The sequence below is a fragment of the Camellia sinensis genome, chromosome 2 (genome assembly GCF_055761805.1).
Source record: "Camellia sinensis isolate YWXY chromosome 2, ASM5576180v1, whole genome shotgun sequence".
In the NCBI taxonomy this organism is placed as follows: Eukaryota; Viridiplantae; Streptophyta; class Magnoliopsida; order Ericales; family Theaceae; genus Camellia; species Camellia sinensis.
The window spans coordinates 158,366,686-158,438,774 of NC_138962.1; the positions used below are offsets into that span (position 1 = coordinate 158,366,686).

A 72,089-nucleotide genomic window follows, 5' to 3' on the forward strand; every position below is an offset into this window, starting at 1 on the left:
ACAATGTGAATATTCACATTGACATGTTAACATTCACATTGATAAGAGTATAAAATTAGCCCGCAGCCCGTGGGTGGCCCGAAACCTGACTACAGCCCTAGGCGGGCTTGGCCTGACCCGTGATAATGTGAATATTCACATTGACATGTTAATATTAACATTGATAGGAGTGTAAAATTTGCCCGCTGCCCGAAGCTTGCCCGCGGCCCGGGGTAGGCCCGGCCCGGCCCATTGACAATGTGAATATTCACATTGACATGTTAATATGCACATTGATAGTAATGTAGAATTGGCCCGTAGCCCGTGGGCTGTCCGAAGCCCGCCCACGGCCCGAGGCAGGCTCGTTTGGGTCCGAGCCCGAGCATGTCCGAGACCCTAGGCTAGGGTCTAGGCTATCACTTTGAAGCCTGGCCCATCAACTCGCTTAAGGCCCATTCAAGGCTCGGTCCGAGACCCAGCCCGCCAGAGGCGCAATGTCTTTCTTTGTGGAAAATAATAAAATTTTGGAAGAAAAAATTTAAAAAAAATGGCCAGGCCCGCCCAAGCCCGACCTAAGCTCGAGGCTTGGCCCAGGCCCATCGGCCCGACCTGAGGCTCGATCCATCGGCCCGTTTAAAGCCCGAATACCTTTGTGCCAAGGCTAGGGCCTGGGTTTAATTTTTTGGCCCATGGGCCGGGCCGGGCTGGCTCGGATTTTTTCGGACACCCACGAGACTCGATATGGGCCCGCCCGGGCCTCAACGCATTGATGATATGAACATTCACATTGACGATGTGAACATTCACATTATGGGTATTTTGGTAATTATGTCTCCCATAGGACTTATTGAAACATAAGAAAATAATGTGGACTAAATAGAATATAAGTAGATGAAAATGATATTTTGGTCTTCTTACCTCAAATAGGACTTAATGGAATAGTAAAAAAGAACATAGGCTGCCCGAAGCCCGCCCGCGGCTCGAGAAAGGTTCATTTAGGCTCGGGCTCGAGCCTCGTCCGAGACCCTAGGCTAGGGCCTGGGCCATCACTTTGAAGCCCGGCCCGGCTCGGCCCATCGGCTCGGTTAAGGCCCATTCAAGGCTCGGTCCGAGGCCCAGCCCGCGCCGAGGCCTAGTGTCTTTTTTTGTGAAAAATAATAAAATTTTGGTAGAAAAAATTAAAAAGAATTAAAAAAAATGGCCAGGCACGCCCAAGCCCGACCCAAGCCTGAGGCTAGGCCCAGGCCCATCGGCCCGACCCGAGGCTCGACCTACCGGCTCGGGCCCGGACCCAAACGAGCCTGTCTCAGGCCGTGGACAGGCTTCGGGCAGCCCACGGGCCGCGGGTCAATTCTACATTCCTATCAATGTGCATGTTAATGTGAATATTCACATTGTCAACGGTCCGGGCCGGGCCTACCTCGAGCCGCGGGCAAGCTTCGGGCAGTGGGCAAATTTTACACTCCTATCAATGTTAATGTTAACATGTCAATATGAATATTTACAATGTCACGGGTCGGGCTGCGGTCGGGTTTCGGGCCGCCCACGGGCTGCGAGCCAATTTTACACTCTTATCAATGTGAATGTTAACATGTCAATGTGAATATTCACATTGTCAACGAGCCGGATCGTGCCCGCCCTGGGCCGCTGGCCAATTTTATACTCTTATCAATGTGAATGTTAACATGTCAATGTGAATATTCAAATTGTTAACAGGCTGGGCCGGGCCCGCCCCGGGCCGCTCACGGGTTGTGGGTAGGTTTCGGGCAGCCACGAGGCACGGGCTAATTTTATACTCCTATCAATGTGAATGTTAACATGACAATGTGAATATTCACATTGTCAACGGGCCGGGCCGGGTTCGCCCCAAGCCCCGGGGGTGGCTTTTGGCCGCCCATGGGCCGCGGGCCAATTTTATACTCTTATCAATGTGAATGTTAACATGTCAATGTGAATATTCACATTGTCAACGGGCTGGACCGGGCCCGCCCCGGGCCGCCGGCGGGTTTCGTGCCGCCACGGGACGCGGGCAAATTTTACACTCCTATTAATGTGAATGTTAACATGTCAATGTGAATATTCACATTGTCAACGACCCGGGCCCGCCCCGGCTTGCGGGCGGGTTTCGGGCCGCCCACGGGCCAATTTTATATTCCTACCAATGTGAATTTTAAAATATGAATGTTCACATCATAAAATTGCTAACCGTTCAAAAAATATTTATAAGGGTATCAAAATTAAATATAAGGGCATAAGTGTCCAAGAAAATAGTGTAAATCAAGAAAAAAGACTTTATGGAATAAAACTATACAGACATGGGACTAAATGGGTTAAAAAATTTCTTCATGGACTTTTTGGGTTAAAATAGTTCTAAATGGGATTTATCAATAAAAGTCCCTATGATATATATATCATGTCGTACATATACGTGTTTGTGTATATAATGGAAAAAATTTATTCGTCTTTTGATCCTTCTAGTGACAAAATCTAAATTCCATCCCTGATTAACGTAAATAAAGGATTAACCGGAAGTTTTAAGAGTTTTATAAAAAGTTACGAATAACTTAAGAGAAGTGGTAAAAGTTATTTAAGAGTTTTATAAAAAGTTACGAATAACTTAAGAGAAGTGGTAAAAGTTACTTTATAAATGTCTCACTTCCTAACTTTTATTGCAAAAAAGCCTAATTTACTTTGTTTTAATACTTAAAGAATTATAATATAATAAGTATTTAAATATAACATTTTAACTAGTTCAATTGGGTTCATTACAATCAGTGTAAAAAATTTGGAATCAAAACAATCATACCTTATCAAAAATCAAAATTTTAGTTAGTCTCAAAGCAATTAATTTGATTTTATCGATTTTTCTTACCGCCCTTTTCTTATTTAAATTATTCTTTTCATAAATTGTAGACAAAAATTGTACCAAAAATTAGTAAAAAAATTTTTTAAAAAAAATCACTCAATAAAACTACATCGAAGGGGGCAAGTATTAGCTGCATTTATGGATATAGAATGGGACTAGGCTAGGCAGAGTGTTTATTAATAATTATTACATCTTTAACAGTTGTTTTTAATGTTGTATTTTTTTCGAGTAATGATAGACATTTTAAAAATTTTATTAACATTTTTATCACATTTCTTATATGTGTGTGGGACCCACATCAACCTAATGTGAGATATTTGGTAGAAATTTTAGTAGAATTTTTATGGTCACTAGCATTTTTGTTTTTTTTTTCTTAAGGGTCTATTTAGCACATTGATTTGGGTTTTGCTACCACGTGAAACAAGGAGGAAAAGAAAATACAATCAAAATATAGAAGAAAATTATATCTTTAAAAAAATAATAATACAAGAAGAAGAAGAAGAGTCATTCTAAAAAAATTTAAGCCTAAAGTTCATTTTAAACATGAGAGGAAGCATAAAGGAAGTTTTTAGTATTTTGATGCACCCATCCGTGCATAAGTTTTCCATATAGGTATTTCTAAGAGAAATTAACATAGATATCAATATGAGAAATGAAACACGAAATCTGATTAAAAATATATTATGAGAATTAAAAAAAAAATGGTGATATAAGAGCGTCTCCATCAAAATTGTCAAAATTTTAGTTAAATTTTAACTAAGAGTCTATTTTTTTATTTTAGCTAATCATCTTTTCAAATACATTCTCTAACAAACTCTTTATTCTTTGTTTCATTTGTTGAGTCATCTTTTCCTAACTACATGTACCGGATAGTTTGATGTTAAACTAAAATAGCTAGCTAAGAATTGAATTTGATAGAGTATGGTTTTATAGTTTTGTGCTATAAAAGAGCTAAGAGAAGGCTTTAATAAACTTGATAATGATGCTTTAAGATCAAATTGAATATTTAGAAGGAAAATTAAAAGATTTTAAAAAATAGTAATCATACATTTATTGTTGAAAAAAAAAAAAATTGTGAGCATTAACAAGTAGTTGAAATTCCTATCTAAAAAAAAAAAAAAACTAGTTGAAATTAGGATAAATTACAAATTCACCTTCTCAGATTTGCTTAAAATATAATTTACTCCCAGTAATTCTAGAAATTACATCCTACCCCTTGAAATTTATAATTTCATAACAAATGACCCCTATTATTAATAAATAATCAAATCAATTAACAAATTTTAATGATATCAAAAATTTATTTCAATTAATAATTCAGGTAATTTTATCAATGTATAAGACAACAGTTAAGAATTTTATTTCTTTTAATTAATTCTGTTAAATAAAAAATACTGACAATGGGACATTTAGAATTTTCCAAATCATAAGAAAATTCATATTTTAAGTAAATCTCAAAAGATATATTTGTAATTTACTCTTGAAATTATGATAAAAGAACAAGTAAATTATAAATACACCTCCCGAGATTTAATTAAAATACGAATTGTCCCCTATAGTTCTGGAAATTACATTCCACCTCTTGAGATTTCTAATTTCATAACAAATGGCCCCTTTTATTAATAAATCATAAAGTCAATTAACCGCTTTAAATGATATTAAAAATATGTTTCAATTGATAATTTAAATAATTTTATTATTGTATAGGAGGGCAATTATGAATTTCATTTTTTAAATTAATTATGTTAAATAAAAAACTGACAAGGAAATATTTGTAATTTTGCAAATCACAATGGACAATTTGTATTTTAAGCAAATCTCAGAGTATGTATTTGTAATATTTGTAATTTACCCTAAAAGAATCCAGAATTTCTACAACATTTTTGAGGAGTTTATTAACAAGGGCAGCATTTGAATTCAGTGTTAAAACCTAAAATATAATTGTGGGATATGCCTGTTGTTTCACACAGTCAGTTCATTTGAATTCACTCTATCCGGGAGTAACCATAAAAACCACTAAATTAAAACTAAAATATCACACAAATAACCAACTCTTGAGCACTGTTAAACAGGACTGAGAATTGTGGTATGAAAGGTAAATTATTGTTTCAAACAAAAGAGGTATTTCAAATTCACAACTACTACTGCTACAGACCTTAATTTACAAACAGGTTGAGAGCTGCAACAAGAAGCAAACATAATGGCAGACGGAAAACAGTACAAGTTCTGCCATATACATCCCTTCCCTAGCTTCACCCCTATCAAACATAACACTAAAGTAACCAAAGCCAAGAATGATTTGCCTGAGAAGAGTTGAACAACAAGGATGACCTCACCAGCACGCTCCCCTCCTCTTGATCAAACCAGTCTCCCCCATCACTGTCAGTCGACTGCGAATAATGGTGCATAGACAAACCATGACCATTTATGTTGTTTCCATTTGAGGATTTGTGTGCACCGTGAATGTCTTGATACATGGGTAGTTCCTTCTCATGATGACCAGAATTTCTGTTAGAGTTCATGGGCAAGTGATCGGAGCCGGATAAGTTGGCAGAAGGATTGGTAGCATTCCTATCGAGCTTTTTTGAATCAAGAAAACGACCTCTGCAACCTATTGCCCTTCTCATAGCATATTGGTGTCACGATTCATGAAGATATGGCTGAATTAGCAAGAACAAAACCAACATTTATTAGATAAATGGAAGTTGTTGAATAGGAACATGATAAATATATCTGACTAGAATACTATAGAAGATTCTAACAGAAATTTGAGATGGTAATACAAATCACTAAAATCAAAATTAAAGGTGAAGAAGAAGGAGAAAACTCCAGAAATTTCATCTAGATTTTCTAGGAACAACCCCCTAATGTAAGGTTATACAAAGCACCAAACAAAATCACAAAAAACTTCATATAAATTCTTGAAAACCTCATATTTATGATTGTTAGGCTCTCCCAATAATATTAGGAAAATGATTCACAATTTAGGAAACCACAAATTTTTTAACAAATAGAATATTCTTATACAAGCTCCATATTCCCAGCAACAATATTTGACAGTAACACAACCCATAAATCAATTCTACATCCCACATGTTCAGCAAAACTTAAAATTGCTAAACTAAGCATAAACAAATCAGTCTAGTAGCATTCTAACTTAAAAAATAAGTAAAAACAAGACTCTAGTTAACCTAATCGTAGTTCTTGGCTATATAAAGCTCAAAAGGTGGTCCATTTGAAATTCGAGATTTGTCCGTCCACATAGTTGTTAGAATCTTACAATTACCAATTTAAATCTTAGGCAACAATTAAGCTTCGTTCTTAAATGAATCCCTAGGTTGAATCACATGTTGTCAATAATTTTAATAAATCTATGTGAATCATAAGAATCTCATAATTCACGATTCAAAGACCATTCATGTGATTTAGTAGTCTTCTAATTTTGATTACCACAAAATTACCTTTGTAGGACCTTGTTAGGAAAAATGAGTTGAACCCTGGTCAATTTTGCTATGACAATTTCATTCCACAGCGTCTGTACTATTTTGTTGTAGCTTAGTTGAGTCTATAAGGAAAATCCATAGTTGAAGATTCAAGTACAGAAATTCTGAGCCAAAGTGCAGATTGAAAAGAAAAAAGACAAATTTGATGACAAAGGTCATATCAAAACACCATTCGCATTTGAATGGAAACTCCATGCATTTGAACGCAAGGCTGATCAGTTCAAATGCACGATATTCTGGATTTGTTTTTTAAGCATTAAGTGAAGCAATGTATTCACCATTTGAACACACTGAGGTACTTATAGCGATCCCGGTTGTCCCTTTACTGTTTTGTTGTATTCCGGACTCGGTTCCGTGATGTTGGTAGTGGTACACCTTGTTGTTATCCTTTAATTCCACTTGATTGAGTTTTAGGATGTATTGGGCAGAGTTGTTACAGGTTGGTTTGGCTTTGGTTTCAATTCTTTGTTGTCCAGATTTTAGGAGGTCCGCTCGAGCGGGTCTTCTTGCGCTCGAGCGGAGATTGCACACTCCCAGTTTTTCGTGTCCCTGCAAAACTTCTGCAGGTGTGTTTTTCACGCTCGAGCGGTTTCTTTGCACTTGAGCGGTGGCGCTCGAGCGGGTACTTTGGCGCTCGAGCGGGTAGTACCTTTGGGTGTAAGTTCTGGGAGGGGGAAATCTACGCTCGAGCGGACTGGTTTTCGCGCTCGAGCGGAGTTACTTTATTCTTGTGTCTTGGCGCTCGAGCGGGCCTTTTTGCGCTCGAGCGGACCTAGTTTTTGTTCTTGACGCTCGAGCGTTGTGTTTTCCACTCGAACGGAAATGTCGTATATCAGTTGACTGTGGGGCAGTTTTAAATCACTTTTTCTCACCCTTTCTCTCTCTTACTTTTCCGAAAAGACCATTTGAGAGCCTCTCTCTCTAAAACCTTGCCTTCTCTCTAGATATTGATCTAGCTAGGGTGTTTTCCTCACCTTTGGTCTTTACAAAAAGGTTGTTGATCGTCGAGAGCTATCTTTTGATCCGAGGAACTCGTGGTTCAGAGCAACTTCGTTTTCACCATCTTCTTCTTTGGGTCTCATCTTTGAGGTAGGGGTTCCTACTCACTCTTATGGTCTTTGACCTAGATTTTTAGTTGTTTTGATAAAGTGTTGAATTTGGAAAATTTTGGAACTTAGGGTTTCAAAATGTGTTAAAAAGGGTTTTGTGATTTTGGGCTCATAATATGCATTTTGGGTTTCAAATGGTGTTATTGATGTTGGTTGTTGATATTTAGACCATTGGGTCAATATTGAGAAATGGGGTAGAAAACCCTAATTTGGTTGAATAAATTAATTGGTATAATTAATTTGGGGAAACTTGTGGACTTATGGAATTGAGTTGGAAATAATGAGATTGGCTCATTATGTTGTGAAATGATGGAGTTGGATTTATAAATCGCTCACTTTTGAAAACATTGATATTTTTATCTGTTGAAGCTTTTATTATCTGTTTAGAAATAATTGCTTGGGCTACTGGTGGAGGGTAGTTTTGATTGTTGTAGACGATGCATGATGATTAGGCAAACTAAAACTAATCAATTGGTTATGTCATAAAGTATGACGGTTGATAGAATATATTAACGTTATGTATTGATTGATTATGTATATGACCTTTGTGTATATACATTGTGTGTGTAGGAGGAGATAGGGGATGTACTCCACGGTTTAGGGGAAGATAGGGGATGGACCTCTAAACCGGATGTTGTTTGGGAGGAGATAGGGGATGGACTCCACTGATACAGCTCATATGCTTGTCAGATAATGTGTTGATATAGCTCATATGCTTGTCATTGGAAGTGTTAATATAGCTAATATGCATATCTGTTGAAACGTGGATACAGCTTGTATGCTTATCTGTTGAAATGTTGATACAAATAATATGTTCATCTATTGAAAAATGGGAAATGTTTAATATGAGTCATTGTCTCATATAAAGGATTGGCTGGGTTTTGAGCCGTTGATATGAATTGTGAAATTGATAAGAAATGAAAACTGAAATGAAATGAGACTGAGTTATGAATTGGTTTATGGAAACTGAACATTTATCAATTGCTAATGTCTTAGTTATTGCTCATACTGTGTTTAGCATATCTCTATTGGGCGTTGGCTCACCCTTTATGGGACATTATTTTCAGGTACAGGTAGTATGCCACCTCTAAGGACATAGCTTGGATGTTGATGAGAGTTGAAAACTCTTCTTTTATTTATTTTGATGTATTACATGTAAATTCAAGCCAAGGGCTTAATATGTATTGAGTTAGTACTCTTCTTTTTGTAACCAAGTGTTAACTTGGAAAGCTGTAAGCCCTTAGAGCATTTGCTTTTGTTGTTAACATGTAATACAGTTGTAGAATTACTCTGATAAATATAAATGGTTAACTTATTTTTGATCAATGCATGTCTAATGCAATGGGTTTTATCTACTATTTTGAGGGTGTTACAGTACTGTTCCAACGCAGCTTGTTTTCCTTTGGAATGCATCTCTGGAACAGAAACCTTCTTGGTTCTTGTTTCCTTGTTCCCTTGAATTTTCACCTTGTCTATATGTATATTGGTCTTTTTGACTTCTATATAGCAAATTGCATACATTGAATATTGTGCACATAGAGAGATTATTTGGGAGAACTTAGGAGAGCTTCATGTAGTCCATACTCTTTATTCTCATATTCCTAAGAGTTTCCAAAGGTCGGGGTTGATCTCTGTGGGTTTCTATATCTAGTGAGTATGGTTATTGCATTCATATAGATTTAATTTGCACAATCATTGTTGAGGATAGCACACTGTTCCCTTTGGATCAAACAATTGGAGAGCTAGAGCGTGATTGTGTGGTTGACACATCAACTAGTGAAGATTGGGAAAGTACAAGCGAGATTGGACAGTCATGTACTCAATCTTATTGCTAACAGTTTGTTTACATCTGTGGGTTTTTCCCGATGCTTGATTAATTTGAATCAAAACAACTTGGTTTAAAACAATCATGTCAGTTTAAATGGAACCAAGGTTATTTGCATTACTGTGACTTGAAACCATTGTTTTTCATACAAAAAATTCACCTCAGAACCCTAACTAATTCAAAATAAGTTATCCAAAGACCTTTTGGGTTATAATAAAACTAGCAAAGAGTGTTCCTGGTTATTTAGAAAGTGTCCTTAGAAACCAGTAAGTGAAATAAAAAAAAGAATAATTATATATGTAGTAGTTGTTAGGTAAGTTGGTCTGTAGAAGATCAAATTCCTAATAATAAGTTAGCCGAGGAGTTTCTCAGACTTTTTGGGTTATAACTTATAATAATATATTTTTTTTTTTTTGTAAAACTAGCAAAGAATGTTCCCGGTCATTTAGAAATTGTCCCTAGAAACTAGTAAATGAAATAAAAAGATTAATTGTATATGTAATATTTGTTAGGTAAGTTGTTCGGTAGAAGATCAAATTCCTAACATGGGAAAGAAAACTATTGTTGCATGTCCAAAAGGGAGAGAAACTGTGCTCATAAAAACTACGAAAGAAAAAACAATTTTTTGATGACTGTTTGGGATATGGACACATATATAGAGACACGGTGATTTTAAAAAATTGAGGGCAAGGACATAGGACACAATAAAAAATATTTTTTAATATATATTATTTACTATGTAGATTAATATTACAATCACAAAAAATCAAATTAACAAAAACTTACAGTAGTTTAAAAACAAAAAAATAAAAAAAAAATTCACCCACTAGATTTAAATAATTAATGGGTAAATTACATTTACCTCTCCTGAGATTTCTGACAAATATAAGGACCTCCTCTGTGATTTAAATAATTACAGTAACCTCTCCTACTTTACCTGACAATGTCAAGATTCCCTCTTCTGTCAAATTGTTTCAAACGGTGTTACTTTTTTCATAGTAAATTACCTTACTGCACTTCCTTTTAAAATATTAAAAAATATTTTTGGATTGGAGGACAGGTTTGAAATATACAAACAGTGTTTGGAACAGTATTTTTGGATTTATTTTTTTTAAATATTAAAAAAAATTTATTTTTTTATTTTAAATATGTAATTTTTATTTAAATATTTTTAAATATTTTATTTTATTTTGTAAATATTTTAATTTTTTTGATTTTAATATTTTACACTCAAAACACAACTTCACACTTAAATCGTAACCAAACACATAACTCAAAACTCAATTCAAAAATTATTTTCTAATCTCATAACCAAATATATAACTCCTCCACACTACTTTCAAAACTCTATACTCAAATTGTAACCAAACGCATAATAAAAAAATTAAAATATTTAAAAATATGTTTATAAAATAAAATAAAATATTTAAAATAAAAAATATATATTTAAAATAAAAAATAATTTTTTTAAATTTTTTTTAATATTTAAAATATTAAAAAAAATACAACACATAGATGTATGAAATATAATGCACATTAAAATAAATAAATAAATATTTAAAATATAAAATATTTACCCTAAAAAAATAATTTCAAAAAATTTCAAAATTTATAACCAAACAAATTTTTTCTTTTCAAAACTCATAACTCAAAATGCAACTCCACACTCAAATCATGATTCTAAAAATAATTTTAAAAAATAAAATAAATTTTTTTTGAATTTTTTTTTCTTTTAAAATAGAGTTTCTGAAAAGGTTTGGTTTTGAGTTTTGAATTGAGTTTTAAGTTTGTGTTTAGTTAAGAGTTTTGAAAATAATTTTTGAATTGAGTTTTGAGTAAAAACATGTTCAAAAAAAAGATTTTTTTTAGAAACATGTTTGGTTCTCTTTTAGAATCACAATTCTAATTAGAAATTTTCAAAAACAATTTCAAAACTCATAGTCTTAACCAAATACACAACTCAAAACTCAATTCAAAAATTATTTTCAAAACTCATAACCAAACACAAACTTAAAAAAATACAAACTTATGTTAAATATATTTTTTAAATATTAAAAAATTTTAAAATTTTTATTTTTTTATTTTAAATATATAATTTTTATTTTAAATATATAGTTTTTATTTTAAATATTTTATTTTATTTTATAAATATATTTTTAAATACTTTAATTTTTTTATTATACATTTGGTTACGATTTGAGTGTAGAGTTTTGAATTATGTGTTTGGTTACGATTTGAGTGTGAAATTGTGTTTTGAGTTTAACATATTAAAATTAAAAAAAATAAAATATTTACAAAATAAAATAAAATATTTAAATAAAAATTATATATTTAAAATAAAAAAAATAATTTTTTTAAAACATTTTTTAATATTTTAAAAAAATAAATCCAAAAATACTGTTCCAAACACTGTTTGTTTCAACCTGTCCTCCAATCCAAAAACATTTTTTAATATTTTAAAAGGAAGGGCAATAAGGTAATTTACTATCGAAAAAGTAACACCGTTTGGAACAATTTGACAGAAGGGGGGAATCTTGACATTGTCAGGTAAAATAGGGGAGGTTACTGTAATTATTTAAAACACAGGGGAGGTTCCCGTATTTGTCAGAAACCTCAAGGGAAGTAAATGTAATTTACCCATAATTAATTGATCATCCATAAAAGAGAAATATGACAAGAGTTAACTTAAAGACAAAAGCCTATTTTGGGAAGTGGGTTACAATCCACTTCCCAGATTATAACTCATTTCCTCTCTCACAAAAAACCTGCTTATAAACAGTTTTTTACTAAAAAGCTGATTATAACCATCTTTCCAAAATAACCCAAAAAAGCTATCATCCAATGAATCATTAGTTAATTACATTACAATATAAGACAAAAAAGCAATAAATATTCAATATTCAACATTCAACAAAAGCACTAAGGCCCCTTTTGATTATCTGGATTGGATATAAGAATTTTAAGAAGATATGTAATATCTAAGAATAAAGATGAGATATAATATGTTGCAGAATATGAGATGGATTATATATACTGTGGGGTCACTTATGTTTGGTTAAAATAGGATATAGGATAGGATAAGAAGAGAGTGATTATTTTTTACGTTTGGATGAAAGATGAGCTATGTCCGACGGTGGAGGATATACATTGGGGGTGGGGAGACAAAAAAACATGTGGGAACCCACCTCATATTATATCCGGTCCCACATCTATATCCGGCCTTTATATCCGGTAAACAAACCGAGCCTAAAGAAGAGGGGTAAAAAAAAAAATTAATTAATGAAGGAAAGGGACACATCAACTAGTGTGTCCTATGTCCAACACTACTACTATGGCACATGTTTTGGAGTGTCCATGCTTCATGAGTTCTAGGCTTTTTGATTTAAAAAAAAAAAAAAAAAAAAACACTAAAAATATGTTCTTGCTAAGGTGAGGTATTGCATGTTGAATTGGCAACAAAGTCTAACTCTCTTCTTATCATAAGACTAGAGTCACCTCCTTGAACAAAGAAGTCAACAATCTTAATGGATCTTTGCAAGAAGTGCAGAAAAATTAAAGAAAATTATTGGTGACTATGTCAAGTGCCTTATTCACTAGACAAGGTGATTAATCACTATAAAAAGTAGAAAATTATTACTAGTTGCAAAGTGGAGGCAGCGATGGGGATGGGTGTGGGTGTGGGTGTGGGTGTGGGAGTGGGAGTGGGAGTGGGAGTGGGAGTGGGAACAGGGGCCATGGTGGGAGACAAAGGATATATAGAAGTTTCAAAGATTGGAAGTGCCTAATGGAGTGTGTGTATATTTTGTACATTAAATATATAAATATATTCTAACAAAATTTTTTTTCCCCCTACATAGTTCTAATACATGTGTTCAATTATTGAAGATTGATGTCAATTACGAACTGATTTTGTTAAGTATAAATAAATATTATATAAATAGAAATACCAAAATATCTTTTTTGAGTAATACAAAAATAAGTTTCTTTTGTTTTCATGAGATTTGTATATTTGAGAGGTTGTATCTCGCTTGAGAGCAAGTTTATTCTTCAATGGGAGCGACTTTCTTACGGATTTCTCACTTCTTTTTTTTTTGGGATAAATTCTTACGGATTTCTCACTTGGAAGAGTGGAATCACATTTCTGAATAAGAAACGGATTTTCCTGCTACTAATGATTATTATATCCTACATTTTTGTGTTTTTATAAGATTACTATATCCTACATTTTATATTACGGTTTATACTCATATAAATCTACATGGCATTTTCCTAGTATTTTTTGACTTGTAATCAAATTTATCACACACAATTCAATTTGATTTGAGGTCTAGAAAAAAAAAAATTCCAATTCATGACTTGAATCTCAATTTGACAATAACGGTAAGAATGACAAAGGCAACTAAATAATTATAAACATCAATCAAGATACAAGTAGATTCTAAATGGTTTTCTATGTACATATTATAGAACATCCAACTGACATGTGTAACTGTCATTCTACAATATGTGAAAATGTCACTTCCACTATAATGCTACATCCTTGTAAGCAGAGGTGGCAAAGGGCGGGTCAAAACAGGTTGTGCAATAAAACAACTCAGGTCTCGTTTGCGAACAGGCTAATTTAGTAACTTTTTGGCTATTTGGCTAAAATATGAGCTAAAAAAAACTAGTATGTTTGGGATGACTTTTTGACTTTTTACGAAAAGATGTGCAAAAAGTAGAGAGAAAAGAGAATCTTTGACTTTTTGGTATGAGTTGTTGGCTTTTTGGCTAATTTTAGTAACTTTTTGACTTTTTGGCTAAAATGGAGAGTTCCCAAATGAGGCCTCAATTTAAACCCGCCCATTTAATAAACAGGTGTAAATGGTTGGGTTGAATTGCGTATGGGTTGGAAAAATCAACCCGACAAGTCCATTTATTTTATTTAACTCTTTTTCTAATGGTGGTGATGGAGGAGTGGTGGTGGAGGTGGTGATGGTGGAGGGGTGGTGGTGGAGGCAAAGTGGTGGAGAATGAGGGTGTGGTGGTTGTGGTGGTGGGAGTGGAATGGTGAAGGTGAAGGTGGAGGTGGAGGTGTAGTGGATGTAGTGTGGTAGTTTTCAATTAGCTCACCACAACTAAAAACAGTTCAGTAGAATATACAATTGCAATGCATAAAACTATTAAGTCTTGAAAGATAATGAAATTTATGTACCGTAGCTGGCTTGGAATTGGAAGAACTGAGTGAAGAAGGGAAGAGTCTAATCAGTTGTTCCCATGGTGGCAGTAGGAGCTAGAGCATCCACCAAGGCAGATAGCCTCAGAATAAAATTGAATATGGCAAATTTTAATTGGGTGGTGGTGGTGGTCGAATGGTGGAGGAGGTGGCATTGGTAGGTGGTTACCCGTTTAAACCCAATTTTAATTGGGTTCACAAGATGCAACCGATTTAAAACCGTTTATAGATTTCAACAGGTTTCAAATGGGTGTAATTGGGGGGGTTCAAGGGTTCGGGGTTGAGTTTGCCACTTCTACCTTTAAGTATGCAAAGTGTATTCAACACTTTATATCTCCTTTCACCATTCAGTCCAGTTGGAACCCATCTTTCTTACTACCCCTTTGCCAAATACACTGCGGATGTGGATTTGTGTGAAGAGTCAAGAACCTAATATTATTTCATGTATAATTTGGCGTTGGCAGAAGGTTAAGAACTTTATTTCGGTCTTATGCACTTTAACATATTATTTGATATATAATTTTGAGATGGCAAAAGGGTTCAGGTTCAGTAAAATGTGTTTAGGTGTAAATCAACCTACAGAACGTACTTTTGCATCATGTTAGATATTTAGATGGTATAAGCATTTGTTATCCAGATTTGAAATTCAGTATTCATGTTTTTCTTTCTCAAACTTTCTCATATGGTAGAACTCTAAATTCATTTCACTTGAAGATAAATGCTGAAACTTGTTCAATTTTTAAAATTTTAAGTTATATATGAGCCAAAACATACAAGAGAGGGATTAATGCTTATAACAAATCATAGCCCACATTCAAAGTAAAAAGCAATCTATGGATAGAGATAAAACTGAATACACACACTACGCGATATGTTTGGAAACTTCTAAATAAGCCACATTTTTTTCTTTTTTGAACTTTTATCTCTAGTGACCTTTTTTTAAAAATGTCAAACTTTTCTACTTTTCTGATCTGCCTTATGTAGACGAATCTAAAAAATACATTTTTTTTTTGAAAATTTTCAAAAATATATATATTAAAAAAATCAAAAAAAGCCAAAATAAGTCCACTATTTTTGGCATACTTTTGTCTTTTTTGGAATTAATTTTTTTTTTTTAAATTTTCGATTCGTCTGGTAGAGTAGAATCTAAAAGCCTAAAACTTTTTGGAATTCTATTAAAAAATTCACTAAAGACCAAAATAAGAGAAGATAAAAACAATCCCCAAACACCTAGACTAGAAACACAGACATACAGTGAAAATTGCACTAATATTTTTTTCCCATAACTTAATGCATGTCTAAATTTATTTAATACATTTCCCTTTTACTAGTCCGTCTCTACCTTATTTGGTGGTTTGTTTGTAGGGTCAGGGAATGAAGGTTTTGTGGTTAGAATAGCAAACAATATTTCATAGTTAATAATTGATGGCACTTTTATCTCATTTAAAGAATAGAAACCACAAACTGTAACTCCTACCTTCCTAGCTTTTATTACTTTCTTTTCCAGTTCCAACTTAGCTCGTATTTGCCTTCACCGCAAAATTCCATGATACTGCTTTGCATTCACATAAACAGGCTCCTCTTCCATTTCAAGGGGCAAAGGCATTCTAGTCTGATGGATACCTAGTAAATGAGGATGTACCTGGGATGATGGCAATAATTGTTAGACACACTGTTTGCTTTTTTGGCTTTCAAAGATTATTATTGTAATTGCGAGTGTACGGGGAGCAAATATTCCGGCGAGTCCGTACTCCTTTCTTCCAAGCTCCATGTCTATCCGATCGACCTGCGAACACAACGGCGGTGAGCTACCCGGCGGTGTGTGGCCGGAAAACCCCTCCGACGGTCAAGTTAGCACACACTCAGGGATAGATAGAGAGAGGAGAGGGTTGAATGTCTAAGTATATCTCACCAAATGATCATCTGTCCCAGCATGGGGGGCGCAGACACGTTTATATACCTTCTGCGCCCCAAATCTACTCCCATTAGTCTCTCGACACGTGGTGCTACTATCCCATCTATCAGCACAAATCCAGCAATCACCTCCTAACCAAGCTGTTAGGATATCTTGGCGGAGCCTGGCAGACCGGCGGAATCACCTCGGCGTCACACGGCCGTGCTACGCCACATGCCCGAATGCTCTCTAGCCGAGCTCTATACTGACCGAGCTCCGTTGCATTCCAGCAGAGCCAAGCTCAAAATAGGTCACGTGGGTAAAACTAAGGCCTTCCTGCCGAGCTAAAGGTGCGAGCCTTCCTGTTGAGCAACGCAAGTAGCACGGTTCCCACCTGTGCAAGTTCAAGTAGCTCGGTCTTGGGCTTTAGCCGAGCAGCCCTATCTCCGTGCAAGCCCAAAGCTATCCTGGCCCAAACGCGCTCGGCCTTCAACTTGCTCGGCCCTCACCATGGCCCATTTCCAGCTCATAAAATCTCCCTCTCAATTGCCCATTAATTTCGTCCGCAAAAGCATGACCAGGATTACATGATCCGACCGGGGTAGACCCTTCCTCGGTCTGTTGTTTGCAAGTTGTCAACCGCACTAATTCTAGTGCTCGGTTCCTCGGTTTGCTCGGCCGATGTCTCATCTCGCCTTCCTGTCTCTTCAACTTTGACTCCGCCATTAATTGGGACACGCGTCGCTCGTTTGTTGGCCTCGAGCAGCCAACCATCACGTCCCTTCACATTCAAAATTTTTGGCAGTCTCTCACTTCCATTTATACGTCTCACTTTTCATTCTTACTAACTCTCTTTCATTCTTGCCGATCCAGAGCTCCAGTGCCCTCAGTAGCTCTCACTCTTGCCCTTCTGGGTTTGTGCCTGAAGGACCTGCATTCGCCTCTACTGGTAAGCTCTTCGAATCCTTTTATGGCTGTTTCATTTGATATTTCTTGTTTTAGGGCACTAAAACCATAGATTTTAGGGTATAGCTCCCCAAAACTCTCCCCTGCCCCTTATTCTCCTTGCTGTTCTTCAGCTTCACTGATGAACACCTGAAGATCTGGGGCGGACCGGGCTCCAGGTCTTCTTTTGATCCCAAAAAACGTTAAAACCGAGCAAATTACAAGTTTACCAAAACCTTAGTAGAAACTGAGGTAGGCAGAGGACTTGACCGCTCGACCAGGCTGACATCTGGTCCGCTTGAGCGACCGAGCTCCTTGGTTTGCCTTTGCGATCGAGGTGGTTTGGTACTCTTCCTGACCGAGCTAAAGTCAAGCTCATTTTGCGCGAGTGCGCTTCCACTTATAATTACCCTCATTTTCCTGCAAAGTCCAAGGGGACCACTGACCAATACCGAGGCTCTCAAAGACCGAGCAACCATCAAACACCAGTCTGCGCCAAACCACCTCAGCCGAGCTAAACCAGTCAGCTACACATGGGGCGCTACCACTTCCTTGTCGACACTCCAATTGCCTTGGCCGCGTTCCGGGAAGAGTACGGTATCCCGGACGACGTTCATTTAGAGCTCGGCATTGAGGACGCAACCTCATAGGGCAGATTAGACCAGTGTACTTTCACCGTGTTGTCCATTATAAAATAGGGCCTCCGCTTCCCGATTAACCCGCTGATCTGCGAATTCTTGCGGCGCACTGGGCTAGCTCCAACCCAGGTCTCAACCAACACTTACAGAATAATCAACGGGATCCATGAACTGAACAACCGGCTAGGAACCAACCTAGGACTAGCCGAGATACTGCGGCAGTATACCCTCGAGCATACAGGCGATGGCCTTGCCTACTATTTAAAAATCAGACCGGGCAAGGAGAAAATAGTGACCGGCACCCCAGATAAGGACTTGCACGACGATGACTTTTTCTGGGTTTCTGGTAACTATGAAACAGCCGACGTACCGGCCTGCTTTATCAGCAAGAATTTCGGCGAGACATGTAAGCCGTGCTAACTGCTCGGTCAATTTATCTTTCTTTACTATTCTGTACTTGACATTTTTTCTTCTTTCCTTTACAGCAATCGAAGCCTTGCAAGCCCACTATCATTATCCCAACGAAGCAGCTATCAGAACCGTGCTCCGCTACCACAACCGGGATTGCCACGAGCTCCTCGGTTACAAACTGACATACAGATATTCAGCTCCACGCCGGAGTAAAGTCATAGACTTTCTTCGCGCTCCATCTCCACCTCCCAATCCCACATTACCGGACGTGCCATTTATCCGGTTGACCAAGGCAGAAGAGATGACCAAAAGAAGCCGCATCAAGAACCTCATCACTGCCACCTCCATCGAGATATCGAGCATCCCAACCCGCTCTCCTACTGCCGGGTAATCCAGCGAGACCGTGGTTGCACTGGCGTCTCCCGTCGCCAGGCAAGCCAGCAAAGACAACCGCCGGGCTGGCAAAAGGCCACGTTCAGACCCTTCCGCCGAGCTAGTTGCGGAGCTCAACACCGAGCAACCTGCCGTAACAACGGACCCAACTCCGCCGTGGAGGCCCCAACTCAAGCACCGGGGTAAAGAGATCCCAGCGACAGCTTCTGTCAAAGGCGACAAGGAGCATCTGCTCGCCTTTGACCTCTCATGTGACGACCCAAACCCGCCCCTATGGGTTTAACACCGTAACCGGCCAGCAATCCGAGATTACCGAAGGCCTGCTTAACAGTAATATAGTAATACAGTAATACAGAGTACAGGGGCTGGCGGAAGCCAATACAGTAAATAAACAATGTCCAATGAGCTGTGATAATCTGTATGCAAAAAGACTTTTCATTCAAATATATATACAGTCAGACAAAACAGTATGTACATATATACGATCGTTCAGTCAGGGACCTAATCCCTATTAAACAGTACAGTACAGTGAACAAAACAGTTACAGAGACAGGAGGGGGAACTAAACATCCCTAAGCCATAACTTGACAGGCTCGGAACCCCGCATTAAGGCACATAGGTTGGCTCGACAAAACTGGAGTTTACCCCGATGCTTCTAGCTGCGGTCTGGTGCCTGTACACCTACATATATATACGAGCAGTGGGCTAAAGCCCAGTGATTAACACAATGCGTAAAGGGGTTAAGAATGAATGTCCTTACAGTAATGAAAACAGTTCATTAAATCAGTATTTCAGTCGTTCAGTCAGTACGGTCATATGTGGTACATCCATTAGCATAACAGTACAGTGAACAGTAGGTCTTAAAAGACCGAGCAGTAAATGATGGCCATCAATCAGTAAATAGTAGTGGTTCCAACAAGGGAACCGACAGAGATCTCTGTAACGGTAACAGTAAACAGTAGGTGCTAAGGATGCCATAATACAATTCAGAATATAGGACATACATTCATTCAATTAACAGTATCAGTTCAGAAAGCAGTACGGTTCAATTGTTCAGAAGATAATCATTTTGAACATATCTTTACACAGTTGTTACTGACAGAGTTCTGGGCTACAGTAAAGCTAGAGCGCGTCCCCCGTCACCAACCCTACACAGTTACAGATTGAACACACACTAAGCTACACAGTTGGGAAAGATAATAGCTTAACCCCTAATTTGCCTCGGTGAGGTTCTACATCTATATCCTCAATAAGATGGCTTAAACTAGGCCTAAGAATGCCTAGAATGAGATGAGGATGTAAAGATGCACTTTAAAAGCATTTTCAGACTTTTCAGAAAACAGGGGTCACGCTCGAGCGTAGGTTAATCTGCTCGAGCGGACATGCAGACGAAGGTTTCCGCTCGAGCGTATCATTACCCGCTCGAGCGTTCTGCAAAACAGTCAAAAGTGCTGGATAGGCGAAAATCACGCTCGATTGGGCGCTCGACACCCGCTCGAGCATGAGACACAATGTCCCGCTCGAGCGTTAATTATTCCGCTCGAGCGGAATTCAAAACAGAACAAAATGCTGGGAGCACGATTTCCACGCTCGAGCGCTAGTCACCCCGCTCGAGCATGTGTCCAAATTCTGGAAATTCCAGATTTGAACCTCAAGCTCAAAACCAAGTTTTAAACCATAAATTTCGATCCTCTTGGGCCAATTTTCCAGAAAACACATCAAAACTCATACTTTAACATGATTCAAAGCTCAATTTGTAAAATCAAAGCCCAAGGGTGTTTCAAATAAATCCAATTCAAACCAATTTCCATGAATATGAAGAACGTGCAAACATGCATGAATTTAAACACTTCAAAGCTTCAAATGCTAGCTCAATTGAGCCAATTCTTTCTAAAAACATGATGAAATCATGGACTACTCTTAAAACATGGACGTGCATGTGAGGAATGTGAACTACAACCTCAAAACTTCAATATATATACATGCATGCAACAATTAAGCTTTAACACAACAATTTGAGCCATAAGTTGGCTCTAGTCTCCAACCTAGGTCTAAACCATGCAAGAAGATGAATTTCTACCTTAAGTCTCCAATTCAAGGAAGGGAAGCTCAAATATTCAATTTTTTCTTCAATTTCCAAGCAATTCACAAGCAAAAGTGAGATGAAATCAACTCTTCTAGTCTCTCTCTCTCTATGGTCGGCAATAACAAAGAGAATGGCTGATGAATTGTGTGCCTAAGTATATAATAAGGCTCAAATATGTGTAAGAAAGTGGCCACTAAGGGGGTAGTTAGGTAAATAAGCTTAACTTTCTTGATTACTCAATTTAATCTAATTAAATCATACCAAATCACATTTTAACTAAATATGCCATAAAAATGCATTAATTCTAAGGATCACAAATCATCAATCAATTTCAGATTCGGCTGCCGATAAGGCCTTCAATTAACAGTTTAAACATAAAAACTGAACAAATAATTAAACAGTCAACAGATAGACATACAATTAAACAGATATACTTAGTCAATTCAATTCCATATTTCAGTCAGTCAGTTCAGTATTTCAATCAGTTGAATTACCAATCATAATCAGTCTCAGTTTAGCAGTAATCAGTAGTTAATCGGTAAACAGTGGTGAGGGTTATTACAGTCTCCCCTCCTTATAAAGAGTTTAGTCCTCTAAACTCGAGTTACCTTCATTTTGGAAGAAAACAGGATTTAGTGGAAATAGTCCAAGATATCTTTTGGCCATGTCATCTTCCTTTTCCCAAGTGGCATACACGCTACCATGGTTTTGCCAGTCAACATTCACTAACGGGATCTCTTTGTTTCTCAATTTCTTGATCCGTCTGTTCACAATCTGTATGGGCCGTTCCTCGTAAGTGTAGTCATCACTCAGCACTACACGAGTAGGCTCTATCACATGGAAAGGATCCCAGAGGTAGTCCCTCAACATAGAAATGTGGAAGACGTTATGCATATGCTCCATTTCGGGAGGAAGCGCAACTTGATACGCCACCGGATTGATTTTCTCAATAATCTTGTACGGTCCGACATATCTTAGCGCTAACTTGCCTTTGACTCCGAAACGAGTCTGGCCTTTCATTGGTGTCACTTTCACAAAAACGTGATCACCCACTTCATATTCTCTGTCCCGCCTTCGGACATCTGCATAACTTTTCTGTCTTTCAGTCTCTGTTGTATCAGTTTTACTTTCTCAGTCGTTTCATATACAATCTCGGGTCCAAGCAAAGGCCCATCTCCAACTTCTGCCCAGCAAATCGGAGATCTACATTTTCTGCCATACAGTGCCTCGAAAGGCGCCATACCAATACTTGAATGATAGCTGTTGTTGTAGGCAAATTCAGCTAACGGCAAATGACTTTCCCAGTTTCCTTGAAAATCAAGGACACACATTCTCAATAAATCCTCCAGAGTCTAGATGGTCCTTTCTGATTGACCATCTGTTTGAGGATGATAGGCACTACTCAGTCTCAATTCAGTACCCAATGCAGTCTGTAAGCTTTGCCAAAATCTCGATGTAAACTTCGAATCCCTGTCAGAAACAATGGACACAGGCACTCCATGCAGTCTAACAATTTCACCAATATAGAGTATAGCCAATTTGTCCGCATTATAAATTGTCTTAACAGGTAAGAAGTGAGCAGATTTAGTCAGTCTATCAACAATAACCCAGATTGAGTCCATACCTTTACTGGAGCGAGGCAATCCCACAATAAAATCCATGGTGATATGTTCCCTCTTCCACTCCGGTATTGGTAAGGGCTGCAATAAGCCTGCGGGTCGTTGATGTTCGGCTTTGACTTGTTGGCAATGAAGACATTTTGATACAAAATCAGCAATTTCTTTCTTCATTCCCGGCCATCAGAAATTTAGTTTCAAATCTTGATACATTTTCGTATTCCCTGGATGGATAGACAATTTTGAATTGTGGCCCTCTTGCAGAACTCTTCTTTTCAGTTCAGTATCATTCGGTACACACAGTCTTTCTTGAAATTTCAGTACATTACTTTCAAATTTGAAACCCAGTCTTGGTTTGGATTCCCTTTCTTCGATGTTCTTTTTCAAGAAGTCATCCTGTTGCTGTTTCTCTTTAATTTCCTCAATCAATGCCGGTTGAGCAGAAATAGCAGCTATTGTCCCACCTTGTTCTCGCAAAACAACTTCAATTTCAGACTTTTCAAGGTCACAAAGCAACTCTTTCTGTCCGGTGAGCAAACAGGCTAAATTCCCAATTGATTTCCGACTCAATGCGTCGGCAACGGTGTTGGCTTTTCCCGGATGGTACAAAATCTGTAGGTCATAGTCTTTAATCAGTTCTAACCATCTCCGCTATCTCATGTTCAGTTCTTTCTGTGTGAAGAAATATTTTAAACTCTTGTGGTTGGTATATACTTCACATGTTGCCCCATAAAGGTAGTGACGCCAGATTTTCAGTGCAAATACTACTGCAACAAGTTCCAGATCATGGGTCGGGTAGTTCTTTTCATGCGGTCTCAGTTGTCGGGAAGCATAGGCAATTACTCTCTCATTCTACATTAAAACACACCCCAAAGCCTTATGAGAAGCATCACTAAATATGGTAAAACCATCCTTACTTGAAGGTAAGGTAAGGACTGGTGCAGTCACGAGTCGAGCCTTCAACTCTTGGAAAGCTGATTCCCTTTGGTCAGTCCAGTCAAATGACATCCCCTTCTGTGTCAGTTGAGTTAATGGTAAGGCAATTTTGGAGAAATCTCTGACAAATCTTCTGTAATACCCGGCTAGTTCCAAAAAGCTTCGAACTTCTGTCACATTTGTTGGTCTAGGCCAGTTCACTACAGCTTCAATTTTCTGCGGATCAACAGAAATTCCATCTTTGCTAACAACATGCCCCCAAAACATAATATGATCAAGCCAAAATTCACATTTAGACAGTTTAGCATAAAGTTTCTGTTCTCTTAGGGTCTGTAGGGCAAGTCTCAGATGTTGTTCATGTCCTTCTCTAGTCTTAGAATAAAGCAGGATGTCATCAATGAATACAACAATAAAGTCATCGAGGAATGGTTTAAAGATTCTATTTATGAGGTCCATAAATGCAGCAGGTGCATTGGTAACTCCAAAAGGCATAACTAAAAATTCATAATGTCCATACCTCGTTCGAAAAGTAGTTTTGTCTATGTCTTCTGGTTTAACTTTCAACTGATGGTACCCTGATCTGAGATCAATCTTAGAGAACACTTGAGCACCCTTTAACTGATCAAATAAGTCATCAATACGCGGTAAGGGATACTTATTTTTCACAGTTACCTTATTCAGTTCACGGTAGTCAATACATAGTCTCAGTGAGCCATCTTTCTTTTTCACAAATAAAACAGGTGCGCCCCATGGTGAAGTACTAGGCCTGATGAACTTCTTATTTAACAGTTCTTGCAGTTGCACTTTCAATTCTTTCAGTTCAGTCGGAGCCATTCGGTAAGGAGCTTTAGATACTGGTTGGGTACCCGGGATCACATCAACGGTGAATTCAATCTCCCTGTCAATCAAATCCCCTGGCAACTTTTCTGGAAAAACATTTGGGAATTCTCTGACTATGGGAATACTGTTCACATTAACACTATCAGCAGTAGATACAGTCAATACAGAACACAGATATCCGCTACACCCCTTTCTAAGAAATTTAACAGCTTTTACTGATGAAATCAAATACGGAGGAGGTACCACTCTAACCCCATTAAACACAAATTCGGGTAAACCCGGTGGACGGAAAACTACTTGTTTCGTTACACAGTCTATGGTAGCATGGTATTTTGTTAAACAGTCCATTCCCAATATTACATCAAAATGATCAATGTTCAGGGGTATTAAGTCAATAAACAAATGTGCATCTCCAACAATAATTTCACAAGCAGGATACATATATGCACAGGTCATAGATCCCCCAACAGGTGAAGATACGGCTAACAGGTAATTCATGGGTTCTAAGGGTCTATTCAATTTTCGCGAAAAAGCTTGCGATACATACGAATGAGTAGACCCCGAATCAATCAGTACATATGCATTTTGAGTACAAACAGAGAGGATACATGACACCACGGTCTCGGTATTTTGTACGTCTCCCGGTACTAGGGCGAACACTCGGCCCTGTCTCATAGGCTTTTTCCCGGTAGTTTTGGGGTTCGGTTTTGGTGCAACAGTTGAGGCTGCCACGCTTGGTGTAGCTTTACTACTGGCCTGTGGAGCAGAGGGACAGTCTTTAACCATGTGGCCCACCTTGCCACACCTATAACAGGCTCCAGATATTTTGTAACAGATCCCTTTGTGCTTCTTGCCACACTCAGAACAGGGTGGTATGAAACCACTCCCCTGGCTGGGCCTAGTTGTTGACCCCGTATTCTGTTTCTTGTTCACTGGGTTGTGCTTGCCTTTCTTGAATTTGAAACCCTGCCTTTTCGCACGCCATTCAGACACTGATGTTTCAGTTTTCAGTGCCTCGATGTTCGATTCCGCCATCAAGGCTCGGTCAAGAACATTTACATAGTTTGGTAGCTTCAGAACATTAATTCTGTCGAAAATTGCAACATTAAGGCCACCTTCGAACTTTCTGGCCTTCTTGTACTCGGTGTCCACCATGTGTGGTGCATATCTAGCAAGTTCGGTGAATTTTGTTTCATATTCAGCAACAGACATTGTGCCCTGTCTCAGCTGTTCAAACTCAGTTACTTTTCTATCCTTGACACACTGAGGGAAATACTTTTTGAAGAAGGCTCCTTTGAACTGAGCCCAAGTCATAACGGTGTTGGTGTTGCGGACTAACATCCACCACCTTCTGGCCTCTTCTTGTAGTGTAAAGGTGGCTAGCAGTACTTTATGTGCTTCAGAGCACGGAAAGACCTCAAACAATTTTTCTATTTCAAGCACCCAAGCTTCAGCCTTTAACGGTTCAAGGCCTCCCTGAAACGATGGCGGTTTCATTTTGCTGAACTTCCGGGTGAAAGCAATTATGTCATCATTAACAGGTGGTTCTGGCTGTACTGGAGGAGGTGGGGGCTGTTGGTTCTGTTGTTGCCCTAACCTTTCAGTTATTAGCTCCATCATTCTCTCCAGTCTTGCCATTCTTGCCTCAGAGGATGAGGTGTCAGATTCATTTGCAGTTCTCGCATTATCCATTTCACTATAGACAGTTATAACAGTTATCAACATAGGCAGTCATTCATTTAAACGGATTAACACATTAACATATATTCAGTCATGTCATAACCACACACTTATCATGCTCATAAGATGCCCTATTTACTTTTCTAGGACACCCTATAGCTCATTTGGACACGTGTGTGCGGTATAACTCGTGGTAAGTATCGCTCTGATACCACTCTGTCACGACCCAAACCCGCCCCTATGGGTTTAGCACCGTAACCAGCCAGTAATCCGAGATTACTGAAGGCCTGCTTAACAGTAATACAGTAATACAGAGTACAGGGGCTGGCAGAAGCCAATACAGTAAATAAACAATGTCCAATGAGCTGTGATAATCTATATGCAAAAAGACTTTTCATTCAAATATATATACAGTCAGACAAAACAATATGTACATATATACGATCGTTCAGTCAGGGACCTAATCCCTATTAAACAGTACAGTACAGTAAACAAAATAGTTACAGAGATAGGAGGGGGAACTAAACATCCCTAAGCCATAACTTGACAGGCTCGGAACCCCGCATTGAGGCACATAGGTTGGCTCGACAAAACTGGAGTTTACCCCGACGCTTCTAGCTGCGGTCTGGTGCCTGTACACCTACATATATATACGAGCAGTGAGCTAAAGCCCAGTGATTAACACAATGCGTAAAGGGGTTAAGAATGAATGTCCTTACAGTAATGAAAACAGTTCATTAAATCAGTATTTCAGTCGTTCAGTCAGTACGGTCATATGTGGTACATCCATTAGCATAACAGTACAGTGAACAGTAGGTCTTAAAAGACCGAACAGTAAATGATGGCCATCAATCAGTAAACAGTAGTGGTTCCAACAAGGGAACCGACAGAGATCTCTATAACGGTAACAGTAAACAATAGGTGCTAAGGATGCCACAATACAGTTCAGAATATAGGACATACATTCATTCAATTAACAGTATCAGTTCAGAAAGCAGTACGGTTCAATTGTTCAGAAGATAATCATTTTGAACATATCTTTACACAGTTATTACTCACAGAGTTCTGGGCTACAGTAAAGCTAGAGCGCGTCCCCCGTCGCCAACCCTACACAGTTACAGATTGAACACACACTAAGCTACACAGTTGGGAAAGATAATAGCTTAACCCCTAATTTGCCTCGGTGAGGTTCTACATCTATATCCTCAATAAGATGGCTTAAACTAGGCCTAAGAATGCCTAGAATGACATGAGGATGTAAAGATGCACTTTAAAGGCATTTTCAGACTTTTCAGAAAACAGGGGTCACGCTCGAGTGTAGGTTAATCCGCTCGAGCGGACATGCAGACGAAGGTTTCCGCTTGAGCGTATCATTACCCGCTCGAGCGTTCTGCAAAACAGTCAAAAGTGCTGGATAGGTGAAAATCACGCTCGATTGGGCGCTCGACACCCGCTCGAGCATGAGACACAATGTCCCGCTCGAGCGTTAATTATTCCGCTCGAGCGGAATTCAAAACAGAACAAAATGCTGGGAGCACGATTTCCACGCACGAGCGCTAGTCACCCCGCTCGAGCGTGAGTCCAAATTCTGGAAATTCCAGATTTGAACCTCAAGCTCAAAACCAAGTTTTAAACCATAAATTTCGATCCTCTTGGGCCAATTTTCCAGAAAACACATCAAAACTCATACTTTAACATGATTCAAAGCTCAATTTGTAAAATCAAAGCCCAAAGGTGTTTCAAATAAATCCAATTCAAACCAATTTCCATGAATATGAAGAACGTGCAAACATGCATGAATTTAAACACTTCAAAGCTTCAAATGCTAGCTCAATTGAGCCAATTCTTTCTAAAAACATGATGAAATCATGGACTACTCTTAAAACATGGACGTGTATGTGAGGAATGTGAACTACAACCTCAAAACTTCAATATATATACATGCATGCAACAATTAAGCTTCAACACAACAATTTGAGCCATAAGTTGGCTCTAGTCTCCAACCTAGGTCTAAAGCATGCAAGAAGATGAATTTCTATCTTAAGTCTCCAATTCAAGGAAGGAAAGCTCAAATATGCAATTTCTTCTTCAATTTCCAAGCACTTCACAAGCAAAAGTGAGATGAAATCAACTCTTCTAGTCTCTCTCTCTTTATAGTTGGCAATAACAAAGAGAATGGCTGATGAATTGTGTGCCTAAGTATATAATAAGGCTCAAATATGTGTAAGAAAGTGGCCACTAAGGGGGTAGTTAGGTAAATAAGCTTAACTTTCTTGATTACTCAATTTAATCTAATGAAATCATACCAAATCACATTTTAACTAAATATGCCATAAAAACGCATTAATTCTAAGGATCACAAATCATCAATCAATTTCAGATTCGGCCGCCGATAAGGCCTTCAATTAACTGTTTAAACATAAAAACTGAACAGATAATTAAACAGTCAACAGATAGACATACAATTAAATAGATATACTTAGTCAATTCAATTCCATATTTCAGTCAGTCAGTTCAGTATTTCAATCAGTTGAATTACCAATCATAATCAGTCTCAGTTTAGTAGTAATCAGTAGTTAATCGGTAAACAGTGGTGAGGGTTATTACATCTCTAAAGCCTTGCTACTACCGAGCGACGTGGTCGGCAGCGACCATGTGCCAGATACCCGGCTGGTGAAATCCTCGATCAAGTCTATGACTAGGGTAAGAACTTTGCACATTTTGCCAAAAAATTTTCCAAGTGTTTGCTCGGTTTCCTCCAAGTGTTTGCTCGGTCTCCTTTCTTATCAAACTTTCTTCTTGCAGGCCATTCAGAAACAACACTTGGTGTTGGAAAGGATCCACTGACTCCGGCAGAAGGCAACCGACTCTGCCAGCCAGGTCAAACATCTTTAAGCCGAGCTGGGGCGATCAAAGGCTTCGCTCGAGATGGCAAATTCTAACAACTCAAGGTTGCTCGGCCAGCTTGGTGTTGCCGAGCAAGAGATGGATGCGCTCAAGACCGAGCTGGAGACGTTGAAGTAATCAAGAATGGAGAAGCTGGAGGATGCAAACAATGTCGGCTTCAAAGAGGCCGAGGAGAACTACACTAAGCAGGTCCATGCCACCCAAGACATCTTCTTCAAGGCGGGCTGGAAGGCTGCCTGTGAACAGCTCGGCCAAGGACCTGATACCGACGTGTTTGCCTCTCCTCCAGCTGCCTTCCTACCGACCTATCTTGTGCGCTATGCCAACGACGTCTTCAGCGCGTTGCAGGCCGAGGCCGAGGAAGAAGAAGCTGAAGACATCGAGGAGAATGCGAAGGGTGACAACTGCCCAAATCAAGCCGGGTAGGAGAAAATCGGTGCCCAGGAGACCACAACCACGATCGACCTGGAGGTTGCGACCGGGGATGAATTCATAGACCTTTCCCCCATAGCTTAGTTTTCTTTGTCTTTCTTTTTGTTTGAACATGTAACCGAGCTATCTGCCCCTCCTGTTGTAATTATTTTGCACATCAATGAAAATTTTCAATTTTCATCAAGTGTTTGCATGGTCTTCAAGCTAAATAACTTCAGCCAGACAAAATACTTCGGCAAAACAAACCATCTTGTCTAACTTATTTAACCGGAAAAGACATTTCAGTTTGAATCATAAAGTTGAGTAAATCATCAACTCAATCAACCGGAGTAAAACATCTCGGTTGAAGTTTCACAAAAGTTGAATAAATCATCAACTTAGTCAACCGGATTAAAACATCTCGGTTGAAAACCTCAAAGTTGAGCAAATCATCAACTTAGTCAACCGGAACAAAACATCTCGGTTGACATTTACAAAAGTTTGAGTAAATCATCAACTCGGTCAATCGGAATAAAACATCTCGGTTGAAATCTAAAAGTTGAGTAAATCATCAACTCAATTAACCGGAGTAAAACATCTCGGTTAAAAACCTCAAAGTTGAGCAAATCATCAACTTAGTCAACCGGAATAAAACATCTCGGTTGACATTCACAAAAGTTTGAGTAAATCATCAACTCAGTCAACCGGAATAAAACATCTCGGTTGAAATCTCAAAGTTGAGTAAATCATCAACTCAATTAACCGGAGTAAAACATCTCGGTTGGAATCTCAAAGTAAAAAACAACAATCTGAATGCTAAAGCAAAGATGAGACACTTCTATTATATTGACAAAAAGAATATTACATTCTGAAGTGTGAGGCAAAAAATTTTTTTTGCACAAAAAGAACACAAAAGCTAAAAATAGTACACTTTGAGGTTGGCCGCATTCCATGGCCGGGGTATTCCTCTTCCTTCCAAGTCCTCCAAGTGGTATGCCCCCTTGCCCGCCAGACCGGTTATCTTGTAGGGTCCTTCCCAGTTTGCCTCTAGTTTGCCTTCACCTAGCACCAGGGCGTTGCCCATGACCTTCCTCAAAACCCAGTCGCCGACTTTAAACGGTCTGGGGTGCACCGTTTTGTTGTATTTTCTTGAAAGCTCTTGTTGGTAGGCAGCCACATGGATGAGAGCCTTTTCTCGGCGTTCTTCCACTAGGTCCAATTCCAGGGCAATTGCTTCGGCGTTCAGCTCGGGCTCAAAACTTTCACTGCGGAGGGTGGGCATACCGACTTCCAAAAGGATGACCGCCTCCATGCCATATGCCAAGGCAAAAGGAGTTTCCTCAATGGATCGCCGCGAGGTCGTTTGGTATGCCCAAAGAACGCTTGGGAGTTCCTCGGCCCATTTTCCCTTGGCTTTCTCAAGCTGTTTCTTCAACCCATCAAGAATGGTCTTGTTTGATGTTTCGGCTTGACCGTTAGACTGCGGGTAAGCCGGGGTAGAGTTATAGAATTCAATCTTCAAGTCTTCACAAAATCCTCTAAATAGGCAGTCGTCAAATTGGGTGCCGTTATCAGAGATCAGAATTTTGGGGACGCCAAACCGCGTTACCACATTCTGCCAGACAAACCGTTTGACGTCTTTCTCCTTGATTGTTGCCAAAGGCTCAGCTTCAACCTATTTGGTGAAGTAGTCTGTAGCCGCGATGAAGAACTTCTGGTTGTCTGGTGCCATTGGGAGTGGCCCCACTGTATCTAGCCCCCACATCGCAAAGGGCTAAGGGCTGGTGAGGGGAAGAAGTTCCCTGGCCGGCTGGTGGATTTGGTGGGCAAACTTCTGGCACTTCTCACATTTGCGAACATACTTTTGCGCGTCTGCTTGCATGCACGGCCACCAATATCCTTGCGAGATAGCCCGGTAGGCTAGAGATCTACCCCCTATGTGACTACCGCATATGCCTTCGTGAATTTCGTACAGGAAAGCTTCCACTCTGCTTGGGTGTACACACTTGAGATAGGGACCGGTGAAAGACTTCTTGTATAAAGCGCCTGATGGAGAGAGCCAAAACCGCTCTGACTTTACCCGGACTTTATGTGCTTCCTTTTTGTCGGTGAGAAGGGTCTGATCTTTGAGGAAGAGGATAATTGGGTCCATCTAGGAAGGACCTAGCTCGGTGCAGAGTACTTCTGTCTGCTCGGCTTCCTCAATGCTGGGCTTCGAAAGGAATTCAATTAGGAGAGGGCAGGGAGATGTGCTATCGACCATGGAAGCGAGGCCGGCTAATTCAACTGCTCGGCCGTTCTCTTCACGGCCAATTTGTTGGACCCTTATTGCCTGGAATCGTTTGATGTGGTCTCTTACCAGAGCTTGGTACTTCTCCATTCTGTCGTCTTTAGCTTTGTAAACCCTAGAAACTTGGTTAACCACAAGTTGGGAATCACTATAAACCATTAGCTTGGATGCGTGCATCTGAAGCGCGCTCTTGAGTCCGGCCAAAAGTGCCTCGTACTCAGCCTCATTATTTGATGCAGGGAATCCAAGGGTGATAGAGTGTTTGATGGTCAGTTCGTGTGGCGAAATCAGAACTATGCCCAGCCCGGCACCGTGGCCGTTAGAAGCCCCATCTACGAAAAGTTTCCACATTTCGCCCACAAAGAGCTTCCAACATTCTAAGGGGTCCTGGGAGGCTTGCAGGTGGATGGGCGCATGGTCGCTTGGTTGTGCGGCGTTAGGTTTAATGTTGATCGGTTCCACTTCCTCCCCTTCTGGCGATGCGGCACCGGACAGAGCAGGTTGGTCGGTAATACCCAACTCCGTCGTCACACCGCCGGGCTGTAACGTTGTACTAGCTGAAGGTTCTTCGGTGGGGCGTGCAAGTTCTGCGTCACCAACATCGCCTTGTTGTGTTACTTCAGTTAAATCTGCACTCACTTCCTCGGCTGCCGCCGCAAGATCCACTGGGCAGACGGGATGAATCCCGGGTGAGAATTCAGCAACAAAATCGGCCAATGTCTGGGCCTTTATGGCAGTGCGTGGCTGGAACTAGATGTCAAACTGTCCCAATTCAACCGCCCACTTGAGCATTCGACCGGAGAAGTCCGTCCGTTCGAACAAAGCTTTGAGGGGGAACTCGGTCAAAACAATGATTGTATGAGCATGGAAATAGTTCGCCAACTTCCTGGAGGCCATTATCAATGCCAACACAGGTTTTTCCAGTGGCAAGTATCTCGACTCTGCCGGTAGCAAGGTTTTACTTACGTAGAAGATAGGGAGGTGCTTGATTCCTTCCGACCGGACAAGCACCGCACTAACTGCATGCTGAGAAACGGCCAAATAAAGGTAAAGTTCCTCGTCGGGCTTCGGTGTTACCAACAGTGGAGCTGAAGACAGATACTCCTTGAGCTCGGCCAAAGCCCGGTCACATTCTTCATCCCATGAGAACTTTGATTTCAAAGCTTGAAAGAAAGGGCGGCAGCGATCTGATTACCGGCTTATGAATCGGTTAAGCGCGGCGGCCATTCCGGCCAGATGCTGCACGTCCTTATCCGCGCTTCGCTGCTTTAATTCTTGTATGGCTCTAATTTGTGTGGGGTCTGCCTCGATGCCTCGATTTGTGACTAGGAAGCCTAAGAATTTTTCGGATCCCACGCTAAAGGCACACTTGGACGCATTCAGGCGTAGCTTGTGTCGTTTGAGAATGGCGAACGTCTCGGCCAAGTCGGACAAGTGGTCTGCTTGATGCCGGCTTTTGACCACCATATCATCAATATAAGCCTCCATTGTCCGGCCTAACAGAGGAGCGAACATCTTGGTCACCATCCTTTGGAAAGTTGCCCCGGCGTTCTTCAAACCAAAAGGCATGACTCGGTAGCAGAAGAGTCCCCTTGGAGTAGTGAAAGAGGTGATCTCACGGTCGGGGCCATGCATGGCAATCTGATGATAGCTGCAGTAGGCATCCAAAAAACTGCGCCTGTTATGTCCGGCCGTTAGATCGACAAGCTGGTTTATTCTGGGCAGAGGAAAGCTGTCTTTAGGGCAAGCTCGGTTAACAGTCTTGTAGTCGACGTAAACTCGCCACTTCCCATTCTTTTTAGGTACAACGACCGTGTTTGAAATCCACCGAGGGTAGTGCACTTCCTGAATAGCTCGTGCCTCAAGCAAGTTCTTCACTTCTTCTGCAATTACCTCGGCATGGTGTGGCGCCGATCTCCTCGTTCTCTGAATGACCTGCTTTGCCCCAGGAAAAACATTGAGGTGATGGCAAATAAAACTCAGATCGATGTCGGGCATGTTGTAAGGCGACCATGCGAAGACTTCGATATTTGCCATCAAAAATTCCACCATCTCGGTCCTTTCTTGGGCGGTAAGGCTTGATCCAAGCAAGAAGAACTTGTTCGAGCTCTCCGTGTCAATCAGCACTTCCACCAACTCTTCAACGGCTTTGTCCTCAGCCTTGGTGCCCACGTCGTCAAGGACTCCCCGGTCTTCCGGTCCTTCAATCATTTGGACGAAGCCTTTGGCAGCTCGGCTCCCGTTCACTGCCACGAAGCATTGCTTCGACATGACTTGATCGCCCCAACCTTCCTCAATTGTCCCCATAGCCAAGGGGAATCTCATCACCTGATGGTAGGTCGACGCCACGGCTTGCATAGCGTGAAGCCATCTCCTTCCAAGGATCAGGTTATATGTAGACGGCACTTGCAATACCCAAAACTCCACTTGCTTGACTATGGATCCCGCTTTGACCGGCAGAATAATTTTTCTCAAAGGCCACTCTGGTTGCGAGTTGAAACCAACCAGTGGCGAAGTTGCCGGAGCCAAGTCTGTATCTCGGAGTTTGAGCTGTTTGAACGCGTCATAATACATGATCTCGACCAAGCTTCCCTAGTCGATCAAGATGCGCTTGACTTCGAATTCCTTGACGCGGAGTGTGACCACTAAGGCATCGTTGTGCTGCGTCTGAATGCGCTCTAAGTCCCTCGTAGAGAAACTAATCATGTCTTTCTCTTCGGTCTTCCCCCTTTTGATCGCGGGCTAGATCGACAAAATTTCCCTCATGTGTTCTGCCTTCCTGATCATACCTCGGAGCTCGCATACACGCGCTGGCTCCATTATGCTGTGGATGACATTAACAACTCCTTATAGGGGCGCCTCCAGGTCATCTGACCCACGCGGGTCAACCGGGGCTTAATGTGCGGCCTTCACACCCCCATCAATGTAAAGGTCCAAGTGCCCGACTACGACTAGCTCCTTCAAGTGTTGCTTCAGAGGCAAACAGTCCTCTGTTCGGTGTCCGCGCTCCCGGTGGAATGTGCAGCGGTACCGCGGATTGAACCCTTTTTGCGCATCGCCTAACTTAGCAAGAAACCGGGCGTAATCCTCGTCACGAATTTCACTAAGTCTGCGAATCTTAAAGACTGTGGTGATGCCCATCCGAGCTTTCAACCTTCTATTTGCATCAGCTATGTCGTCGCGGGGGTATTCATCTCGGTCATTTCGCCGACCCCTACCCCGGTTTTGACGATTTGAACCTCGGTCAGATTCCTCGGCGTGGTCATTTGAACGATTGGTCTCCTGTCCGATCGCGTGTACCTTGCTAGGCGACCTCTTGTCTGTTACTACCGGAGTTGCCTTCATGGTAGATGCTGTCGCATCATCTTCTACTCGGATGTGCTCGTTGATGCGCTGCATTAGTTGGCCCATGGAAGTCGGCTGGTGCATGGTAAGTGAGTCCCGCAGTCTATGTCCGACCGGGAGACCACGCTTATATTGTGTGATTGCCAGGTTGACAGGGCAATCCAAGATCTCATTGAAGGTTTCCCAGTATCTGGAGTTGTATGCCTTGAGTGTGTCGCTCGGCTTCATCTTGACACTAAGAAGGTGGTCAACTTCCTTTGGCGTTCTGGTGTTGGTTTTGAAACGCGTCACAAAGGCGTCCGCCAACTGCTGCCACCTTTCGATACTTCCCTCCGGCAGCCTCTCAAACCATTTCAAGCCCAGCTCGCCCAAACTTGATGGGAAGATAAGGCACATAAGAGGGTTATTCCGCCCATATCCGGCCATGACCTGTCGGAAGTGGCTTACATGCATGTATGGATCGGTCTTCCCGTCGTAGAGCGTAAACTTGGGCTGGTGAAAGCCCGCGGGGAGCGGCGTTGTTTCTATCTCCAGGGAGAAGGAAGTGGCACTCAATCTCTCCAGATCTGTGTCTAGAAGGAGGGGCACAGCTGGGCGGGGTGGCGGCATTACGACTTCTTCACTGGCATGACCCCCGTAAAATAGCCGCTGGAGCGCCAACACCCGCTGAGTCTCTCACTGGCGTGCCCGTTCCTTCAAGACTGCCCGCAAGTCCTCTTAGCAAGCGGAATAGGAATACCTCGATGTCGTCGCCGGACGTGAGGGTTGATAGGTACTGTCTTGCGCGCTAGACCTCTTTTCCAGCACGTCGGACTCTCCAACCTTGTAACTTCTGGTGATTGAAAGGGAGGGAATGTGCCTCTGGCTCTGACTGCCTGAACGGCATGGTTGGGTGCGCTCACTGTGGTTTCCCACTCCAACAACACCCTTCCCTTTGACATGCCGCTTGAGATCTTCCATCTCTACCGCCATTCTCTGGATAACGGCGTCGTGGTTCCTCAACTTGTGTTCTAGACGTCTGGCGTGCGATTCTCTCCGCCGCCGGTGACCGTCTGGACTCCGAGCATGACCAAAGCTTCTTCCGCGCTTATCCCACGCGTCTCTTGAATGTCCTCCTAGAGAAGTTTCCAGGTTCACCATCGGAGGAATGGCGGGGTGTCCTTCTCTCCGTCTGGCTGACTTCGGGGTAACTCCGTTGATGGCGGACAATGGAATCTCATCGTTGTTCGCCATGGACGGCGATCAGATGAACTGGGAAGACAAGGTTTTTTCTATCAAGTTCCCACAGATGGCGTCAATTGTATGAGGAGCAAATATTTCGGCGAGCCTGTACTCCTTTCTTCCAAGCTCCCTGTCTGTCCGATCGACCTGCAAACACAATGGCGGTGAGCTACCCGGCGGTGTGTGGCTAGAAAATCCCTCCGACGGTCAAGTTAGCACACACTCGGGGATAGATAGAGAGAGGAGAGAGTTGAATGTCTAAGTATATCTCACCAAATGATCATTTGTCCCAGCATGGGGGGCGCAGACACGCTTATATACCTTCTGCGCCCCAAATCTACTCCCATTAGTCTCTCGACACGTGGTGCTACTATCTCATCTATCAGCACAAATCCAGTAATCACCTCCTAACCAAGCTGTCAAGATATCTTGGCGGAGCCCGGCAGACCGGCGGAATCACCTCGGCTGCGCCGCATGCCCAATGCTCTCTAGCCGAGCTCCATACCGACCGAGCTCAGTTGCATTCAGGCAGAGCCGAGCTCGAAATAGGTCACGCGGGTAAAACTAAGGCCTTCCTGCCGAGCTAAAGGCGCGAGCCTTCCTGCCGAGCAACGCAAGTAGCACGGTTCCCACCTGTGCAAGTTCAAGTAGCTTGGTCTTGGGCTTTAGCCGAGCAGCCCTATCTCTGTGCAAGCCCAAAGCTATCCTGGCCCAAACGCGCTCGGCCTTTAACTTGCTCGGTCCTCACCATGGCCCATTTCCAGCTCATAAAATCTCTCTCTCAACGAGCGTGCCAGCAAGGATCAATCAGTCCTTACAGAAAATTAATTGCCAACCAATTATCAGACGATTGTGTTTTAGTTCTTTCAACCTCAATGAAGAGGACTTTTACTGGTGGCTTGATTTAGGAGAATTAAGCAAAATAACAACTAAATGAAGAACAGTTGAAGTATTTCATTAAAATGAAAAACTTACAATGATCCAAACTCTGCCTCGTAGAGGTTTACAGCAACAATCTATTTGAAACTACTCCTATGAACAACGTGCAGTGCAGGAATTTAAAGTACAGGAAAATGAAAGGCTGGAAATGTAAAACTGGAAAAGAAAATAACTATAATAAGACTAGTTTTTTGGATCTGAGTCTGGGGGTCTTTTTCTGGACCTTCTCTACTATTTATACTTCTCGAGGATGACCGTCGAATTGTATTTCCAACCGTCAAACTGCTCCTCCATGATCGTTGATCATGTTGCCTTACAATTAGCCCCACTGTGCCATCACTTGCAGTTAGGCTTTCCTCCTAAATTTGAATTTAAATGTGAGTAACCGTTGAAGCCACATCACCTTACATCTCTTTGTTGATCCACTATTACTCAGATCTCGTAATAACCAATACTAACTGCCACGTGTACGATCAGGATCGAAGACTTGAATAGTCGTCCTGTATTACCCTTATTCTGCCACAAGTCGAATTGTAATTGGCTTGTACAAAATATGCAGCCAACATTACCCCCCGCACTAATATACCCAATACTTGGTGATATTAGTGGATCAAGGTCTTTTTTTTTTTTTTTATCCACGTCTTAGAACGTGCATGGGCTTTGCATTCTTCCAGAAATGCAACTGTCATTCATTATCTGCATTAAACTCTCCTTCAATCTTTTGAACATCCCCACCACCTTAGTATTCGAACAGACTGATACATTTCTTATGGCCGAATCAATTTTCTCCTCCATTGATCGAGCACACGAAGAGTCATCTGATGATGTTGTTCCTCCTTGAAAGAACCTCCATGCATTAATTAGCCACATTTACCCACCTTTCTATATTCAGGTCATGGATGCCTTTGTAAATTATCAACCTTTGGACTATGAACACATTGCCCATAATCCTTTGATTCAGAAACTTACAAATATGGACATGGGAAATTCTTCTTCTGACTCACCCTTGACTACGAACAAAATGCTCTCAATCCTTTGATTCAGAAAGTCGCAAATATGGACATGGGAAGTTCTTCTTCACAACCCTCTGCATGGGATAAGGTTACAGCTTCTTCTTCCTCTGGGGCTTCTGACTGGACAAGTTGGTCAAAACCTGAGGTTTGTGATTTAAGGGAGCGAATCAACCATCACTTTGTCGAGTTTACTGACCTTTTAGAATTCCCTTCTTATGCGCGAAGCTCGGTGGTCTACCCTTACGTGCCTATCGACTGTCGACGTAGTTTGGAGGAGAATCTACTTGTAGCATGGTACACATCCTCCATGCCTACAAAGATAGTGCACACTGCCCGACGCTCCGAAGAGGCACAAGGGTACAATCCGTCGTTCTTAGCTCAGAAGGAAAAGCTTTGCTCTTCTGACTGGCTTGATTATATTAATGCCCTTGTTCCTTCTGCCCTTGCTCCTCCTCCTGAAGTGGAGGCTTCCATACCTTCTCCTCCACCAACTCCTTGCTGGACAGAGAGACTGAGGCTTGCCCTGTCTGAGGATAAGGTCTTTCCTTCCTACAAGCCTCCACATTTTCCTACTCCAGCTGAGCGGAAGCAAGCCCAATTCCTGCTTGCGGCCTTCTCTCACTTGCCTTTTAGTGTTCTTGAGGATGAAGTGCCTCTCAAAAACTTTCGATGGGCTTGTGATATTCTGACTCGAGGTCATGTCCTCAATCCCCTCGCCCAAGCAAAGCTTTACATGTTTTTGGATCAACTTCCATTACTTCTCCACTGGCATCGAACCTCTATAGCCACCATTCAATCTTTGGACCAACTCTCGTCCCTTCGAGTTCATGCCCAGTATGAAGCAGAGAGCTTCATTGAAGAATTCAAAAATTTCAAGAATAAAGATTCTACATACTGGGATGACTTGGATATAGACGAGTTGGAACAAAGATTGAGAGAAACAGCATTCGAAATAAAGGCTAAAGAGTTCTTTTATGAAGTGAGAGCCCATCAACTTATGCAGCCAATCCTAGAAGAAATAGAAGATAGAATAAAGAAAGAACAGAAATTCATTGATCATAACTGGACCAAATTTCACGATCTTGTTATTTATTCTATTCCCTACTTTTATGAGCTTGAATTTGTACCTAAAGAGGGTCGTTCAATGTAATTGCTTTTGCTTTAATACAACTAAGATTTTTCTTTGTTTGGCATTGTTTCATCTTGTCTCCATTTGTCTTTGAAAGCAAATTCAGGACTTCGAACTGGACAATCTTATCCTTCGAATCTGGACTCAATTGTTTTAAATGAAACACTGAAAAAACCAATATGAACTTTTCCAATTTATGGAATAAAGTTTGACAGTTTTTTTTGCTGATTTTCATTTAGAATCAGTGCTTCGAATTTTAACAAACTTACCCCTTCAAGCTTGTTTTAATCGTAACCAACATATGGTCATGATTAGTATGATCAATCAATTTTAAATTGACCTTCTTTCCTTCGAACAATAGTTCATACTTTCAAAAGATATGAAAGCTCCTTTTGAGGGTTGCACTGTTTTAGTTCGAAAAGACAATCTCTTTCTGTATATATATATATATATAAACCAACTAATGGTTTTAATGTTTCGAACATCAATTTCTATCCTTAAGGGGTCTCAAGTTTTGCTTCGAAGGACATTACTCTCATTTAAGAAACCTAAAACAAGTCTTTAATCCCTTTGAAGTAAACAAATACTTGAGCATTCTTACATTCTTGGGTATGGAATGTGCTTCGAAGTCGGCTTCTCTGCTTCGAAACCGTTATTTTTTGACCTTTGGCACCAAAATCTGGTTTCGAAGCCAAATATTTTACTTCGAAGCTGGTATCAACACCTGGATGTGTTTTTTCCTCCAAAAGTGTCAATATTGAAGGAAACTCTTTGTATCTGTACTTTTAATACTTAACGAATTACGCGATACATTTTCTGGACACAAAGGTTTTCTTTTTTTTTTTTTAAAACCCTTTTACTTCTTGTTTTGAAATCACTTGCTCGTTTAACACACAAACCCTTTATCTCTACTGACTCTCTACTCCCTTTCCCAACTTCCTCTTCTGAGAAAGCTTTCAATCAATGGCTTCTTCTTCATTGAAAGTACCAGTTGTAGAGCGCGCGAGCCCGTCTGTAACCCTAAAAATGATCATTGAGGCAGAATGTGAAAAGTACAAGGCTGGTGAGAAAAACGCCATCGATGAACGCATTTTCATCCCTCGACGTTATGAGCAACAGGACTATGTGCTTGGGCCCATCTTCAAGGAGATTCTTACTGAGCTTCCAGCGTTATATCCACGTCTAGAAGACCACTGTCTCCTTTATGAAGGTGGTCTTGACTGGGGTACCTGGAGGATGAACCGTCCCCACCAATGCTAGCCCACGGTGAGATCGGAGTGGCAAGAATGGTACGATCGGGTTGTCCCTGCTAGGACTTTGGACCTTCAAGAGCTCTGCCTTCTCGATGCCCTTCGACTATCCAGGTTTACCATCTCAGAGAATCCTTTCCTAATTCCTGCTGCCCTTTGTTTCTGAAATTCTGCTTTTAATTTTTTTCAATTCTGATGTGGGATGATGGCCCCTACTGTTCTTGATATTTGCCATCTATTAGGATTATCTCCCATTGGTACCCCCATTGGACCAGATTATCCTGACTTACCAGTCCCCTTTTCCCTCCCCTCCCTTAACTCATCCTACAGTGATTTTGTCATGGTTGAGAACAGAAGGGAGGGCCTTGTAACTAGTAGGGAATTCTTTTCTTTCATACTATATTGGCTTTGCAAATTCATTTTTTGCACTTCTTCTCAAAGAATTATGCCTGAATTTGCCCCTCTTGCCAAAGCTCTTGTCCTGCAGAAAAAGGTGGCCCTAGCTCCATATGTTCTAGGTCATGTATATAGAGCTTGTTCTCTTTTTTGTGAGAAACCCTTGGATGCCAATCAGGGAGGTCCATTTTGGATACTTCAGCATTGGCTTTTTGCTTATTTTGCTGAATTACAATCTAAGTGCCTTAAATTTTTTGAGCCAAACCCTTCTACTTATGGCATGAGGCTAGCCAATGCTTCACTTTATCCTTCTACTTCTACTTTTGCTTTTTACTTCTCTTTTTTTCACAAACTTCCAGCTTCCCTTCATTCTTACAGTTTTCGTCCCTTCGAACCCATTACTATTGGCCCATCTTGGTTGAAGAATTTTTTAAGTGATAGGTTCTGTGCCTCACATTCTCACAAAGATATATGGGCTTCTATTCTAATCCCCAGAGAGTTATTCATTGGGACTATGAACCCCAGAGCCTACAAATGCATTGTTGAGCCCTATTGTCCTGCTCAATTTGCTAGACAATTTGGCTTCTCACAAGAGGTCCCAATACCTCTCTACAGCAACACTAATCTAAGTCTTACAGCAGGGATTTAAAGGTTCAAAGGTCCAGACTAGAAGAGGCAACTTCTAAGTTTATACAGGACTTGTTCGATTTTGAATACATCCCTTTCATTCCTCAAGGTAATCCATTGAAGAGGTACCAAAATTGGTGGGTGACCAACATGGAAGTATACTTGGCCATTGCTTCTCAAGACTTATTAATGGTGCTGGATGTGCCCCAATCCAAACCCAAAGGAGCTGGAGTTGCCACTTCTTCCACTGCTCTTACCACTTCAGTTCATGTGCCTGCCACCACACAGTCTACTCCTGCTGCTTCCACTCCTCCTAAAGTTACTCGGGCTGCTTCTAAGAAAGGTAGATACCCTTATTTCTTCTTCTTTTGTCTCTTTTTTTTTATAATGCTTCTTAGCCTTAATCTTAGTTCTTCTTTTGTGAAGGTGGTGCGGGTGCTTAACAAGGAGATTCTCCTCAGAAGACCCAAGCTTTACATCTCCTCAGGAGCAAACAGCAAAAGAAGAAAAGGAAACTCTTGCCTGATCCTGTCAAGGAAGCACCTGAAATTCAATTGGCAGAAGAAGAAGAAGAAGAAGCTCAAGAGCAAGAGACACTCTTACAAAGAAGAAAGAGAGTAACTGTCTCTTCTTCTGATTTGGCTCAAGATCCTACTCATAAGACAATTGCCAGAGTAGTAGCAGAGGAACTCACTTCTGAGGAATCTGAATCCTAGATTGAAGAGAGAGAAATTGAGAAGGAACAGGCAGTGTCAATACAGAGAAAAAAGAGAAGGAAGATGACTGTCTCCCCTTTTGATTTGGTCGAAGACCCTATTCATGAGGCAGCTATCAAGGCAGTGGAGCAGGAACATTCTAAGGCCATAATTGTTTTTGAGAGAGCTGAGAAGAGACGGCAGCAACAATTCTTAAGAGATGAAGCTGCTGCTGCTGATGCAATCCAAAGGGAAACTTCAAGAAGACAACATATTGCTGAGCACTATTCCCTTCGTAGCTCTCCTATTGTTGTTATCACCTCTGAAACAAGTAACTTCTTTCAAGCCTCTACTGTTTTTCCTTGTCAGATTTTAGGTACTGAGACTTGACATTACTTTGTACTTCTTCTTTTGCAACAACAACTACTGAGCCTGTTCTTCCAATAAGGACTACCTCAGTTTTAGTCGAAGTGGAACAAACTCAAGATGTGGAGAACATTCAAATAATCTTGCCACTTCCAGGCCCTATATTTTTTATACCCTTCCTAAGACCAAGTATTCCTGCATCACTTTCTTTTGGCTTAACTCCATATCTTCCTTACTTGTCTTTTGACCTATCTCAATTTAATTCACTTTCGAGCCTTGCTCTTTCTTATCTTCCTAAGGAAGTTCCAGCTATTACCTTCTCTTCGATGGTAGCTGATTTCCCTATAGAGGGCGCTGGCAGCTCTCCAACTCGTAGTTTATTACCTTTGCCTAGTTCCAGCCCTTCTTCCCTTGATTTATTGGTGGCTAGAACCATAGAGACTACTGAAGATGCTCCACCCATTTCTCCTATCCCTATGCAGTCCTTTGTGCCTTCCACCAAAGCCCTTTCTGCCCCCTTCATGTCTACAGATGAGGTAGATATTTTTGAAGCAAAACTAGCTAGTCTCTTCGACCTGCCTTCTACCTCTCTAATGGCTAGTGATGAGACTGAGCCATTAGTTTTGGCTGATTCCTTACTAGAATTTTTTTAGAGCTCTTCCTCCAGTAGTAAGCCTTCTTCACCTCTGATAGACTTGGATAACTGCCTGGAGTTATTGACATCCTTTTCAAGGATTCCCTTCGAGGCCTTAGAGAGACCTATAATAAGAAATGGCTTCCTTTAGTTTTGCAAGATTGTTGAGCAATCTGGCATGACTGTCTCAAGTCATTTATCTCAGGCAGCAACTATTATTGATTTCTATATCAACATTTGCCATACTACCAAGGCTGCAGAGGAGAAATTGGTTCAAAATCAGAGTTTTGTTTCCACAGTGCATACTGAGGTATCAGAACTAAAGAAACAACATTTTTCTGTCTCCCACTTTCGAACTCAACTACTGGAGAGGAAAACTCAACTTGAGGAGGAGCTATCTGCAGTGAACCAGGCCTTAATCCGAACTAACACCAAACTGCAGATCACCAACCAAGGACTGGCTGACCGAAAGCAGGAAATGACCACAGCCATCCAGTTGTTCTCATCATTTAAGAATAGAACATCCATTGTAAAAGAACAACTGAGACATTGTAATTTCTGGGCCAATTTATGGCAGAATGTATTCAACTCTTTATGAAGAACAAATTCTTATTTATCATTTGGGCATTCTCGTGTTCTTGTACTTAGTGTTTATTTTATTCCTTGTGTTTTCCAAATGGTTGGAAAATAAGGCTTCAACTATATGCCATTAATCTTTTTGGGATGTATGTATCCATTTAAATTTCTCAAATGGTATGCTCCAAAAGGCAGGACTCTATGAATTTGATATGGTCCTTCCCAATTAGGTGACCATTTGCCAAACTTATGGCTTTTAATCCCTATTGGGAGTATTATCTTCCATACCAAATCACCTTCGTCAAAGCCAATGTATTTGACTTTTTTATTATAGTTTTTGGCTGCTTTCTTCTTTTGAAAAAGAATGTTATTTAATGCCAGAATTCTAGCTTCATCTATGCTTTCTAATTCCAAGCACATACTCTAATGGTATTGCTCAAGATCTAACTGGTCTTGGCATCTTACCCTCAAGGACTTAACATTAATTTTCACAGGTAACACTACATCATGCCCATATACTAAGGCATAAGGAGTGACTCTTGTGCTTAACCTTGGAGAAGTTCTATAAGCCCACAATACATCCAACAATAAGTTATGCCAATCCCTAGGATTGTCTTCCACAACCTTTTGTATTCTTTTTTTCAAGGATTTATTGGATGATTCAGCTTGACCATTGGCTTGTGCATAATAGGGGGTGGAATTAACAAGGCTAATTCCAAACTCTGCCACAAAAGACTTCACCATTTTCCCATCGAATATCGTCCCATTATCAACAGTTATAGTCTGTGAGATACCAAATCTATGGATTAAATCCTTAATGAATCCAATGACCTCAGTTTGGTCTACAGCTTTGTATGGCTTAGCTTCGACCCACTTAGTGAAGTAATCAGTGGCCACCAAAATGAAACAATGATGCTTCGAAGAAGGTGGGTGTATTTTTCCCATCATGTCCATGGCCCATCCTCTAAATAGCTAAGGCTTCACTACTGCATACAAGTCAGTTATAGGCACATGCCTTATTGTGCCATGCTTTTGACATGCCTGACAACCTCTTGCATATTCTATGCAGTCTTTAAGGATAGTTGGCCAATAGTAGGAATGCCTTTGAAGCAACCATTTCATCTTTACACCAGGCTGATGAGCACCACAGATGCCTTCATGAACCTCAGCCATAGCTGTCAATGCTTCTTTTGGACCTAAACATTCCAGCAATAGACCATCTCCCCCCCCCCCCTTTTGTAGAGAGCATTACCATATATCATGTATTGCATAGATTGCAATTTAATTTTTCTACTGGCCTTTGAAGATGGGCCAGCCAGATACTGTATTATTGGATGCCTCTAATCTTGTTCTTGTAAGTCATTATGATTCACTTCCAGGACCACATTCCTTTTATTTAAGGGTGGTATTAATTTATGAAATGTTGTTTGGCTTATGTCCCTTTGAACATTATTTCTTCTCTTGAAATTCAAAGCTTTCTGAGCCACATCATTAGCTCTATTATTCAAGAATCTTGGGACATGAATTACATTTGCTATTTGAAATTGAGAAAGCAGATGTAATGCAACAACATAGTATGGCAGCATGCTTATACTTTTGACATTTGAAAATCCCTTTCACTTGGTTAACCACCAATTGAGAATCTCCAAATATGTCAACTGCATGAACTTGCAATCCAATAAGAATTTCCAGTCCCACTATTAAGGCTTCATATTCAGCTTGATTATTAAAACAGGTAATCTCATCCACCCTAAAACCATGTGTGGTTTCTACTCCTTGTGGTGATTTAATCACTATACCAATTCCAATTAGGCCATTGGCTTTTGATCCATCGAACCACATTTGCCAGGGCTCAACACTAGCCATACCAAGTTCCATTATTTCTTGGTTTTCTATTTGAGATGGATGGTTTGCCAAAAAATTAGCAAAAACTTGTCCTTTTACTGCCTTTTAGGGAACATATTCTAAATGAAATTCTGATAAGGCTAGTATTCATTTGCCAATTCTTCCCTTCAACATAGATCTAGATAACATATACTTAACCAAATCTGTGGTTGCAATTACCAAGACAGTTGTAGGCAAAAGATAATATCTTAATTTCATTGCAGCAAAATACAATGCAAGGCACAGCTTTTCTACAGCTGAGTATTTACATTCACAGGAGTTTAAAAATCTACTAAGGTAATAAATAGCTTGCTCATTGCCTTCTTCATTGTCTTGGGCTAAAAAAGCTCCCAATGAATCCTCTACTGCAGCTATGTATAATTTCAAGGGCTTCTCACCCTTTGGTAGCATCAGCACTGGAGGGTTGGCCAAGTAGGCTTTGATTCCTTCGAAAGCAATTTGATACTCTGCTGTCCACACAAATTCTTCTTCATCTTTTAGCCTTAACAAGGAAGAAAAGACTTTAGTTTTCCCTGCAATGTTAGAAATGAATCTTCGAAGAAAGTTAACCTGTCCAAAGAACTTTTGTAGTTCTTTCTTACTTGATGGAGGTCTAGCTTCAATAATGGCTTTGGCTTTATTTTGATCAATCTGTATTCCTTTCTGGTGTACTACGTAGCCCAAGAAGTTTCCAGATGATACACCAAAAGCACATTTAAGAGGATTGAGTTTCAACTTGAACTTTCTCATTCTCTCAAAAGCTGCTTCTAAGTGAAACAGATGCTCCTCTCTAGATTGGGATTTAACTACAATGTCATCAATATAACAGTCTAAATACCCACCAACGAGGTCATGAAAGATAATGTTCATAGCCCTCTGATATGTAGCCCCAGCATTCTTCAGGCCAAATGGCATTTTAACCCATTCGAAGGTGCCAATATTCCCAGGACATCTGAATGCTGTCTTGTGAACATCCTCGTCTGCAATGCAGATTTGGTTATAACCAGAGTGCCCATCCATCATTGATAAAATTTGATGCCCTGCTGAACTGTCTACCAACAAATCTACTATAGGCATGGGATACTCATCTTTTGGAGTTGTTAGATTTAAGTTTCTAAAATCAATGCAAACCTTCATTTTACCATTCTTTTTAACTACAGGCACAATATTGGATAGCCATTCAACACACCTGGCAGTCCTAATAAAGCCTGCCTTGAGTAGTCTAAGAATCTCCTCCTTAACTTTCTGAATCACTTCTGGACTCATTCTTCTTGGTTTTTGCTTGTATGACTTGAAATTAGGCCTCATGAAGAGCCTATGTTCCACTAATGACCTATCAAATCCTGGTAGTTCATTATAAGACCATGCAAAACAATCTTTATATTTCTTTAGAACAACCAATAACTAGTCCCTGTTCAGAGCATTCAAACAAGCACTTATATAGGTGGGCTGTTGTATAGAACCTTCCCCTAAATTTACCTCTTCTAAGGGGTCTTGTGTCTGAGAATTTACCAAAGCTTCTTCTTTGATTCCTTCTAGCTTCGAAGCAATCTTCTTGCTTTGTTCTGCCCCCAGATTCTTTAATTCAACATCTTTACCCTCCTCCTCATAAACAAAGTCTGTCCATAAGGCTTCTTCTTCTTGTATCTCCTGGACTTTTGTTTCAATGTCCAATGCACGGTATTTGTTAAGGGCCAAAACTCTGGTCTGTTGCTGCTCTTGCTTGCTGCCAATTATCATGGCTTCTTTCTCTTGCTCTTGCACTTTCTGGACTATTGATTTTACATCCAATATTGAAAACTTAATTAGAGCCAAGGACTTGGCTTCTTGTGCTTCATCTATTTGCCTACAACCAGGCATCATTGTCATCTTTAACGACAACCTCTTCATCAGCACTTTCCTGGGCTAAGTGCTTTAGGTGTGTCACCTCCTCATCAGCCGTCACTTCAGCTGAGCCATCAGGTTTCCTCAGTATACTGAGTGGTGTCACTCCCTCAATATACATTTTGGCCTCTACGAAGTCTGCATAGGCTATGAAGGGTTGAGGATCTACATCAATTTCCTCTGTCTCTCCATTGCCCAAGGCCATCATTATTTTCTGATGCAAAGAGGAAGGCACACATTTGTTAGTGTGGATCCAATCTCTGCCAAGTAAAGCATTGTATTTAGCATTGTTGTCGATCACGAAGAATGCCGTCATGCAGTCCTTAGTTCCCACACTCAGGTTGATGGGCAGAATTTCTTGAGCCATCTGTTTGTCTCCAGCGAAGCCAGCAATGGTTGTGCTGGTCAGGATTAACCTGGGGTTCCTTTTCCCTAGTTTCTTCAAGGAAGATTTCGGTAGTAAGTTCACCACTGCCCCATTATCTACCAAGACTCGGTTCAATTGTATCCCATCGAAGAAGGCCTTGATATACAAAGGCTTGACATGCTGTGTCATAGAGTTCGACGGATACTCAAAAGGATATGAGAGGTTAATACTAACCTCTTCTTCACTCTCATATTCAGTTTCCATTAGGGTAGTCATTCCGGAATTATCTTGCACCATACTCACTTGTGAGTCTTCGCTGAATTTGGGTCAATTTCTTGCCCCTCTTGGTCCTCATCTCCAGCTTGGAATTCATGTGGTAATATGTGTACCATATTCACTGATACTGAGCCAAATTGAATGGCCGACTGTGCCTGTTTCTTCTCTTGGCCACCTTGTTCAGTCACTTCAGAAGCATCTTCCATGCTGCATTCTAGCACCTCATTAGTAACAGACTCCTTCGAATGGTCTTTTCCGACTGGCTTTTCAACCAAAAACATTTGTTCAGCCATGAAGGCTTCGAATATTTCTTCCTCAACCATTCCTTTCTTTTGACCTAGGCCAACTTCTTCTTCTGTCTCGCTATCACTCTTTATCAAAGCCTTCTCCAATCCTGCTAGACTGGACTTCTCTCTGGCTTTTAGTTCAGAGTGAACTTTGGCCAATTGTTCTCTACTACAACCCATTTTGTCTTGTAGAGTTGGTTTTGGAATATGGTTTGACTTTGGATTCTTCTTCCCTTCTGTCTGGACCAATGAAGAGCTCTCTCCACTTTCTTTCTGATACTGAGTGTACCTACGCTGAATCTTCCTCCTTTGTGATCTTGAAATTACTGGGACCATATCTGGTTCCTTTGTTTTTGGGTGTTTAAGTAATACCCAATTGTTTGGGGCCACCAAAGGAGGTTTGACCATCCTACCTTGGTTTCCAACAACATCTCTTTGGGTAGATACCTTCCTAGGTTTGTTCTGCATGACAAACCAATCTGGAACTCCAGGTACCCACGAACTTATTGACCCAGATGTTGAACTGTTCCTTTCTTCCTTTGAAGCCAACTTCGAGGCTGGCTGTGAAGGCCACTGCTTGGTTCTGACTTCATGTTTTGGGCCTAACTCAGGCCTTTGATGAAGGTAACCACTTTCTATCCTGCGTGATGCTGGTCTAGGGGGCCAATCTTTGGCTCTGACCCCACTGTGGACGCACCATCGGGCTTATGTTACCACAGTTCGAACTCATTTGTCACGGTTCTTAATCTGACCTTGCAAAGTGCAATGTAAGACTAATAAATCACCAAAGAGTCCAAATCCGACAAATCGTTTTTGGAAAACAGATTTTTAAGAAAGAAGTGCCAAACATGGACTACTTTGCCAGATACAGAGTCGCCACCTAAATATTTATTTTGGGGAATTTAAGAAACCCTGACTCGTTGCCTAAGGCCACGTGTCCGTCATCACCAAAGTTGTCTCGGCTCGGGAACTTGGGTACGATTGGGGAAGGTCATCTATGAGCACCCCCGCTCGCCCGATCCGAAGATCGGCCTGTACTAAGCATGATATTTTGTTTTGAAAACATATGTGTTCTTATTCTAGTTAATTAGCTAGAATTTACTAAGTGATGCACACAACACACAAGTATAGACTAGATCGCCTAATTTGGAACAAAGCATCGCATACCCATTTGTTTGGAAAATGGTTTGAAGTTTGCTACTCGCAAGTAGGCTAAAACACGGATTTCAATGAATTGTTCCAATTCAAGCAATCCAACCTTCACCCACAGGCATTCAGATAGTTATATCATATAAGCAATTAGCCTCATGGTAAGCATGTTATCATGTTAATACTCACACACATGCAATATGCTAAAGCATAAACACTTACAGTGTACTCCGAGCCAAAACAAGAAATTAGTTAGAAATCATGCATGATCCTAGTTCATGTTGAGATAGCTAATGCAATACATGCAAAATGCAACTAGAAATAGGCTCGGCTATTCTAAGATGGCATGTGAGATGCAATACTTGATACATGTATTCAAGTTGGAATTGAAATACGATGCAGTTAGTATGATGCGCCGAGCCCGGTGCATGTAATATAGATGAATGATGCAAACATGCATACCATAAGGATGCTAACTGAAATATGCCCTAGATCTAACCATCGAAAGCAGGTAAGTAAAAGGGAGAAAGACGTGGGGTTGGAAGACATTCACACACTCACGCACACTTATTACAAAATTGGCCCTCTCGACGGAGGGTCCGAAAGCATAATACAAATTAACTAATTAACTAACTAATTAATTATTACAAAACACTTAACTAATTAACCAAATTAATTAAGCTACAAAAACAGTAAAGAGGCCTCGAGAAGAGGGAAAAATGCATGCTTGGTTGGTTTCGCTCGGAAATCCGTTGCCATGCCACATGTTGCCTCTTTTTGCATTGTTTTCCTCCTCTGAAGACTGCACAAGTCCCAAGTGTGCTTCCAAACCAATCCTTGAACACTGTGGGATGTCACCGGCCAAGGTGGGAGAACACCGGCCACTTAAAAATAGTTATCGACTATTTGTAGAGTTATCGGCTAGATATTGGTGGCCGGCCGGCACTGAAGTTGGTCGGCTGGCCAAGTATTCATGCAGAATCCTGTTTTTGCTGCAATAGAGGACAGACAGTGCATGGCAAGGTATTCACAAGACAATATGTGCACGGCTACTCCCCCTATCATGCTATAAACTCAAGGGAGCATGACTCTTGACCCTCGGGCCATTAATCGTGCATTTCAATGCGTGGTGGCCAAAGTTGCCAAGTGTGCGACTTCAATATCAAATGAAATGCACACAAAACACATAAAGGGACCCCCAACCTCTATCATGGTTGATCAAGAAGCAAGGGATGCATGCACAAATGCTATGCAACCTAAGCATGCAAGCAAACTAATGCAACATGAATATGCAAGCAACAATGCTATACGAGGCAATTAGCATATAACAATATGCAAAGACAAGCATGCAAACAAGCATGTAACTTAACAAGCATGCAAAATGTGACTTAAGCATGCAAATATGCAAGACATGTAACGACATTCAAGCATATAACAACATGTGAGGCAAACATGTAACAATGTGTTGAGCAAATTAAAAAAAGAGAATGCATGTCAAATGCATTACAACTTAAGCATGCAACGACATGTCATGGACCAAGTACACAACAAGGCACAATTAAACTAGCATGCTACGACATGCAATTTACCAAATATGCAACGAGCATGTGACAACATACAAGGCAAGCATGCAACAACATGCGGGGATGGTCTTAAACCAAAAAGGATGACTCTCAAACAGGTTTAAATCAGTGGCCAAAATGCTATGGAAATGAGGACAGGAATGCATATAAACATGCATACCAATTGGCCTAACACTTAAGCATGGTGAAGCAACTCTTAAGCACACTTAAAAGAGGATAAACAATGGACATGTGACATACATTGTAAGCTCTGAAATCATGTTGGGAAAGGTGCCAAACCAACTAAACAAAGCAAGTAAAGCATGTAACAAAGCCCAAAATTTGAAATTGGCCAGGAGACTCAAACCAAGGCTACATGAGGCAAGCCCCAAAGGACCAAAGGGACCTAAAATAGTCCCAAGGCAGGTCTAAACAAGACTGAAAACACACTTAGACGGCGCCTAAATGGCCTAAGCATGGGGGCATACGCAATGGCACATTCATGAGGCATAAAACACAAACCCTTTAAAGCATTAAAGGAGCGATAAGTGCAAGTATTCAAGCGTACTATATGGACTGAAATAGCATTACAAGTGATGCCAAACCACTGAAATGATCCAAGTAGAGCATGCTAGAGGATCCAACACTCAAAGCCTACAAGCTAGATTACATGGTAGCTATACAAAGCAAGTCATGGATGACCAAGACAACGAAAATCAGACCTTAAGCATACCAAAACATGGATAAAAGCTTCTTGAAGTCAAGCCAAAATCATGCTAAAAAGACATGTTACAACATGGTGCATGTTAGGCTATTTCATGGAATTACAAGACAAGTATACAAAGCATGCATGGCATGTCTAAACCAAGTCAAAAAAGTGTTATATCATGGCAAGACAACCACAAATACCAGCTAAGACATGGCCAATATGAACTTAACAAAGGTGCTCACATATGAGACAAATATGACAAGTATTGAAGACAACAAGGAGAGGGGATGACCCTCTCCTTCTTAGGACCTTAAAACACCATCCCCACTGGATTTCAGTGGTGAGAAGGCCAATACAAGGTGGTCCCGGAGCTCACAAAAAGAGCACAAAAATGTGGCCAAACAAGGCCTAAGAGGGGGTAAACAACCCCAAACACCAAAGTGATCTTAAACAAATATTTCAAGCACTTAAAAAAAGAACTTTTATCAGTTATAAGTTAAGCTTAAAAACAGATGCAAGATAGGCTAAGAGCTTAAGCAAGAAAGGGATATCTAAAGGTAAGAAGCTCACCCTTGTAGAATCTCTTCAAGAACAAAGCTCCAGCAGATTTTCTGAGTTTAAACCAACCCAAGAACACTGAAATCAACCTCCTAGTACCTTAGCAACCAAGGATGGTGTTCTAGTGTGTGTTTGTGTACAATAGTAAGACAATTTTACACTTTCGAACACAAAACAAAGCTAAAACAAGAAGAATAGATACAACACTATCTCTATCCTCTCAAGAACCAATTTTCTGAACCCTAGAGGAGGGAGGAGGGGCTCCCTCTTTATAGAGGCTCAAATTCTAAAGCATCCAAGGGAAGCTAAACAAGAGGCAAATCCCTCCATACACGTGTATGGACAAAATATCTGCATAAAGCAGATGAACAGGGTTTGGCTAGCAAAAAAGGCCGATCGACCAACACAATGGCCGACCGACTAAATATAGTGTCGATCGGCCAATACTCTTGGCCGATGGAAAGAAAGAGGGGCCGATGGCTTCAAGCCTTGGCCGGTAGGGAGTAGGGATGGCCAACAAGCCACTTTCTTCCCTTAGAAGCAAAAACACAAGTGTTTGGTCCACAACGAAGCACAGAACAATCAAGTTAAGAGATCTTGAGGCAAGGCGCGCAGCCGAGACCTTCGAGAACTTAGAACGAACATGAACATGGATGATCACCGAGTGTTCAAACGATGACGTCCAAGTCTTGAGGATGGTTAAAAATGGGGTATCTATACCCACAAACTGAGCCCCTCTCTGACCTCCTTTCAGAATGACTGCTCCCCATTCTGTAATAGTTAGGTGGTCTGGACTCATATAAAGGCCTCTTGCCTTTAGAATGCATTCTATCAGCTATTGACTCAACCATTAATGGCTGCTGCCTAACACTAGTTGGGTATGGCCTTTTGTTATGAGCATTGGTTGGTTTAGGACATCTCCACACATCCCTGTAGTATTGCTTCCTATCAATCGGGAGCCCTTTCAGCCACTTATAGCTCAACCTACATCTGGGACACATTCTTTGGATAACTGCGGCCTCCAAGGAATCATCATCCAGTGTTTCTTCGTCAGAGTCTTTTCTCTGACTTGTAGAGCCTTGTCCAACAACTGGCAGACTTCTAGTGTCTTTCTTAACAGTAGCCTGGCTGGCAACATGCATTTGCACATTGACCTCTTCCAATTCCTGCAGAGATAAATTCTGGAAGTCTGGTACAACAACATTAGCTACACTTTCTCCAAGTTCTGGAAATGGATTACTGTCAATCCCCATGGCCTTTTCTGCTTTAGCTGGAAATTTAGACTTTCTTTTCGAATTTGTTCTTGGATCCTGTCTCGAAAAACAATACAGTTTTTAATTGAGTAAGACCAAGAATTATGCCATTTCCAATATATTTTTCCTTTAAGTTCATCTGGAGATGGAATTTTGACTCCTTTTGGTAACTTAAGGAAGTTGGTCGCAAGCAATGATCAAAAATGTCATCTGCCTTAGTTAAATCGAAAGAGTATTTCCTATGAAATTCGTTCTTTTTAAACTGTTGTTCAATTGTTGTATCCTTATGAATTAATGCTTCACAAATCACAGGTTCTTTCCCCACAATCTCTGCTGTATCAATCTCATAATTAGAATCTCTATAATATGTCTTGTACGATGCATTCTTTCGATCTTGCTCCTCCTCTAATAATGATTCGTACCTAGACACCTTATAAGTGAGTTCCACTAAGTCTCTGAACTCGGTCGAGTCGAACTTCTTTCAAAGCCTAAACTTTAAGCCATTTTGAGCCAATCTCACGAATTCTGACTCTGGTAAGATGACTTTGCATTTATTTCGAGCCCTTTTAAATCTGGCAATAAACTGAGTAGCCTTCTCATCAGGCCTTTGACTCAACCTTGCCAAATCTATCATGGAAACTTCTGGCTCCGATTGGAAGAATTGAGCATGAAAAGCCTCTTCCATTTGTTGCCAAGTCTGGATAGAGCCAGGTGTAAGGTTAATATACCATACAAATGCTCCCCCAGTTAGGGAATTTGAGAATAACCTTAACTTCATATAGTCATTATTAGTAAATTCACCGCATTGAGCAGCAAACCTAGCAATGTGCTCCACTGTTGATTGGTTTCCATTCCCATAAAAAAGGGCAAAATCTAGTATCCTGAAACCTCTTGGGTATTCATGTACCCTGTCTACCCATTCTGGGTATGGTTTTCTGTACACAGGAGTTTGGACCTCCCGAGCCATCGGTTCACACATCTCTCTAACAATATCAGTAATTTGGTCCCTAGGGACCATATTTTGTGCCTGCTGAACTACTACTGGAGGAACAAACACAGGATTTGGTGGGCAAACTTGTGCCTGTGGTTCTCTTGGTCCATAAGGTGGTATATTTGGGACTGGTTGTCCATGTGGTGCAGGTTGTTGTTGGGGGTGTGGGTAACCCCTTTGAGCCTGTCCTGCGAAAGGACCTGCGAAAGGTGCTGGAACTGGTGTTGTGTCTCTTCCATTTGTAGGAAAACCTTCCAACCCCCGGGTATAAATTCGAATAAGGGATTAGTGAACCCCCTCATGCCAGGTATGGCTTCGAACATTGGATTTGGAGCCATTCTTATGCCATTCTTTTGTACTGGGCCAGATCCACCAATTTGCATGGCTTCACTGTTAAGCACTGAGGCATTTTGACCTGCTATAGGCCTCGAAATAAGTTCGTACCAAAACTGCGGTGATGGTCTTTTATAATTCTGATTACTAGTCTGACCATTAGAATGTCCATTAACTTGCATAGGTTGTTTATCTCTAGCCAATCTTTGCTGAGGGACATTTAAAACTTCCTCCATGTGTCTTGCGTTTGTTGGTTGGTGGTTATTCATTCGATCCAAAAAGGATGTTACCCACCTTTCCATCGTGTTCATTAACTGTTGTCCCATGGCATCTACTAGGCCACCCCATGGATTTATTGTCTGAGTAGATGGAATAGTAGATGTTCCAATTCCTTGGTCTCGTCCAATATTATGAACATGCGGTACTTGTTCTGAAGTGCTGGTCTGTTTGACCATAGGTTCTGATAAATGGGTTTCCACATGATGTGTGATCACATTATCCTCTGGATTAGGTATCTCTACCTCTCCTTCCATGCCTTCTTCCAAGCGTTCATTTTCTCCTTGTCTCTTACGTCTAGCCATTTCAATTAGTCCCACCGGGCGTGCCAAAAATATATGTTGACTTTTTTGACTTTCAAGTGTGCCAATCAGTCCTTACAGAAAATTAATTGCCAACCAATTATCAGACGATTGTGTTTTAGTTCTTTCAGCCTCAATGAAGAGGACTTTTACTGGTGGCTGGATTTAGGAGAATTAAGCAAAATAACAATTAAATGAAGAACAGTTGAAGTATTTCATTAAAATGAAAAACTTACAATGATCCAAACTCAGCCTCGTAGAGGTTTACAGCAACAATCTACTTGAAACTACTCCTATGAATGACGTGCAGTGCAGGAATTTAAAGTACAGGAAAATGAAAGACTGGAAAGGAAAATAAGTATAATATGACTGGTTTTTTGGATTTGAGTCTGGGGGTCTTTTCTGGGCCTTCTCTGCTATTTATACTTCTCGAGGATGACCATCGAATTGTATTTTCAACCGTCGAACTGCTCCTCCATGATCGCTAATCATGTTGCCTTACAATTAGCCCCACTGTGCCATCACTTGCAGTTAGGCTTTCCTCCTAAATTTGAATTTAAATGTGAGTAACCGTTGAAGCCACATCACCTTGCATCTCTTTGTTGATCCACTGTTACTCGGATCTCGTAATAACCAATACTAAATGCCACGTGTACGATCAGGTTCGAAGACTTGAATAGTCTTCCTGTATTACCCTTATTCTGCCACGCGTCGAATTATAATTGGCTTGTACAAAATGTGTAGCCAACACATACATATATTCAGTCTTCACTTTTTTAGAACTTGTTTCCTAATCTAAGTTAATTGTAGCATGAGCAATAAGATAAGTCCATGTATACCTCACAGTACCCCCACACACGGATTCTAGAGTTGCTTCATATTAATATATATACATATGTGTGTGTGCGCGTGCGCGCGCAAACAAAATACATACTAATTTGCATAGCACTTATGAAAGAAATATTAATTACATGAAAGTAATACCAAAAGACAGCACCATCACATCAACAACAAAGAGAGAAAGATAAAAAACAGACAATGTTTGATGATACTGATTAATTAATTTAATCATACAAATGTCTATACTATTATATAATATAAACTCTGAAATTGGTGTGAATGCCCATTTGAAGCTACATCACGCATTTTCTAAAGACCAAATTGCCCCTATGCAACTGCTCCAGTTTTTTATTTCAAATTTTAATTTCTTTAATTCTTCTCTTTATCTACAGTTCAACTACTTAAATTTTGATGGTGAACGATTAAAGGATTGGTATCTTTGATTTGCATAGCACACCCATGGGATATGCACAACTTGTATACTCATATGGATTTATGTTCATGTATATGCACAATAAACAACTTTCTTTCCAGCTCCAGCAGTACAGACATTCCCTAGATAAAGAGCAGAGTACGATATGGTCTGTAATTTGAAATTCTGAATGTATGCCATGTAATATGTTGCAAAGGGACTTGCAGCACTACCACAAGTTCTGTTACAAGTAAAGATAGAAAGAAACACAAACGAACACTGAACAAGAGTACAGGACTCAAAGTTGAAACACGTGGTGTTTCTAATTCGGAAGTGGTAACATTGCCACAAACTAATACAAAAGAAAAACAAAATGCAAGCACACACATACAAGCATGAGAGCAAGACAGACACAGAGCTAGAGTCAGGCTAATGCTCTATTTATTTCAGCGGAAAACATTTTCCAATGGAAAGCATTTTCTACACAAAAAAAAAAAAAATTCTGAAATTTTTTCCTATGCTTGGTTGCATTCTTGATAGTAGTGGCAGCGGTGGGGTGGAGGAGGAGGAGGTCGTAGTGGTGGTGGTGGTGGTGTTGGGGTGGTGGTGGCAGTGGCAGTAGTGGTGGCAGTGGAGGTAGTGGTGGCAACGGCAGTGATGGTGGCGGTTTTGGAAAAGTTTCCGCCAAAACAAATAGAGCATAAGATTCAATCAATTTACATGAAAGGGTATGAGATAAAGAGAAAAGATAAGAGAATGGCCATAAATAAATATATAAGAAGCAGAGCAACAAAATAGATAAAAGACGTTGTGCTATATAGTGAAAGAAAAAGAGTTTACAAAAATATCAACGAGCCAAACAAGTTAAAACTATAATTGAGACAGAGGAAGGGACCAACTTGCATTCCTACCTGTGCCCTATATGCCATTATTCCCCCATAATGTGGGTCTGGATATGGATACGCTGTCAACACCTGCAGAAGTTTAACAATTAATGTCATGCCTCATATTGCATACCCACAATCAAGTAAGAAAAAGAAATTAAAAAAAAAAAAAAAAACCTGTTGATACTCCCAGTGCACATGAGTAAATTAGAGAGAGAGAGAGAGAGAGAGAGAGAGAGAGGTGCTCTTACAATCGAGTGACCAACAAGTTCCATTTGGGAATTTGGTTCAAGATGTTCACCCATCGCTGGTGGTGTCGAAGATGGAACATGCTTGAGATGCTGCTGTTCTTGAACATTATGACCATTCAATCCTGAAAGAATGATCTTCATTAGTATGTCACACAATGTTAGAAGACGTGTATATATATCACTGTGCGTATGGAAGAAGCATAAAAAGAAATCATTCGAAGGGATAGAGACAGTTGGCACATAATTATACTCAGTTCTTTGATTTTTGGCTCTCAAGAGCTCTTTTCTATCAACTCTTTCTTTGAGCTTTTAGGAGACATGAACATTTTTCCTGCAACTTCGTTCGGTTCTCCTCTATGCTTCATGTGTAACAAGTTGTGTCTTGTGGTCTGTAAGTGTTATTTTTCCTCATCAAAAAGTTGAAGAAAGATACATATATCTAAAATGCTAGGCATAAAAAACAATACATCGCAACAAACATGAGGCGCAAGTGTTCTCTCCCTGCCCTCCCAAGGTACCCGTGCATGTTTTCAAGAACTTCAACTACTAGGCAAATCTATTACCCCTTAATAACAAATCCGTGTATACATGTTTGCCTATAAACATTTTACTTTGTCTCATTTGCTTAAAGAATAAAAGATTTTTTGAATCTTAAGCAAATAAAAGATTTCTTGACTCTTAATTTCAATTTCTTTCCAATTTCTCCAAGTGAACATGTAACATGTATTCCTCATTTTGTATGGTAAAAACTGGGCAGTTGCAGTAGCATTCATTAACTGCAACCCAGTGAAAACAACACAGCCATCCAAGTTTTGTTGAGAGTAAGAAGAGCACGTGTTAGATAAGAAAGGTAAGAACAAACTGATTAGATTTGAAAATTTTTAAAATAAAACAATAACAATGACAAAAGAAGAGCTCTTTGGATTTACGGTAGCATTTCATTTTGACACTGGACTGAAGTATCGTGTAGTGTTGCAGAGCCATATGGTTAGAGTTGTTGGACTCAGAAACTCCTCCTAGGGAAGATTGCAGTTAGAGCAATAAAGCGCAATCTAAAACATCTTGTTCAGTTCAGATCCTTTTTCCTATGTTTTCTAAATAGACGTTTGCTTAGAATCCTTCACATATTCGTTGGACAAAATGAGCCAATGCTTTCTTTCGTATTTTGCCTTTTTTTCCTTTTCCTTGTTTTTTTGGGGTGAACTAGTCATAAAATAAAATAGAAAGAAATTACACAAATACAAGGGGAATACCCCAGGCCCAACAGACTAAACCAAAGCACAACCCACAAGAAAGAAGCTAGACTAAAAATCAAAAAGTAGCCAATGGATATAAAATCCATTAGACTGAACAAAAAAGCTAATAAAGCAAACAAAGCTAGCTACCAAAAAAACTAAAGGCTAAGTGTAAATCTGTTCATATACCACATAAAGTACCATGGGGAATATAAACAGATAAAAATGCCTCAGTTAGAGGCTACAAGACCCTCTTGCACAACTTGCAAGAGTAACTACCAACCCATGCAAGGGCCCCAAACTACAATAAACACTAAAATTTACATATGCATTTACACAGACTGTTCCACAAAACAAATACAGATACAAGTACAAGTAAATTAATTCAGCACACATCATCCAGCAGTATCACAATTCCACACCAGCTAGCAACCAAGAGCAAGCTTTCCTACATTTCATTCATGATGTATATTCAGCACAATCTACCCAAGAGGGTATCTAAACAGACTGTTCAATAAAGCAAATTTCACAACAGAAATTAAAGCTAATTATTTAAAGCTCACAGACACTCAACCCACACTCTCAACTACTTAGTTCAATCCTTTTCCTTGTTGATCAATTGAAAAAAAAAAATTGTTGACCAAATTGTGAAATTAAATAAATAGATTTATGAAGAAATCAAAATTATATACGAAGAACATATGCTGATAATTACAACTAAATTTCAACAGAAATACACAAAACAATAAAATGGTAAAGAAACCAAACCGAAGCCTGCACGGAAGCAGTTTCCTTAAAACAGATTTCGTCGCCTCACGGGTCGAGTGCTTGAGGAATCCCGGCGTCTATCTCCCAGGATAAGACGGTCAAAACCAGCTACGGGAGAAGCACTCTCTGTCTAGCTTAGCGAACAAAAACGGTGGCAGCACTCTCTCACTGTAGGAACTTTCTGGCAAACTAACTTGTAAAATGGAAGCAAAAATTTCTATATAGAGACTTGACAGGAGGGTCTCAATTTATACATGTATAGGGGAGAGAGGAAGAGCCTCCAGCCTTTATGGCTGGTCATTAAAGCCCCATTAACTAGCATCCATAGCCCCTTTCCAAAAAATTAAAAAGTTTGGATACCTAAAAGATTCACACCCTTTAGCCAAGAAAAAGGATTTAAATACCCTTTAAAATCCTATTCATGAATCTATCATCATGAGGCAATTTCTTGGCAATTTCTTATTCAAATCTCAACGATTTTTGGCCCACTTGGACCCAACACAATAAATGGTTGGGACCCACTCTAATATTTAATTAAAGTCACCACACTTTAATATTAAATTAAAGTCACCAAAAAAATATTTCTTCCAACAATCCCCCACATGAATAAAAATTGACTGAATGACTCAACAAACGGACACCGTTCAACAATAATGACTTGGAGAGAGAGTACAACGAACTAACCCTGACATCAGAGAAGGCAGCTTTTGGCTTTGAACCTCTCCCAATGAAAACCTATCGAGTTTACTGGCTGATCAGTGAATATGACATCTTAAACTGCTCTGCCGTTTATGTAAACTGAGACAATAGATCTCACACGAGAATTACTCCTACCACCATTCTTTTCTCACTGGTGTGCCCTGTATGGCCTTGGGCACTAGCCTGGTTCAGCGAGTGGTTTCAAAGAATCTTGGCCTGCCCAATTCTTCTAGAAGCAGCCTCACTTCAAACTTACATAAGTGACTCTACTTTAGTATCCTGCTATACTTAGCTCAACAGCTTAACACACTAGAGTCATTAAAAGCTTAGCTTAACCTCTACACTTGCAGGTATCACTGATAAAAGGAATGGCTGGAGGTTTAACCTCCTCAGTGACATACCACCGTTACACGCAATTAGGTTGTCCCATTGAACCTAGATCTTGGGATCTCCAGTCAACTAGGTTGGGTTTCCATTCCGGTAACTCCCAAAGACCTCAACCCCATTCCTTTTGACGACGTTTCGACTAACACTCGATTTAACCCTTTGGTTAGCAGATCCGCAATGTTGTCCTTAAACTTTACATAGTCTAAAGAGACAACTCCATTCGAGAGTAGTTGTTGTATGGAACTATGTCTACGACGGATATGTCTAGACTTTCCATTATGCATATTACTCTGTGCCCTACCAATTGCAGATTAACTATCACAATGAATACAAATAGCTAGCACAGGTTTAGACCAACGTGGAATATTTTCAATGAAATGGCGAAGCCATTCAGCATCTTCCGTTGCTTTATCCAAAGCAATAAATTCTGATTCCATCGTTGATCTAAATATACACGTTTGCTTGGAAGATTTCCAAGACACGGCTGCCCCACCAAGAGTGAACATATATCCACTAGTGGACTTTGAGTCCTTTATATCTGATATCCAATTTTCGTCACTATAGCCTTCAAGCACCGCTGGATATCGAGTATAATGCAGCCCATAATCCCGAGTGTAGCGTAAATATCTTAACACCCGCACAATGCCCTTCCAATGAGAAGCATCGGGATTACTTATGTATCTACTAAGCCTGCTAACCGAGTAAGCTATATCCGGCCTAGTACAACTCATCCGATACATTAAACTTCCAATTATCCGAGAATATTCTAATTGAGAGACACTTTCTTTATTATTCTTGGTAAAATGTAGACTTAAGTCTACAGGTGTCGATGACACACTCGTATCTGATCCACTAAACTTCTCAAGTATCTTATCAACATAATGAGACTGAGAAAGTACAATTTTGCCAGATATTCTGGTAATCTTAATTCCCAGAATAACATCTGCAATGCCTATATCCTTCATGTCAAACTTAGAGTTTAACAACTTCTTAGTAGTTTTGATCATTTCATCGTTACTGCCTATAATGAGCATATCATCAACATATAGACACAAAATGACATAACCTCTGTCAGTGTCTTTGACATAAACACACTTGTCACATTCGTTGATTTTAAACCCATTTGACAACATTACATTGTCAAACTTCTCATGCTATTGTTTAGGCGCTTACTTCAAACCATACAAAGATTTGACAAGTTTACAAACTTTCTTGCTTTGCCCTGGAGCTGAAAACCCTTCAAGTTGCTCCATGTAGATTTCTTCATTCAAATCCCCATTTAAGAAAGCTGTCTTTACATCCATCTGGTGAATTTCAAGATTGCGCAAAGCTGCAATCGCAATCACCATGCGAATGGATGTTATCCTAGTTACAGGTGAGTACGTATCAAAGTAATCCAGGCCTTCTCGTTGCCTGTACCCTTTGATAACGAACCTCGCCTTATACTTGTCAATTGACCCATCGGCCTTCATCTTTCTTTTAAAAATCCATTTGCAGCCTAAAGGCTTGCAACCTAGAGGTAAATCTACCAACTCCCAGGTGTGGTCCTGTAAGATGGAGTCAATCTCACTTTTGATCGCTTCTTTCCATAAAGGACTCTCAGGAGAAGTCACAGCTTCGTGAAAAGTTTGAGGTTCGTTCTCAACCATATAAGTCAAGAAGTCTGGACCAAAAGATTTGGATATCCTAGCCCTTTTACTCTTTCTAGGCTCATCTAAAACCTCAATTTGATCATCACCTTGATCATCAGCATGATCATCATCACTAGCAAGCTCATCAAATTGCTCCAAAAACCTTGGAACCCCTTCATAGGTTCGGTAAGGAAAAATGTCTTCAAAGAAACATGCATTCCTTGACTCCATAATGGTATTCCTATGTATGTCTGGAATTTTAGACTTATGTACAAGAAACCGATATGCACAACTATTATGTGCATAACTAATGAATATACAATCCACGGATTTCGGACCTATCCTAACCCGTTTGGGTGTAGGAATCGCCACTTTTGCAAGACACCCCCACATTCGTAAGAATTTATATGAAGGCTTAACGCCTTCCATAACTCATACGGTGTCTTGTCCACCTCCTTCCGGGGTACTTTATTCAGAATGTAATTTGCAGAGAGAATTGCTTCCCCCACATGTTCTGTGGCAATCCAAAACTTATCAACATCGCATTCATCATTTCCTTTAGCGTCCTATTCTTCCGCTCAGCAATCCCATTAGATTGAGGAGAATAAGGCGTCGTGGTTTGGTGGATAATCCCAGATTGAGCACAAATCTCAATAAACGGAGATTCATACTCACCACCACGATCACTTCTTAGAGCCTTAATATTGCGACGGCCTACTTGATTCTCAACTTCATTCTTATAAAGAACAAACTTGTCAATCACCTCATCTTTGCTTTTGAGCAAATAGACATAACAATACTTAGTGCAATCATCAACAAAAGTGATGAAGTACTTATTCCCACCACGTGATTGTATAAATTTTAAGTCACACACATCACTATGCACTAAATCCAATGGTTCTGAACTTCTTTCAATAGAATGAAACGAAGATCTTGTCAACTTCACTTCAACACAAGTTTCACACTTGTGTTTCAGATTAATCTTAAAAGATGGTATGCGATCTAACTTGATTAATCTACGTAAAGATTCAAAGTTCACATGTCCTAGTCTACCATGCCACAAATTGGAAGACTCAAGAATGTAAGCAAAAGAAGATGCACCTTTATTCATCTTTGGGATAACAGTCATTACATTGAGTTTAAACATACCCCCCCAACATATAGCCCTTACCCACATACATTTCGCTCTTGGTAAGAACGACTTTGTCGGACTCAAAAACCATGCGAAAACCATGTTTACTGAGAAAAGACCCTAAGACAAGATTCTTATGAATGTCCGGAACATACAGGACTTCATTCAAGGTCAGCTCCTTTCCTGACGTCAACTTCAGGACCACATTTCATTTCCCCTCAACAATCGAGGTAGCAGAGTTTCCCATAAACAACTTATCACCGTATGTAACAAGCTCGAAAGTTGTAAACAGCTTCTTCTCGGAGCAGATGTGGCGTGTAGCCCCAGTATCAATCCACCATTCTCTTAGGTTTGAACCCACCAGATTCACCTCAGAGACAACGGCAAACAAGTGTATATCATCCTCCTCATGGGAGTGCTCTTGTATATCTGCCATATGAGCACGAGGTTTGGTCTTGTATGGCTTCTTCTACTTGCGGCAGTCACTAGCCCGATGCCCCTCGCTACCACAGTTATAGCACTTCCCAAAGAACCGATAACCTGGTTCCTGTGGCTTGTATGCCAGCTTCTTTGCAACACCACCTCTTGGCCCTAGCTTAGAGCCCTTGTTCACAGGAGGCTTCTTCCTTACCCTAGAAGATTTTCCATGCTCAATGACATTGGCCTTTACTGAGGAGGTACTCCCTCATTTCTTTCTATTATCCTCCTCAATCCGGAGTCGGACAACCAGCTCTTCAACTGACATTTCCTTGCGCTTGTGCTTCAAGTAGTTCTTGAAATCCTTCCAACCATTGGGAAGTTTCTCAATGATCACAGCAACTTGGAATGACTCGTTCAAAGGCATCCCTTCAGCATGAATTTCATGCAAGATCAGTTGGAACTCCTGGACTTGGCTTATCACAGTTTTTGAATCTACCATTTTAAAATCTAAGAACCGGCCAACCACAAATTTCTTTGCCCCAGCATCCTCAGTCCTGTACTTTTTGCCCAGAGATTCTTATAACTCTTTTGCTGAGCTCTTGGAACAAAACACACTATAGAGTGAGTCTGCCAAGCTGTTGAACACATAGTTCCGGCAAAGATAGTCTGTTTGCTTCCATGTGTCAAGCGCCATGACTTTCTGCCTGTCAGGCTCATTCTCTGCCACGGCTGGAGGATCCTCGCTCAGAACCTTTGCAAGGTTTAGCGTGGTCAAGTAAAATAGCATCTTTTACTGCCATCTCTTAAAGTTTTCCCCAGCAAATTTTCCTGGGCGCTCATGGTGACTAAGCGGTCCTCCTAGAACAGTCGGAATAACGCCAGGGTTGACCACAGAGGCCACAGCAGTAGCGGTTGGCAACCCAGTTGCCCCGAGGTTCAGATTCCCACCAACATTAGCAGTAACAGCAGCATCAATGATAGTTGTCATTTCGAAAATTACACCAGAATATCACTTCTGCGTTTCCAGAAATTAAACTTAACCCTTAGAAAATCCCTTAGATGAAAAGTTAATTCAAAATTAGTCTCACCACAAAACCTAGAATCGAACATGGTTAAGAAAGTTCCCAAGAAGACTGGAGGGGTCACATCGGTCCCATTTAAAACTCAATTAACCTTTTGACAAAACTTTTAAGAGCATGTTGACTCCTAGTCCGTGATAAAAAAAATTTAAGATTTAAATTTTCTTAGGGATGAACTAGGTTAAAACAAACCAAGGTCCAAAACTTTTACAAGCAATGTAAAATAATTGCTACAACAATATAAGCAAGTAAAACTTGCTACTACAAATTGGTAAACAAACCAACTACATCTCAAGCAAACATGCTTCAAACAGTTAAATAAAATAACCAATCCAAAAGGATTCTATTTAGTCCAAAAGCCTTTCCACGCTTAGGTATTCCTATTCAACACAAAGGTTAGCAGTCCAAATAATTTTGTTTTTACATCCCAAATACTGTTCATTTGGTTTTGTATTTGATTTTCACATTGGTATGCCTACAAAGAAAGTTAGTAGCAAACCACAACAAAATACAAACAAATAATCTAAGAAAAAATAAATTTAATAAATTAAATGAAACCATCTAGCCAACTATAAATTATTTAAGTAACCAACTAATATAAGGTACCAAAACAAAATACAATTTGTAATTTCAAAATTAAATTACAACTTTAAAATAAAATTTAATGGTCATGAGTTATTAATTCACTACAACCATGTAAACATGTAACTCCAACTAAATAAGTTAAATTCAAAGTTAATGCACCTAATTAAATAATTCAGATTAATGCACCCAATTAAATAATTCACATTGATAGGCAAGAGTTACAAACCAATAACCATTTAGCAATTAACATAGGCAAATAATTCTAAAAACATTAAATTATGTAATCTAGTCTAGAAAATAATAAGCATGTAACAAATTAAAAACTAGAATATAATTAGCATGTCAAAATTGCAACATCCATAAATTATATTTTATAACCTTAAAATTCATGCAAATCATGGTAGGGGAATGATGAACCATACGTATAAAATAAGATCATACTGATACAATTAAGTATGTAAATTATGATAGAGCATTCTAATTAAACTAAGCAATTAGAGAATAACATTGCATAATTTACAATCATTGAAATAGTGAGCAATTTTGCAACAGTTCCTAGTAATATTATACAAAGCTAACCTAATTGTCTATATAAATCTATTCGATCAATTTCATAGAAAATATATAAAAATCTGTGTTAAGCTTGTTAACCATATTGTGAAATTAAATAAATAGATTTATAAAGAAATCAAAATTATATACCAAGAACATGTGATGATAATTACAACTAAATTTCAACAGAAATACACAAAACAATAAATGGTAAAGAAACCAAACCGAAGCCTGCACGGAAACAGTTTCCTTAAAACAGATTTTGCCGCCTCACGGGTCGAGTGCTTGAGGAATCCCGGCGTCTGTCTCTCAGGATACGACGGTCAAAACCAGCTACGGCAAAAGCACTCTCTGTCTAGCTTAGCGAACAAAAACAGTGGCAGCACTCTCTCACTGTAGGAACTTTCTAGCAAACTAACTTGTAAAATGGAAGCAAAAATTTCTATATAAAGATTTGACAGGAGGGTCTCAATTTATACATGTATAGGGGAGAGAGGAAAAGTCTCCAGCCTTTATGGCTGGTCATTAAAACCCCATTAACTAGCATCCATAGCCCCTTTCCAAAAAATTGAAAAGTTTGGACACCCAAAAGATTTAACCCTTTAGCCAAGAAAAATGATTTAAATACCCTTTAAAATCCTATTCATGAATCTATCAATTTCTTGACAATTTCTTATTCAAATCTCAATGGTTTTTGGCCCACTTGGACCCAACACAATAAATGGTTGGGACCCACTTTAATATTTAATTAAAGTCACCACACTTTAATATTAAATTAAAGTCACCAAAAAATATTTTTTATCCAACATTTTTAACATTAAAATAGCAAATCAAAGTTTTGATTTTCTTTTGTACTGATTAAAATAAGAATTTTACAACATGAAAATATGATTACACAAATAAAGATTAAAAATAAAATTTCAAGAAATAATATTTACTTGTATAATCTTCATGTAATAGTGTTTTGCATCTTTGCCATAGAATGAAAAATGATTAGACCCTCGAATGAAATGTGCACATGTGTAAGTTGCAACCATCTCAAATATTATCATTTTTTGTGCATATAAATTGTCAAAACAACCAATAGCACCTTATGTACCGCACATATCATGAACAGTGTATTTCCTTTCAAGAGATGATTCCAAGCCCAGGTTAAAGAGGACACTTGAGGCATGTGGATCACCAACAAAACACATACGATAACATATTCAAACTCCAAAAGATAAATATGAGTTTCAACCATTACAATTATGTTGAGATGATAAAAAATATTTACGATGCCGTTATATCTTAAAATAAAAACTACGTAAAAGCTTCTTCATAACCATGGGCACATAAATCATGATCTCTCTAATTTGCCTACTTATATGACGATTGTTCAATTTATTCCAAGTGTGATAGGCTATGTATGCCCAACTTCGAAGGGAATCCAAAATTTGGAGTTGTTCAATAAAGCTTTGCTAGGTAAGTTGTTATGAAGGTTTGCTTCGTAGGATAAGATTGTTTGACCCATTTCTTAACAGTTTAAGCTTTTGGTACTAGTGATGATCTAACATGGTATCGAAGCTTAGGTTTAGGGAGAACTTTGGCTCGATTTTTTCTGTTTGCAATTGTTCCTCGTTTGCATTATGCTTCTTTTTATGTATGTCATATCTATTTGCATCTCCACATGAGGAAGGGTGTTAGATAACTTGATATACAATGTTGGATCCATTTCTTAATAGTTTAAGCTTTTGAGAATAATGGTGCTCTAACAGAAATATTGTGAAGAATGGTAATGGAAGGGAAATATGGAGGTACTTGGGGTAACTAAACCATTGACAATGTTATGGGGCATTGTGAGGTGGGATTGTGGAAGGGCAGATGCCCAAGCATATGGGTAAGTAGCCCAATGTAAGATGAGGGTACTAAGCTAAAGAATAGAGCAGACCGAAGACACAGATTACACCACCTTCACACTGTGATTGATGGGGGTGAAGGCTAGGAGGCAGATGAAGAGAGAAAAAAAAGTGAATGGCATCACTAAGGGGTCCAGCCACACTGGCAGCCCATGATTGAGTATTGTCAACTATTGCCACAAGGCATGATGTGGTCAGGTACTGTGCTTGGTTGTGATGGATGACTCGTTACAAAAGGAATTAGAACCTGAAGAGGAAAGACAAAGGTCTCAAGAGGAAATGTTCGGAATACAGTCCCATATTAGTGATTTATTACTGTATCTCTTAGAAGATTTTGTTGATTTAAGCATCAAAGCGCTCTCCAATCAATCACCATCTGTCAGGCAACCCTAATGGTGCCTTGTTTTGTAGAGGGCCCAAACTGTAGCTGGTGATCATCTCTACATCTCCATCACAGGTGTTATGAGGGTTTAAAAAGAATATACAAAGAGAATTGTGTATAATGAGCTAGGATAAAAATTTTGTTTCATTGAGCTTGAAACGTTTTAAAAATACAAACAAAATGACAAAATAATTTGAAAATGTATAAAAATGCTTCAAAACCAAAAATCTAAAAGCCTATATAAATGTTAATATATTCGTAAATAATTGAAAGCGAACACTCCATTTGGTGTGGAAGCTGTTGCATTTTTTCTTTTCCAAGAATGCCCTCCACATTCAACGCATACCACATCTAATAACCGCCCAAAACTGTTAAACAGTTTTTCTCATTCATTAAACCATCCACAAATTTACACATAAAATTGCAAATGATCACATTTGCACCCACCGCTAGTAATGAGATCCATGTGTTAAACTCATAACCAAAAAGTTTAAAAGCTTAGTTAAGGAAAAGGTTTGCCATTATAACAAAAACCATAAAAATAAAATGCAAAATTCTAGTAGAAATACAAGTATCGGTGACAATATTTTAAAAAGAATGCCCTTTATAATAACAAATAAAGAGAATAAGTGACTTAATAATGCTTATTTTATTTTCTCCTCTATCTATCCTCTTCTCCTTTCTAGTTTCTTGGATTCCCCATAAATTGAAGTTGTCTTTGTTCTTAAATATTGTCTTTTGGCAAAAAAAGTGGCAAATAGAAACTATAATTGTCGGATATTTCTAATAGGTGTTGAAATAATTCAATATTTTGGTATGTTTAGATGCTTTGTGATTTAGTATGTTTCAATGGAAACATTAGAATTTATGTATTCCACTAAAGTTAAACATTTCAGTTGTTTCAATGAAAACAAAACAAAATTTTGTTCCTTTATAAGGAGCGAAATGGGGATAGAGTGAAGTTTCAGCTTGATTTGCAGTGTGGCCACAAACCTTTACAGAGGTGTTTCGCGACTTGTTTTCCTTGGCTTCAAATAAGAACTCTTCAACGCAGGATTGTTTGGTGGTTTTTAATAAAGGAGTGAAAGTGAGCTCTAGAAGAATAGGAGATCCAATCTATTGCCAACTTTTTTTGGTTGTTAAATGATTTAGGGGTTCAAGGGGCTTGTCAGGATACCTTGACATATTTTGCAGAAGTGGTGCTTCTTGTTCTCTCTTTCTATCAAGATTTGAGTGGGGGGAGGCATTTTCCATCTTTGGAAAAGGTATTTGGAAATGTGGCGTCCCTCCTGAAGTATCTTTTTTTAAGTGAATGCTCCTGAGACCGTTGTTAATATTGATAAGCTTAGAAAGAGGTGAAAGGTGATTATTGATTGGTGGTAATGGCAAAATCGTCTATGCAAGGATGGCAGGGGAAGTGTGAATCATCTTATTCTCCATTGTCTAATGGCTAGTAAGTTAATGGACATACTTTTGTTGGTGACTAATGTGACTTGGGTGAAGTCGTCATTTGTGGAAAACATTTTCATGCTAGAGATTCAGATGCCCTAAGGAGGGAATGAGAGTGTTGGAGGCCTGTTTTGGAGACTGTAAATCAAAACACAAAACATGCAGCGGAATAAAGTGTTTAGATCATACCTCGTTTGATCTAAAACCTCGTGGATAAATCACGTGCTTCCGTACTCAATCAATCAATCCCAGCAGTGGGGTGATATTACAATGGTGAATATCACCCACACAAACCACAGTGCAGAAGACTTGATCGTTGTTTTTGGGAGAGAGTCAGTTTATAGGTAGAAAACAAAACCTACGTTGTTTTCTATCTTGGTTACCCATAACCATATATCAGATATATATTATATTTATCTCATTTATCCATTGGTTAAATGAGATAATATCTGATATCTATATCATCTATCCATATCATGATATGATAGATATATATCCTGAGTGGCTATCCAAATAGGTTTGAATTCAAATTCAAAACCCATTTGGATGAGGTTCAAAAGGTTCTAAGGGTCATGCCACATGGGCGCCCAATTTCTAACATCTCCCACTCGGACATGAGTTGGCATGACACTGTCACGTCTCAATCTCAATCTCCCCAAAAATAAACAATCTCATACTAGCCACTGCACCGTGCGACTGCTGAGAACACCTGCATGTGGGAGCTCTATACTAGAAACTCAAAATGAGCCAGCATAGAGACATCAACCCAAAAAGAACAGAAATAGTGTCTCATATACCCCAGACCCATCTAATTACACCGGTCCAAAAAACATCTCTAATCCCTCAAAAAAGAGCATGTTTGACCCTCTCAATTCTTGCAATATATTCACACTCAATTCGCCTCTCATACAGAGCGATGTGAGTTGCCGGCAGTGAATATACAACAGTGGTGTAATACTAGATGATCTTCCCTTTGCACTCATGCCATTTAGTTTAGGATTGACCGCTTTCCCAGTGATGTCCCTTAAGGCCGAATCATGCATGACCGCAGACAACATACCAAAGTAGCAGAACATCAACCCCTTACCTTATGACATAGTCAAAAGTCACAAAAGGGTACATAAATGAAAGTCATATCAATAATGACACGTAAGACTCACACGGTGAGGAAGCAGGGATCCATTCTCTCACCTCATTACTCGGTCGCCAAGCACATATAGTATGAATACATGTTACGGTGGAGTAACTCTTCCATAAAGAGTGATGTCATACTCGATACACCGTACAGATATTAGTCTAGTCGCTTTCTAGCGCCTAACCCGAATTCTCTATTTGCTCGCCTTCTAGGCGCCAAATGAGATCTCGTATCTGGCTAATCATAACAGGCACAACATGGAAAGTGGGTACTAACATCCATGTTTGGTCCTTAACACGACCTCATCTTGGTTATAACCAAGGCGACATACATAGTGGATGATTTAAGCCTCTCTTGGCTCCAAATAAAATAAACCACCAGTCTCATCCTTGCTCGCTCCCAAGCGCCAAGGGCGATTGCTCGTGTGAGTGAGCCAATCTTGCCTGCTGACATCATCATTTGCTAATCATTATGACACAAACCATAATAGTGTCAACATCCCATCATCTCAAAATAAGTGATCGATTTAAAAAAAATTGACCACAGCTTGCGCAATTATAGATTCCAAACATAAGCCTTATCAGCACCTCTTGCGATAAGTATATACAACGGAATCCACCATGTGCGCCTCACATGAAATGATTTAAGATCACTACCTCTTGCGCAATAACCTCTCTAAAGATATTTTTGTTGACCAATTTGCGTTCATTCTTAATGCGCCCAACTAGCGCAGATGCGCCCAACTAGCGCATTGAATTTTACAATGAGCAAATTAATATGCTTC

At 39.9% G+C, this 72,089-nt stretch overlaps 1 pseudogene; it reads right to left on the reverse strand.

The window, feature by feature from the left end:
- Positions 1 to 5,118: 5,118 nt before the first annotated feature.
- On the reverse strand, positions 5,119 to 58,207 carry LOC114306597 (nuclear transcription factor Y subunit A-1-like; annotated as a pseudogene).
- Between the last annotated feature and the right edge of the window lie 13,882 nt (positions 58,208 to 72,089).